We start from the raw sequence: 72,089 nt of genomic DNA, 5'->3' as shown, positions 1-72,089 counted from the left end.
CCAAGAGCCAACCAACCAAGCAAGAGAAGTGAGGTCAAGAACTAAGCAAGTGTTGGCAGAGGACTGATTGAAGTAGAGAGCAGGTGTGAGCAGGGCTCTGTGGAGAAGCAGGGCCTGAGCCTCAGGTTTGAGCCACGAAGAGCTAGCTTCTGGGGGAACACATCGCCCTGTGGCTCGGGCAAGTGCCAGCACTGGTAGGGCAGAAGGGCGGGGGCTCAGCTTCCCATGGGAAGGCTCTGAGAAGCACCCAGGTACCGTGGCCTCTGATGACCACGCTGCTGAGAACATTCAGAGCCTGCGAGCCCAATGCAAGAGACAGATTAAGGCAGATGTACTTGGGGCCAGGAGAATGAGCCCTGAGCAGCCTAGAGAGCCCTTGGCTTTACTCCCCTTCCCGAGGAAATGTTTAAGGACCCTGTGAGTTTCTCCAGCAGATTTTCCAGAATCTCAGTGAAAATTTGTTTCCTCTCTGTGCCCATCTCTTTGACAAATACACACACAATGGCCATGACGAGAGTCTCTCTCTCATGAACTCCCATCTCTCCATACCATCCCCTGTGAAGGTTGATACAATATTTATTAAGGCTTAAATAGCGCTGTTAAGTGCATGCGTTGATTTAGAATGATGGACAGTGTCCACGGAAAGGAAAGGAATTCAGCCGCAGAGTAGGGACCCCCCAAAGGACAAGTAGATACATCGTTAGCTAAAGACTCAAGCTAGCAAATGCCACCAGCAGAGAAAAGCAATTCTTTAATTAGGGCTTTCTTTACACCGATTGTTAACACCAATTTTTTTATAAATACATATATTTTTAAAATATGGCATTAAATGGAAAGTACAGCTGTCTGCCTCACCCTCCCTACCCCCTCCCCAAGTCCCACGGATTGGAGGAAACCCCTGTTAACCTTTGGTTTTTCATTCTTCCAAGTTACTACCATAATTCTGAACAATATGGCCAGATCTCAATTCCTGGACTTGCCAGTGATAGAAACATCAAGTCATTTCTGTTCTCTTTGAGAAAGGAGGAATTTAGCTTACAATTCCACTCGTCTCTCCCTCTTCTGAGTTTTGTCAGTTACGCCGGTACATTTACTTCCTCTATCAGTTGCCTTTACACTTTTAAACATACTCTTTTATACGTCATCCTCCATGTTCCACCTGCCCTACACAGTATCTCTTGCTTCATCCCGAAGTCAAATGAGGAAAGCTGCACCCCTACCCTCGCCTTCCCGCCCCCTGCTGCCAACTAGAACTCTGCCCCTGAAGCATCACCTTCACCATGTCAGTTACTGCACGGACATGCTTTTCTATAACATTAATTAAGCCTTCTGTTCTGATTATAAAAATTGAAACTAGTAACCATTTAATTATGACTATGTGAATGTGATTATATGACTATGAGTCACGGCAGAAATTGTGTGATTAGGGGCACCTGGGGGGCTCAGTCAGTGGGGCATCCGACTCTTGATTTCGGCTAGGGTCAGGATCTCAGGGTCATGAGATCAAGCCCCATGTTGGGCTCTGCCCTGGGCGTGGAGCCTGCTTGGGATTCTCTTTCTCCCTCTGTCCCTCCTCCCCCCTCCCCCACCCTGGCACACTCTCTCTTGGAAGAAGGAAGGAAGGAAGGAAGGAAAGAAAAGAAAAGAAAAGAAAAGAAAAGAAAAGGAAGGAAGGAAGAAAGAAAGATGGAAGAAAGAAATTGTGTGATTAGATCCATGGAAAAAGAAATCTGTCACTGATTCTCTCAAAGGAGAATGTCCCAAGGTTTAAGGTCAAATGGATTTCCTTCTATTCCATCTAGAGCCAAGATCAGGCCACAATTTTGCTAGTTTGTGTTTGAACCACAAGTTTCTTATCTAGGGGTGCCTGGGTAGCTCAGTAGGTTAAGTGTTTGCCTTCAGTTCAGGTTATGATCCCATCAAGCCCCACATCAGGCTCCCTCTTCAGTGGGGAGTCAGCTTCTCCCTCTCCCTCTGCACTGCCCACCCCCACCCGGCTCATGCTCTCTCTAAAATAAATAAATAAAATATTTTTTAAAAAAGTTTCTTCTCTAGTTTTTCAATGTTTTTTTTTTTTTTTTGGCATTTCTAATTGTGTTTCTTTTTTCTTGCTGAGAGGGAAAAAAATAAGAGAGGAAAATTAAGAGGTATTTACACTGACAAATGATCATCTGACCCAATGGCAATCTAAACAGAGCCCAGGCACATGCCTTCCAATTTCCTCTCCAAAGTTCTTAAGTTGAAACATTTTCATGGGGTGTGTAGAGACACTGCCAACCCTTCCCCCTCTCCTTCTCTAACAAGTGCTTTGGGGGTGCTTTAGGGGAACTGAGGACCAAGGGTTCGTCTGTGTATTGTCATCCACAATACAGTGTAAGAACACTGGCCTCATGGTGAAGAGACATAGGTTCTAGTCTCGGCAGGGTCCCTCTCGGTTCTGCACTGGATCCCTAACACTTGTGAGCTTCAGCTGCCTCATCTGTAAGGAGGGTGTAAACACCATTCCTGCATGTCTCATGGGGCCGATACAAGGAGGGAAAGAGCTAAAGTACTGACACACATTCTGCCCTCAAGAAATTCTGTTGGGTGATTAAGTGAAGGGTTCAAGGCAGGTGTCTTATTTTAAGGGCCTGACTGCTAACAGCCAACAGGGGTGATCAACCTCCCTGCCAGCATCCAGGCTGGCATGCAGAGTGGACCAGGCTCTGCCATCTCTCCCAGAGAACTTTCCAGAACGACTTTGATGATCCCAACAAAAGCAAAGGAGGCACAGGTGGCTCTGGTCACAGCCTTCACAAGCCAACAGCTTTCCATGTGCAAAGGATTCGTCACTACCAGGAAGGCAGGCAAGATGACGGGGGGTCTACAGGAAAGGGCTGGGGATTATGAAAGGGCCTTGGGCCATTAAGGCTCACACTCTCCCTTTAGAGATGAGGGACCCAGCGGCCCTGAATGGAAATGAGACTTGCCCAGTTAGTGACAGAGCCAAGACTAGAGTTTCTCATACAATTGTCACATATCACCTGAAACTATGCCTTAAACCCTGAAAATCCTATTTTGAAACATTTCCTGGAGACAAGCAACTCTCTTCAATGATGCCAAGCTGGGTTTGGGGAAACTGACCTAAACCTCAAGCCCAAGAAGGCTTTGAACCCCAAATTCGTGCAAGCACCTGCTGGGACTCAGAGCTTATAAGAGATTTCTTTGGGGGGGCCAGTTCCACTTGTCCAGTGCCCAGGCCATTCTCCTTCCTGGGGACCTCCAGCATCCATTCGGCTGAGTCCCCGACTGGCGGGAGCGCTCATGTCCACACTTTGGGCCAAAGTCCCAAAGTGCCTGGCATATTTCAGGCTTGCAGCATCTCCAAGGGGCCCTAGGGCCCTGCCAGAGAAGGGTAATGGCAGGAAGCCATAATATATTAAAACAGTAGATTAAAACAAACAAGAGCATTTTGGATCATATTACACATCACTTTCCTCACGTCTGACAACAGAAAAAAATCAAAGGCGGTAAAAGACAATCGTAGACCATAATGGTCTAATAACTTGGTGATAAAAGTGCTTGTGGGAGCAGCGTGGGAGTCGTCTGCCCCTGGTGCAGGAATCAAAGCTCTCCTCCAAATCCACAGTGGCATGCTCAGAGACATTACTGCTTAAGTGCTCGGTTAAGACTTCCTCCAAAATGCAGCACACTCTCACTGGAGAATCATAATTAGGCCTCAGTTGTGGGCCATATTCACACATTGTGCATCATCCTTAAAGATGACAGAAAAAAAAATTACCCAGGTTCATGCAGAGTGGATATTACCTCTTTCACCATTGTCCCCTGTGAAAAAAAAAATTAATAATTCCCCATCTAGACTCACAGCTTTCTGAATACTGAGTACTATGACTGTTTTGGATTAAAATGGAAGAAGAAAAGGGGATGCACTGTGGGGATGGATGTGATCAAATCCATAAGGAAGCAAGAGTGTCAGTCATTTTCCATTCCTGGGGCACTGTCAAATGCAAGTGAGATACATATTCCAGAAAAATCACAGATGAAGTTCATCAGTATTCCAGCCCTGAGCTGATTTTTTTTTTTAAGATTTTATTTATTTATTTGCGAGAGAGAACGAGAGACAGAGAGCACGAGAGGGAGGAGGGTCAGAGGGAGAAGCAGAACCCCCACTGAGCAGGGAGCCCGATGCGGGACTCGATCCCGGGACTCCAGGATCATGACCTGAGCCGAACGAAGGCAGTCGCTTAACCGACTGAGCCACCCAGGCGCCCGCCCTGAGCTGATTAAACACTTGGAGCGTGTAATCTTTTGAAGACCACTTTCAACTAAGAGTTTGCATGATGAACTAAAATGCCATGAAAATGTCCAACCATTTGTCCATTACACCTTCTTTTCTGCCCAAACTTCTCCCCACAAACCCACTTCCCTAAGTTTCTGCTCCTGGGGAACAGCTTTTTTAGAAATTGACAAAGCTGGGGCGCCTGGGTGGCTCAGTTGGTTAGGCGACTGCCTTCGGCTCAGGTCATGATCCTGGAGTCCCGGGATCGAGTCCCGCATCGGGCTCCCTGCTCGGCAGGGAGTCTGCTTCTCCCTCTGACCCTCCCCCTCTCATGCGCTCTCTCTCTCTCTCTCATTCTCTCTCTCAAATAAATAAATAAAATCTTTAAAAAAAAAAAAAAGAAAGAAATTGACAAAACTGCCCATTGCTCAGTGTCCACACCAGCCCAGCACGTATCTGCCTCTCCCCCACAGGCCCACCTGTTCTCATTCGGGGGGCAGGGGGGTGCACCTAAACCTGATCTCAGGTCATCTTTGTTTGCACTCAGAACCCACCTACTGCTGCCATTTCTTCATACCCTTTCTCTTCATTGGTTGTTTTTTCTTCCTATTTCCCATCACCAGAAACACTTACAATTCCCACTGGCTCTTCTGGGACCCCATTTGGACCTTGGCCATGTATCCCGTTAGTGCCCTTGAGTTTTTCATGGGCTAATCTGCCTTCCTTGAACACATGACAATCTGTCCTACGTCATGTGTCTCTCACCAAGCCCTAGCGCAGTGCTCACGGCGACCCTCAGTCCATTGTTGCCTGGGGCACAAGGACAACGAAATCTCTAGACCATACCTGAATTTAATTTCTGCTGTTCATTTTTTCTTGTACTGTAACCTCCCACCCTTTCCCCCCCACAGACCATTCTCTCCCCATTTTTATAAGACTTGAGGAAAAAAACAGCCCGCCTTTTCTTCTCCTGGCTTTGGCAAGACGTGAATATGAGCAAAGAGAGACACAATTATGAAATGGGAAAATACAAAAGGTCTTATAATCCTCACGGTTGTTCCAACCCTAGGTAATCAACAGTTGCCTGGACATCATCATGTGTGTTTTCTGTACAAAAATGGTGAGCACTTTGGTATCTACTTTTGCTTCCCCTTTCTTCACTTTTGTGAGCCATCAAAGCATTTGTAGAATGTTAAAGAATTTGCCAACCCCCTTCACATAGATCTATCTAGGTGCTTAGTAACAGATTATTATTTCCATCTTACAGTTTCTTAAATCTGCACTTTAATAAGAGCCTCATAGCTAATAAAGGAGGTGTCACAAGTCATTGAAAAAAAGGAATAAATTGTTCAAATGTAATTTTAAGAAAACTGGTTCTCCAGGGACAGGAAACATCTAAATCCTCATTTCACATGACAAAATAAAATAAATTCCAGGCACGTCAAAATTACAATACCCAGAAATTACTTTTAAAACTCTAAGAAAATGTAGGTAAATATTTATTTAGCTGATCTCTGCATTGAGATCGGATAAAGCATTTTCCAAGCACAAAACGACACAGGGAGTCATAAGGGAAAAGACTAACAGGGGCGCCTGGGTGGCTCAGTTGGTTAAGCAACTGCCTTCGGCTCAGGTCATGATCCTGGAGTCCCGGGATCGAGTCCCGCATTGGGCTCCCTGCTCAGCGAGGAGCCTGCTTCTCCCTCTGACCCTCCCCCCTCTCATGTACTCTCTCTCATTCTCGCTCTCTCAAATAAATAAATAAATCTTTAAAAAAAAAAAAAAAGACTAACAGATTCTATCAAAGATTTTAAACGTCCAGATATAAAAAATAAAATAAAAGCAAACAATAAACTGAAAAAATATGAGCCCTACACATAACAGGCAAAAGGTTAATATTCTTACTTTATAAAACATCCATACAAATCAATAAGAAAACAAAATTTAAAAATGGGTAAAGGTTATGAATAGACAATCTACAAAAGAGAAAATACAAATGTCTGCCAAATCCACGTAAGAAAAGCTATTCAGCCATAAAAAAGTAATCAAAGAAATTAAAAACAGTCACCAGATACAGCTTCTTGCTTATCAAATTAGCAAAAACAATAGAAAGATTGATAGCGCCAGATGCTACAAAGGTGAAGTGAGAGAAATATAAATTATATGACCTTTCTGGAAAGTGGTTTGGCAACATGTTTCCAGAACCTTGAAAATAATCATACTCTCTGCCCTGGTAACTCCTCTTTAAGGATTCAATCCTAAAAAGTGATCAGAAATATGGGCTGAAATGTCTGTAAAAGACATTCTCTAGAGAGTAATTTGTAACGGTAAAATATGGAAACAATGTCCCCCAAGAGGAGGGTGGTTGAAATGATGGCATATCTACAGAATGGAATATTGTAAAGACATTAACATTTTGGAAAAATTTCAGTGGCAAAGAAGACATTTCTTGCATAGCCAGAAAAAAATAATTGAGATAAGCCTCAGTGTTTTTCATTAAAAAGTCTGGAAAAGGTGAACAGCATAATGGAATCCAACCCTGGTCACATGATTCCACATCCACTGTCCTCTCTGCTCAACACGCTTTCTCATTTCACGGAAGAAAAAAGACCCTGCATAACCACAAAGCCCACCATACTCTAAAATCACTTCCAAGTTGGTGAATATACATAGTTGCAATTACATAGTAATTAGTAACTAGCCCTAATTATTCCTAATTAGTGCTTCTGTGTTCTGCCTTTTCTGTTTAATATTACTTAATATTTAAGTTCCCATGTATCAGCAGAGTCAACATGCATACTATTTTATTTTTAAGATTTTTATTTGTTTGAGAGAGAGAGAGAGCACAAGCAGGGAGAGGGGCAGAGGGAGAAGCAGACTCCCGGATGAGCAGGGAGCCCAACATGGGGCTCGATCCTGGGACTCCAGGATCATGACCTGAGCTGAACGAAGGCAGATGCCCAACGGACTGAGCCACCAGGTGCCCCCATGCATATCACTTTAATTATGTGGTAATCATTGCTATGTGTTCACCAAACCCCATCACCCCTACTCTCTGGGCGCATATTTCCCAGCCTCGCTTGCAGTTAGGTGTGACCGGATGACTGCACTCTGCCCACTAGAGTGCAGGCTGTCGTAATGTTGCCCCCAGAACTCCAAATCTGGTTCGTGAAATCTCCCTTGTGGTCCTCTGTTATCCCTTCATTCCCTCATGCACCTACCAGATAGAGAGAGGAAATGATGGGGCCCATAAATATCAGGAGCCCGGGTCCCTGAGTGACCATGTAGAGTAGACTCCACTAACGAATGCTGGGCTGTGATGTGGGCAAGAAATCAACGTTTGCAGTGATAAGCTGCCCAGGTTTGATGTAGTTCGTTAAAACAGTTACCCTACCCTGACCCCGGACTTAGCTACTATCCTTAGCTACTTGGCTATTTTCATAACAGATCAGTCTGCTTAACCACTGTTCTGTCTTGGGCATTTCCACGGTTGCTAAATAACGCCATGATTATCTTTGAACAAATTCTGGTTTCTCATTTGCTCCTTCTGGCTCATACTCCTCGAGCATAATCCCTAGAGGGGATTACCAGGGGGCAATACCAATGCATTACCACGATTAACTATCTCACAGCTCTTGTTATGCCAGGCTGCTCTCTAGAAATCCAGGAGCAAATGAGTGCGATGTCAGCAATGCATTGTGCTTCTCCCCATCCGCGGTTGCAGTGGGTTTTATTATTTTCACTTATGTCTGTTAATTCCTTAGCACCAATTAGAAAGTGCTTTTCAAGAGATTTTACTGAGGTCATTTACACTTGCGATACCTATGGGAGTTCCTCTCTACACCGTATGAGGCAGATAGTATTTTGCTCTACCAACCCCACCCTATTCCTTACCCTTTGGCCTGCCCTCTGATACAGGCCTTCGCGGGGACCTTCACAGGTCCTGCATTAGGAAAGTGATGACACAGCAAAATGCAGTAAAAGGAATCCAGCTTTCTCCTTCTACATTACAAAATAGGCTTTTGGAAACTCACATAGTTTTAAGGGAGGGGGGGAGTTTTACGTGTTTCAAAGCGTGGCTTTTGAGTATAAGAAGCCTCAGGCCTGAAGGACTCTGGGCATACGGTTGAGGCATAAATAATAGATTTGGAAGAATACGTGATCAGTCAGAGCCAGACAGCTCTGCCCCAGGCTAGATAAAGTTTCTCAGGGCTGAGGCAGTGGTGAAGTAGAGAGGAAGAGAGGGCTTAAATGGCGGGTCCCAAAGGCAGAGATGTGTGACAGTAGTCCTGAGGGGCAGATTGCAGCCAAGTCCCCAGTGCTCTGCATGTGCCCGCGCAGTCGGGGGCGGCGGGGGGGGGGGGGGGGGGGGGGGGGGGGGGGAGGGGCGTCCATTCACAAAGTGTCCATGCACACGCACTGTTCTGAGCACTGTGGGTACTAAGAGACTGAGTCCTTGCTCTCATGGAACTGACATCCTAATGAGGGAAATAGACAATAAACAAAAATATATGGCTTATATACACACACGCACACACACATATATAGGGTTTATATACATACACATTTCCATATAAATAATGTCAGTGGTGATAAGTGCTCTGAAGACAAAACAGGACAGAGAGTGATGGTTGATGGTGTTATTTTAAATAAAGTGTCACAGAAGGCCTCTCTGAAAATGTGACATTTAACGAGTGGAGTGGGAAGGGAATCATGAGCATATTTGGGCATAGAGCATTCTAGAAAGTGAGAGCAGCGAATGCAAAGGCCCTGAGGCAGGAGTGTGTCTTGGCATAGACAGATCTGCAAGGAGGCCACGGTCGGGGGGAGAGAGAGAGAAAGATGAGTCAGAGAACTAGCAGGGAAACAGTGCAATCAGCCTCTCTGGATAGAAAGGACAGAGGTAGCCTTACTTAATACGGGGCCTCTCTCCTCCTTTCCTAGAGTAGTATCTACGTTTCTAGCTATGAAGGGCCAAGGCAATGAGGGTGGGGTGTCACAAGAGGGAATGTCTGGGCTGCAGTCACATCAGATGTGACCGACGGCCCCAAGGTGAGCATGGTATCCTCCTTTTCCTCACTGCCAGGCCTCTGCGCCCTGTCCCACCCCCGCCCCCCCGCCATGCACAATTTCTCGCCGGCACGTGGAAGACAGCTGGCCTCCCGGGTACCTTGCGGATGGGTGCTTGCAGGGGGCCAAGCCAGATCTGCAGGAGAAACGGGTCCTTGGACCCTGCGGCCCTCCTCTCCTGCTTTGCACCCTCGTTAGCTGCTCCTGCCCACACTGCCGCAGGCCTGGCCTGCCAGATCTCTGCACCGGGTTTCAACATCCCCACCCCCTTCCCTGAATTCCTGAGGAATTCAGACTAAAGCAATCTAATTATGTGAAGAAATACCACGTACATCAAAATGGAATAACCCTCCACGGAAATTAGTTGCTAACTAACGTAAATAAGTCTCTGATTAAGTGAACATGGAAGGAGAGGGTTTTGGGGTTTGGGCTTTAGTTTGTTTGTTTTAGTGGTTTCTTACCTATTTTTCCACTAGGGCAGGTGCGCGCATGCACGCACACGCACACGCACACCTGCATCCCCTAGAACAACAGGGCTCGGGAACCTGGCACTGGCTATCGACAGATTGCTACTCCTGCTCTAAATGAACTGCTGGCCTGGGCCTCCTTTTCAACTCAAAGGCCATTTGGCATTGCCCCATTCATCTGCGCAGACTGTCAAATTCTCTCTCCCGGACTTCTCCTGTGACCTTCATTTTATTCTCTGCTCATGCCTGAGTGTGGCGGCTGAACCGGATTGATTAAAGTTTTAGCCCTGTTTTGTTTTAATTCAAGAGCTAAGCATAGCATTTAAATGAACTCATAGCCAGGCCCACTGTCAGGATTCTGCAATCTGGTTAACGGTGCTCCCTCAGCTACACCCTGCCCCCATCCCTGCTCTGTCTCCAGGTTGGCTTCTGGGTGATGTTCACGGTGGTTAAAAATGACATCATCAGAGTGACTGAGAGTAGATTAATGTTCATTTCCATCTATCCATCCATCACTGGAGTTCCTGGGTTCATTAACCATGCTCCAGTCATGAATTCCCTCCATTTCCCATAATTCATCGAGGGGTCTAATGAACTAGAATGGAGATTGTCAGTTTCCTCCGGTTCGGAGTAGAACGGACAAAGGTTCTTCGGTGCCAAGCATCTGTTATCCTGAAGAGAGAATGTGAGGGGAAGTGGGGAGAAAGGCCTGGCACAGTGACATAAATGCACATTCCTCGTTGCCATTTACAAACACTGTGAAGGGCTCCCACACGGTCAGGGATGCTCGACTCACACTTCTTCTTCTGCCCTGGGCCTTCAGTCTGATGGCTTCTTTTCAGAGAGTCACCTGGTCCCTGCAATTGGTTATCCCGCAGTAACTGCCCATGGTTCTTCTTCTGACAGAGGGAGGAGCATGAGAGAAGTAAGCCAGGCATCCGTCCCTAGGGCCGGATCAGGCATAGAATGTCACACCCAGGCCCCCACTTGAATTCTCAAGGCTCTGCTCATCCACCCACCCATTTCTTCAATTCAGCAAATAGTTACCATTTGCCCTGTATGTGACAGGCCCTGTGCCAGGTGCTGAGGTATTCTAAAACGTACCAGGGATCTTGGTTTTATTCAGGTTTGGTGAGCCCAGGCAATGGCCAGCACCAAGAAGAGAGCTCGCTCTATCCCACCCCCAAGCCTTATGGGTCCCAGCCTGATGCGGTGGAACGCCACACAGCAACAAAAAAGAACAAGCTATAAACACATGCAGAGGCTGGGATGAATCTGAGAACAATGATGAGTGTCAGAAGACAGATGCAAAAGAGTTCCCTTTATATGAAGTTCAAGAACATCGAGGGGCACCTGGGTGGCTCAGTCGGTTAAGCGTCTGCCTTCAGCTCAGGTCATGATCCCAGGGTCCTGGGATCGAGTCCCACATCGGGCTCCCTGCTCTGCGGGGAGTCTGCTTCTCCCTCTACTCCTCCCCCCTGCTCGTGCTCGCTCTTGCTCTCGCTCTCTCTTGCTCTCTCTCTCAAATAAATAATACATAAAATCTTTAAAAACAAAAGAAAAAAGAACATCTAAAACTTACAGAATTCAGAATGGTGGTTACCTCGGGTTGGGTGGGTATTGACTTAGAAGGGAACCATCCGGGCGTGCTAAATAGGTTCTATAAGGTGCTCTGCGTGGTTGTTACATGAGTGAATACTAGCGTAGAAAGAAAAGGAAAAGATAGTTCCTTGTTTACAGTCGCTAAGAGGAGGGGGCACACCATGCCACATCACGCGGGGCCACACAGAGAAGCAGTCAGGAGACAGAAGGAGCAAGGAGAAAGTCATGGGCAAAAGCCTTTCTTCTGGTTTTGGTGGGAAGGAATGGGTGAGGCAGGGTAAGCAGCTGAGCAAGCTTGAGGATGGATAGTTTCAAGACTTTCAGCAGGCTCTCGGCTCTAGGGTTCCCAGGTGTCCCATCGCTGGCTCTGGGGTGGGTGATTTAGGGCAGGAGAATAATATTCTGATGAAGGGAAGTGGTTGGAGGATATGGATTTGGGACTGGGGACTGCAGATCAGTTGTTTGCTATCTAGGAATAGGCCAACCCTGGGAGGGGTAGTCCCTCCCTGGGTCTGCAAGGCCCCAAGATATCAAAGCATCATAAAATATAGAAAATTAAAAATATGATTAATACATGGGATCTCCAAAAATGACAGCCTTTGCCCTTAAAGAGGTCACAGACCTCAAAACAAACAATTGCAGTAAAGTTTGCTGTCATAATGGCACGAGGAGATGTACCAGTCAGCTTTGGGGATGTGTGCCCAGCTCACAACTTCCCACTCTTAGGAAATACACCTCAAATTTAAAGGAGTAGCAATCGTCAGGTTTGTAATTCATGACTTTACCCTCCCCACACCCCCCAGCCATAGTTAATTGGATCAAACTAGCCAGCCAATCCGATGTCCTCTCCCACTAATTTGGAATTGACAGAGACTGCAGACCTTGCGTGGGTGGGAATTGTAACAGCTAATCCCAAGAACCTGGAGATAGTCTTACTTCACCATACAGACCAGTGATCCCCAGCCCTGCAGGTACACCAGAGCCATCTGGGGAGTTTGGAAGAAATACATACACCTGGGTCTCAACTCGAACCACTTACATCAGAATCCCTGAGGCTGTGGGGCCCAAGGGTCGGAGCCCCTGCTCCCAGGCTGACTCACTTCACAGCCGCATCGAAACTGAACTCCCTGACACCCTTGGCCCCCCAAAGCACCACTGTGTGTGAGTGACACGGGACTGGGCTATCATTTGCGTGGATATCCCCCACATCCAGGGACTCACGGAACACTGCCTCGGGGAAGGATGGAGGATGCTCCATCACCGTTCTCCCACTAAGGCTTCTAATAAAATGAACGTCCATCAAAGGAAGATGTGTGGTGCACCCAAGAAGTCAATATGTCAATTAACCAAGAAATATTTTTAGAGAGGGGGATGAAGGAGAGGAAAGACGAGGCTCCTGCTCTGGAGAGGTCTCCTGCTGAGCTGCAGGAGAGGTTTAGATGCCAGGTAGATACACACACGTACGTATGCAGTCTGTTTGGTTGAGGGTAGGAGACCGAGCATAATACACACTAACAAATGGCACTCCACACAATCAGAAAAGAAAGGCCACTCTGCCCTGGCTGGTCCAGGAAGACTGCCCGGAGGTGGGGGATTTAACCTGGTCTTTTGAGGAAAGGTAGGTTTCAGACGAGTGGAAAAGGCGGGCAGCCCACAGGCCAGGGTAACCAGTCCACGGGCCAGGGTAGCCAGCCGTGTGGGTGCTTGAGGGAGCATCTTCCCCACCTCTCTGTGAAAAGCCGGCCCCGCCAGAAGGTGTGTTCTCTGGCCTCTCCCCAGCTGGCTCCCAGAGCTCTGGTCAACCAACTGTCCGAGGTTCATCACTCTCTTGCAGCCTCAGTTTGCCCCCCTTTCCCATCGAGCAAACCAGAAAAACGCAGGGATTTAAACTGCCACTAGTCCAAATCCAAGAAAGCACATGGACCCAGGCGGGGCCCTCTGACCTCTGGGAGAGCAGGCGTCAAGAGACAACGCAGGTGGTCCCAGAAGACAGGAGACCCGGGGCTCACCCCTGGGCAGATGCCGCCTTTCAAAGGCACAGGTGCATCAAACATTTGAAACTCAGAGTCCTCACCTTCAAAATAGCTACTCTGAGAGGCAGAAACAGACAAGAGTTTTGTTCCCGTGGCTCAGCTCTTCCCAGGAACGAATCCCTAAGTGCCGGGGGTCGAGGGGTGGGGGGGCCTGGAGTAAGTACAAAACCAGTCATTCCAGAGGAAAAAGCATCCGTACTCCATTCTATGTGCACGTTTGCAAATTGCTCTCCAGCTTGAGAACCAGCCATCCTAGTGAGCGCCATCTTCCCTCCGGCCTCTTCTCGTTCCCTCCGGCTGCCCTCCGTCCTCCCTCTCCCCACCCCTACCTGGACCCCTCACTCCTTAGTGGCAGTCCATTCTCAAGAATTTAGCCCCAAACTCTCAAATCTGTGCCTGGATTTCTAAGGCCTTCAAACCCACAGCCTCCATCTGAGTTTCAGATCAGGGGTGTCCCCTTTCCTTGTCCTTGGCGGGGGGAGCTCAGATTTCTACACACCCTTTAAAAAAAAAAAACAAAAAACCCTTCCCTCCACTCAGTTTGGGCATGAGAATAACATCTGGGGACAGATGTCTCTGGGCCACCTTTGTCATGGGGCTCGGTTTCCCCCATGTGCAATCCAGAGTGGACCCTGACCTCTCTCCAAGGACGGCCCCTCCCCCTGCTCCTGATGCTGTTTATGGGCTTTTCTCCACGATGGCTGCTCCTTTGCCGCTGGAGGCTTTCAGCCACGCTGAGCTCTGCTCCTTTCTGCTGCTGAGGAACATTTCCCATGCCACTGGGGAGCGGAAATGCTCCTCCCATGCATTTTTGAAAGACCTCGGAAACCTCTGCATAAATCAGTAGAAGTTCATTTATGGTTTTAGAATATTCTGGATAATTTATTTGGTGTCAAGGAGCCTAAGCCCTGCAGGGCTCCACTGCATTTCCCTTGCATGTTTGTTTTGGTTTGCCCTGAAATGCTAGCCAGCCACAAGGAGACCTTTATCATTATTCCAAATAGATTTTTCCCCTTTCTAATGACATACTCTTCGGAGGTTTGACACTGAGCCAGTGCCTCTTTCCCTTTTAAAAAACCAAGAGCTAATCTAGAGCTCTTCCTTCCAGGCCACGCAGGCCACGGCTCTTAGATTTCAGCCCGTCCTTCCTGAGAGTTGGAACAGCACAGACCTCCTCCCCGTGACTCCCTGCTGTCTTCACACTGCCCAGGACATGCAGCCTACAGAAAAGCGCCCCAGCTTGTGGGACACCGTCGGAAAATGACATCTTACCCCAACAGCCCGCAGGTTTGGCATGCTTGACAGTCTCGGGGCTGTCCTACCAGAAATGCCTGGAGAAACACAACAGCTGACATATTTAGCAATTTGCACCGTGGCTCTGCCCGGAGGCTTTTTTACATCCTTCCCGGCTATGGGTTGACATTCGGATGGTCGGCGTTGCCCGCTATTTGCTCTCTCAGTATTTCCGCTACCCCAAATCATGTGACCGAGCCCTAAACTCCTGTCCTCAGAGGACAATCAGAATGACACCTTTATTGTTTGTGCTGGATTTTATGGCCTCATGATCTTGTGCCCTTTGGAGTTCAAAGGTCACATCAGGCAGCAGGCAGGGAGGTTTTTGATGTAACCTCTGAACCCCAGAAAACAAAAGGGCAGAGGCCCACAGAGACAATCCATCTAAAAATGGTCATATAAAGAATGCAACTCAATCAGCCCAGAGCATGCAAAGCACCCAACATTTTTATGGAGCATCCTGATAAATTCAAACTTATCGTCAGAAGAAGGGACACAAGCCCCATGATCCCAATACATAAATCAAAGCTTGAGAAAAGCAAAGAAATGAGTTTACAACCGGTTCAAAATGGAAGGATTTGCAAGATGTGATTTATAGATTGTCTTTTTCCCCCACTCCCCGCCTCCACACACACACACCACACACACACACACTGGTCAACACCATGCCACTATTTGAAAATCAAGCATTTTCTTTTCTGAAGGTTTGCCCAGAGCTAAGATGGACAAATAAGTGAGACCCATCAAAGGCCAAGTGCTTTCTCCTTGGCCACCAGAACCATCCTCAGAAACAGGCTGAAAGTCAGTAAAGCAGGCAGTCGATAAGAAAGATGAGGACTTGTCCCATTCTGTAGAACAGATGTCACCTCCCATACTACATGGAGTGTCCTTCAACAGCCCTTAATTCCTGGCACACATGCCCCTGGACAAAGGTCAGACTCATTTTGGAATTGGCGAGAAATTCTACTCATACAGTTAGGTTGTTGAGCAGGTCGGCCTCCTGTTTTTCATGACTATGAAAGTTTTACTTCTCCAAAAAATAAATACCTACGTGTGTGTGTATGTATAGTTTGGCAGGGAGGATGCTGATACTGGGAAACAGGCCTTTAGAACTTTGCCAAATGAGTCAGTATGAGCGGAAGCTGTGTTCAGAGACTAGACCACGGGGAGAGACGGTGTGCCTTACCCTTTTAAGCGAAGACTTGGTTTGCAAATGAAACGTGTGTCCCCTTCTACAGTGAAGCTGAAGCAGTGTGTGGGAGCATCCAGACTCCCGTCACTGATCTTCCATCTGGAAGAAGTTCTCTCTGCTCCGTCTCCTCCAGGCTCCTCCTCTTTCAACTTCGCATAGGACTGTGATTTCGCTGGGAGGAGGGAATATATTGTTGACCCTATCTAACAGTAGCACAACTGTGTCGGATAAAAATGTGTCCCCAACACTGGAACCCAAAAGCAACGTCAGATGGAATTGAGAATTACCAGAAAGAAGTCGAGAAAGGAAGAAGCCTGGTCCTACAGTTGGAAGGTCTCAGGCAGGCCACCCCCGCCTGCCCTGAGCTTCAATTTCTTCATCTGTAAGTTCGAATCACGCTCCTGCTTTCCAACGGCCTGCCGCGCACAGGCCCTGCCCGGGTGCCTGGACGGCACCATATCTGCTCACGCTTTTTCTGGTTCTGGCCACTCTGATGTGGGCACAGGAGAACGGACTAAACCACTGCTTCTTTAACCCTATTCTTTCACTCAGGGCTTCCACAAATTGTTTCCTTCTCAGAAACAGAGAACTACAACCCACTGAAACCATTTTCCAAGTGATAACTGAGCAGCAAATATTATTAAGTGGGCCGCAACATCCTCTGGGCTATTCTGGAAGCCCAGCCCAAGGCGCAGACATGAACTAGAGGAGAGCGGGTGCAAACTGAGTTGCCGAACCTCACATTTCTGGACGGGGTCTGCCGGACCGAGGGCTCCAGGCCGCTGTGGCTGGAAAGGCCAGGGGTCGCTTCGTTAGATCACCACCTTCTACACATTCCAGAGACACTCACTTTATCCAATTCGGGGGGGGGGGGGCACAGGAGGTCACGTGGCTAGCTGGGAAGAGTCAGGCTGGGAGTCGGGTTTCTCCACTCCCAGTCCATAATAAGTCAATGATAGCGAATGGTTACTGTGGCCCAGAGCATGTGCTATTTACGGTCCACATCGTCTCATCTCTACAACTGCGTTACTCTCCTCATCTCAGAGATGAGGAACCAGAGTGCTGAGAGGTTTGATTGCTCAGATCTCACACCTGGTCCCTGGGGAGCGAGGACTGGGTTCCAGGCTCTACTGGATCCCAGGCCTCTGCTTGTCACCACCCACCTCAGCCCTGAGACCCCATTTCTATGCTCTAACCATACAATGTTGCCTTATAAGGGGGAGATATGAACCCAGCAGATCCTAAGGAATGTGTGTGGGGGGGTGCTTTCTGGGACAGGCAAGAGGGGGGTGTGAAGGGGGTTGAATGGTGTCCCCTGGAAAGACATGTCCGTGTCCTAACCCCTGAAGCCTGCGATGTGACCTATGTTGGGAAAAGAGTCTTTGCAGATATAATTAAGGATCTCAAGGTGAGATCATCCTGGATTATCTGGGGTGGGCCCCAAATCCAGTGACAAGTGATTCTTATGAAAGACAGAAGACCTGGGACAAGGCCACGTGAAGACGAGGCAGACACTGAAGTGATGCTGGTACAAACCAAGGAACACGTTTGGAGACACCGGAAGCTGGAAAGGTTCTCCCCAGAGCCTCTGGTGGGAGCGCAGCCCTGCCAACACCTTGATTTTGGATTTCTGGCCTTCAGAACTGTGAGAGAATACATTTCTGGATTTTTTTTTAAGTCACGCAGTTGGTGACTTTGTACTTTGTTACAGCAACCCCAGGAAATGGAGACAGCATTTCCTGTCAGAAGGGTTGTGTCCTCACCATATGATCCAGCAATTGCACTACTGGGTATTTACCCCAAAGATACAAAAGTAGGGATCCGAAGGGGTACGTGCACCCCAATGTTTATAGCAGCAATGTCCACAATAGCCAAACCGTGGAAAGAGCCAAGATGTCCATCAACAGATGAATGCATAAAGAAGAAGTGGTATATATATACAATGGAATATTATGCAGCCATCAAAAGGAATGAGATCTTGCCATTTGCAACGACGTGGATGGAACTGGAGGGTATTATGTTGAGTGAAATAAATCAAACAGAGAAAGACATGTGTCATATGACCTCACTGATATGAGGAATTCTTAATCGCAGGAAACAAACTGAGTGTTGTTGGAGTGGGGGGTGGGGTGGGAGGGATGGGGTGACTGGGTGATAGACACTGGGGAGGGTATGTGCTCTGGTAAGCGCTGTGAATTGTGCAAGACTGTTGAATCTGAGATCTGTACCTCTGAAACAAATAATGCAATATATGTTAAGAAAAAAAAAGAAGAAGAAGAAGAAGAAGGTAGCGGGAGGGGAAGAATGAAGCGGGGGAAATCGGAGGGGTAGATGAACCATGAGAGACGATGGACTCTGAAAAACAAACAGGGTTCTAGAGGGGAGGGGGGTGGGAGGATGGGTTAGCCTGGTGGTGGGTATTGAGGAGGGCACATTCTGCATGGAGCACTGGGTGTTGTGCACAAACAATGAATCATGGAACACTTCATCTAAAACTAATGATGTAATGTATGGGGATTAACATAAGAATAAAAAAAAAAAAAAAAAAAGAAGGGTTGTGTCCTCAGAGCTCCTCTCGTGAAGCCAGAGTAGTTACTTAGGCTTCTGAGGTCGTCGGTTCTGTCAACGTGAAATCTCCTTCCTTCTAGGAAGCGTGAGAGCTAGAAGGGCCATCTGGTGAGTGAGCGCCAACCCCAGCCCAGGCCCCAACCTGCTGTCCTCAGGCTCTTGACCATCCTAAAGCTGCCAGGAGTGGCTTTGGGGAATATTATCCCATGCACTTTTTGCTTAATGGCACCCAGTTCCTTTCTCTTAGTGAGACTTGGCAAGCGAACCCAGACACGTGCTAGCCTGAGTCAAAAACCCAGATTTACAAATTAGCCATCGTGGTACTCCATGGAAGCTTTCCTTTAGATTCCAATCCCTCCCCAGTATCTGAGAAAGGTCGCTAGATTCAAAAAACTGCCCTTCCCGTGCAAATGTTTAGGATCAGGCCTCTTAGGAAAAGCATGGTCCACGGTGTGGACTGCCCGTTTGTTCATGCTGAATATTCAGGTTCTGGGGTGAAGGGCGGAGGGCCTGTGACCGAGGGCAGGCACCACAGGTCAGTCCCACTGCTGGCTGGGGCCTTCCTTCCCTGTGCCTGTGCTTCTCACCTGTAAACCAGAAGGACCAACTACCCCAAACGAGGGCAGGTGAGAAGAAACGGCACAGCTTACCCCTCCCACTGGGCGCTGCCGACACAGAGGCTCATTCGATCGTCGCCCCGCGGACGTTCTTCCAGTGATTCCCAACCTTTTTCGTGTAGGACGCAGGCCACATCCTGCTTTGCTGGTGCGGTTCTGGGCGGCCAAACGTGACCAGCCCGGAGGTCAGGCCACCGCAGGCCACACCTGGCCACGCCAAGGGCTAGGGGACCAATAACCAGAACACCGAGACACCTGCCCGAGCACAAGAGTCACGAGGCTCTGCCTTATAAAGCTTATTTTCTGCATGTATTTAATATTTAATAAACCCATTTTTTTAAAAAAGTGATAGAGTTCCAATCCTCAGAAGCAAATCTTAAGATACGTGGAAATCTTTAAAGATGCCTCCCAAGCAAATAAAAAGAGAGTGAAGGTTTTTTTAAAAATAGAAGCTTATGCCAAGGGTTTTGATAAAATGAGGTCACCGTAATAAAAAATTCTCTGGGACTCTGCTCCTACCTGTGAATCACGCCGACAATGAACCACTTTGCCTTGGACGCTGGAACGATCCTTGTGGACGTGTGGTTTGGGGAACAGATAAAAGCCCCACTTCCCTCCACTTTGAGGACGAAGACCCCTCTCCCCCCCGCTCCAACCCTCTCAACCTTCAGGCGCGCACACGCCCTCGCGCGCACGCAGACGCCCCCACGCGCCCCACGCGCGCGCTCCCACCCCGCCCCCACAATGAACCAAGAAAGGAAGGGAAAGAGATCGGTAATCAGAGAGCCCGCTAATGGACTGGCTTAAGTATAGAACAACATCCCATCACTGTTCTAGAAAATAATCAATCAAGCACTTAATTTTAAACATAAAAGTAAGCTGCCAGGAGACTGTTAATAGATAACCAAATAAATTAACAGTTGTAGGTGGGATCTGAAACCGGGTCAGATTTCCCTCTCCCCCACGCTCCGAGCCCATGCATATAAAGGGTTTCCGCAGCTCGGCACCTGATCTCACACTGTTCCAAAGCGAAATCTCCTTTTAGCCGATATCCCCTCTCAGCGGGCTCGTCACTTCAGGGAATTGTCCTTTGTGCATCTTCCATAAATTTTATAACACCGCTACTTGAAAATATTGATGGGCAACTTGGCCTTGGCCCAGACCCGCAGTGGGTTAGTGTGGACGTGAAAACCTTCAGGAGCATAGAAGCAGGAAGAAACACAGCCCCTGCTGACCTTTCTTAAAGGGACAATTGTGCAAGTGCAGTGGTTACCTGAGCTGGAGGCCTGCCCGGCTTTGATGGCGGTTCTGCCCTCTGGGAGCCCGTCTCAGAGCCACGCGGGGACAGGAGGGTGTGCAGGACACACATACAGGCAATGCTCAGGTACCTGCAGACCCGTAAAGGGTAAGTGAAATCCACACATAAGCCCCCAAGTTGTTTTAACCCCAGACTCAACTTTCTCTCAACATTCAAACTCTTTGCAAAGTTATTGACGAATAAGGATTGACAGCTTTATAGTCGGTCTCTTCTCCCTCTACCCGTGACCTTCTCAGGGCAAGTGACCAAAAGTAAATGCAACAAGGAACATCAAAGGCAAGACTAGCGAATTGATCCCTGATTCCTGGAGGCCCTGTGAGTGCTCTGAACTTCAGGGATGACATCCATTCCACCATCATGCACTCTTCATAATGCCCCCCCGAACAACAATACAGTGAAATTCCACCTCCTAGAATAGTCACCCCTGAGAGCAATATGGCAATAGTCTGCTAATCAAATGAATAAAAAGTGATAGCTGTCATTTATGGGCCCTTTCACACACACACACACACACACACACAAACACAAACACACACCCTAAGCACCACACTGTATTAAATACATTATGCATGTGATTTCACTGAATCCTTTTTATTTAAATCTGCAAAAATATCCTTTGGTTCAGAATATCCATTTCTAGGAATTCTTCCCATGGAAGTAATTGAGAATACATCCAAAGATTTTGTTTATAAGGATGTTTATCAAATTTAAGCAAAAAATGAAAATAAGAAAAAGTTCCAATAATGGAAAGGTGGTAGAAGAATTACAATATATCCGTTCAATATAATATTGTGTAGCCATTTAACACTATGCTGTGAAAGAATGTGTATTGACCCACAAAATATGTCTAGGAGATAGTATTCGGTAAGCAGAAGAAGAGTAGGAACAATAGGAATATTTTTAAGAAATTACAGTATGTAATAAACATATGCATAAAGTATGTGATGAAATGCATCAAAGTGTCATCAGATTATGGGTGATTTTTTCTTCATTTTATTTCTCTTACTTTCTAATCTTTTATAATTTCTAATAAAAGTATTTTTTAAAATTATGATCTAGGTACTATGTCCAAATATTCATAGCTCTGCATTAGCTTAAGAAGAGCCCATTCTACACACAAAGCCCTCTCTGGTCTATAATGTGGTTTTGCCATGTTGTCTCAGCTGACCCTCCCAGCAACACTTTCAGGTAGACAGAGATGTTTGGAAATTGCAGAGATTCTCAAACACACACACACACAAATGACAGAGAATGGTAAGAAGATGCCAGAGGCCCCCCTCGCCCCACGGGCAGGCAGCGCGCAAGTCTGTGTGGAGCAGGGCTGCCCCTGGCCGTGGCCATCAGGCCGTCCGCTCCAAGCCCTCCACGTCCACTAGGGGAGCGCGGCTCCATCGGCTGCATCTCGGGCTCTCCAAGCAATCTGCCTCGTTCCTCCTTTGGCTTCGCTGACCCCTCCCCTGCCAGGGCTCAGGTTCTCCAAGATTCTGCTCAGTTCGGAGCAAGAAGGGCGGGACAACATTCCCGAATACCTGGGAAGCAGAATCTGTGACCAGGATGAGAGTCAACAGTACCAGGGAGCTGCCTCTGACCCCCCGAGGAAAGCCAATGATTGGCATCTCTTCCCAAGCCTGCCATAGGTAACATCACAAAGGGAGCTTGCAGTCGGCCATGGTGGGAGCATTTACACCATGGAAAGTGGCAGACACTAGAAATCAGGGCTTCTTTCTCCCCCCAGAGAGCCGAGAGTTAAAGTTACCAGCCCCCCATTGGAGAGCGTCAGAACTAGAAATCCATATATTGCAGTGAAGGTCCCCCTCCGCACACCCCTGCTTTCAAAGGGATTACACCTGCGTAGACTAACCGCGGGATGTGACCGCTCTTTCAACATGATGACACGTTGTTCAGGAAACTCCTCGTATTTACAAAACCTTGCCAGTCTGCCTCCTCTCCGTCTTCCTTGCGGCCACTTAAGTTTGCTTCCTTTTGCTGTGTTCTCTTCAGAGTCAAAGGCCATCTAGCGCCCTCTTCTTTTTTTTTTTTAAAGATTTTATTTATTTATTTATTTGACAGAGACACAGTGAGAGAGGGAACACAAGCAGGGGGAGTGGGAAAGAGAGAAGCAGGCTTCCCACAGAGCAGGGAGCCCGATGTGGGGCTCGATCCCAGGACCCTGGGATCATGACCTGAGCCGAAGGCAGATGCTTAACGACTGAACCACCCAGGTGCACCCCCCCCTTGTTTTATTTCTAAATTTGATGATGGGAGTGAGCAGAGTGGCCTGCTCCCCAGTAGGTGCCGGCCATCAAACGTGTGAGCTGCTCCCCGAGAGATGCCCAGCTCCCAGCAACGTAAGGCCAGCCTAACCCCTTCGGCTGGCTAGCCCAACCACGGCTCAGCGGCAGACTTGGCCTTCGGGGGCTATGGGAAGGATCAGGCATGAAACCCTGTAGATAGCCCTGGCTCCTGAGGATCAAGGGATTGCGGCAAAGGATCACACAGGGCTGGCAACAAAAGAAAGCCTCTCAGAAGCCCAGGAGGGTAAAGTGGCTGCCACGAGAGAGGCCTCGGCTCTCTTCTGGTCCAGTTCTGAGGCATAGAAGAGGTTGGAATTCACTGCTTGACTCGGTTTTATCTTTTCTGTCGCAGACTTGACATAAGAAAGACACATAAGAAAGAAAGAAAATGCTTGTCTGCAGAGCCCAGCCCTGAGTAAAGACCACTTGGCTTCAGGAAAAATAGGAACCGTGGAACCAGATGCACTCAGATGGGATGAGTCTGCAGTGAGGGGGCAGCTCGGGACTCTGGCTGTCACGGACGTCATGAGGTCCTTCCCGAGGAATGGACGTGAAACAGGAGCACGCACTCACAGAGCCCCTGCTGCTCTTGAGAGCGCGATTCAGGGTTCCTGAGCAAGTCCCGGCTGCCGCATGTGGCCCTCACTCGTGACAGCTCCGTGGGCCGCGGGACAGGAGCGGCAGAACAAAGCCCCCTCTGCGGACCACATCCAGCCCCCTGGCTGCAACCGATGGGGAGAGGCGCACACTCACTTTTCAGGGTTTCTGTTACGACAGCAGGCTCGTGGAATTTTGTTGGAGACATTGGAATCTTACCAAAAAGATTAAAATTCCTACTCACCATGGGGCAGCCCCCACTCGGAAGAGACAGTGAGGAGAGAGTTGTCTCTACGCGTCGTGCATCCGAGGGGCAAGTATGCAGTCCACATGTATCACTCCCATCACCCCAGAGAAGTTCCCTTTCAGGCACTAGTGTTTTGGTAAATACTCACCAACCAGCTCTCTGAAAAGATAACCTATGCATTTGTGAGTGTATATTTATTGTAAACTTTAGCAGGATAAAAGATATGATACACTTTATACAAATTATAAAGTACATGCGACTCTTTACTGTAAATTCCATATAGTCAGCAGATCCTCAAAGAAAGCCTTTTGTTGATTTTTACCAAGTTCCTGCATCTGTAGGCAGCCTCCGGTTGCAATGGGTCGAAAAGTAGAGTTCTGACATGAATATGGATTTTTTTTTTTAAATGAGTAATACAAATGTCAAACAACTTCTTTGAATGTTGAAAACTTCACTTGGATCAATTGGATAATAGTTTTCAAATAATGGAAGAGTTGTTGCGCTATTCAAATAATGTTCAAGTTACTGCGTTATTCACCATGTAATGGCTACAGATGACAACTTTTCATCTGCATTACTAATATTTTTCCATCATTTTCTTAAGCCTAGATAATCAACAAGTCCTAATTTATAGTATTTGCTGATTTCCACAGTGTAAATAGCCCCCATCACAACCCATCGCAAGCTACCACGATGTTACTGCACCAACTTGGAAAGAGAGGAACGGTAACTCAGCCTATATAGTATTTCCACCAGATAGCACAATGAACGTAAATGACTGCTACAACAACCATAATAAAATGGAGTAGAAGAATTGAAAAGTGATGGATTTTGAATATTTGTTACTTTTGGTTTTAATATAATTTAAGATAGAGAATTTTTAACAATTGCTCTTTAACAAACTGACATTTTAACTATCAGCCTGCATACCCCGGCTTGTATCCTGTAGATAGACAGGTATATAGATAGCTTGTATTCTGTAGATAATATATATATACACACATATATAGATAGATAGATCGATAGATATTTTTCCACCCTAGGGAAAAGGTAAAAATACAGACTACTTCATGAATTCTCAGGGTAAAATCTATTGTTTCTTAACATGTCAGGCAAGTAAAGCTTTGACCCACAGGGGAGACTGCAAGCAGAAGAGGTGACCTGCGTGTTCCCACACCAGGAGCGGCGGGCTGAGTGTGTGCCCAGAACGTCGGAGTGACAGCTCCCAAGCAACCAGAAAAGGACCCGATCCCTGCCCAAGGGGCTCAGAACAAAGGCTCTAACCAGGCTTTTTTCCAAAAAAAAAATTTTTTTTTAAAGATTTTATTTATTTGAAAGACAGAGAGCATGAGAAGGGGTAGGGCCAGAGGGAGAAGCAGACTCCTTGCTGAGCGGGGAGCCCGACGCGGGACTCGATCCCGGGACTCCAGGATCATGACCTGAGCCGAAGGCAGTCGCTTAACCGACTGAGCCACCCAGGCGCCCTTTCCAAAAAATGTTTTTAGTTCCAACATCCATCTTAATGGCTTACTGTTGACTAATTTAGCGGGTAGTTTGTTCCACTAAAAATGGAAGCTAATGATTTCAGCTAACAACTAAGCCACAGTACTATCGAAGTATATCGTAAGAAACTGATTATCACCGGCTGCGTTTGTTTTCCATGTCCTTCTCCCTGTAGAAAGGCTTGCTAGGATTCCCACAGCAAGAGCAAAAGGCTTTCTTCCTCCCCTGGGACCCGAGGTTATGAATGTGTTCTCTAGGGGTCATCTACGCCCTCAGAGCTCTCTGAAGACTCAGCTAGCGCGCAGGGAGCAATGCACCATGCACTCCTGCGGGTCATAGTAGGGCCACGCGGCAAGTATTAACGACATCACCTTATTTCTCTTGAGCACCCACCGGTCCTCACAACTCCGCTGGGTGCCATCTAGCTCGGCACACTTTATCCTTTCCAAAGTAAGTGGGTTTTGAAAACAGCACAACATTTTAGGCAAAGATCAGATAGTAGTCATACCACACAATTGTCCAGCTGGAAGACATCTAGCAAAAAAAAAAAAAAAAAAAACCCAAAAAACAAAAATCAAAAGTTTTCAGGTGCCACCATTTGAATTTACCAGGAATTCTGGCACTCGGCACAATTACGGCATGATTAAATATTTTAATTGGCAACGATTCAAGCATAATGCAGGTTTCTTGATTCTGATTCAATCCATTTGATGTATGGACTCTGAAACCTTATGACACTCATTTCTATAAAGTAAAACGTGGCCCAAAAAGCCACACGTGGACTGGGAAGCTACTGAAGGCACTTGTTACAAAGGAATCTCAATTATTAGGCAATTAGAACAAAACTCCTGAGAATATTTACAAAGCCTTTCTGGGGCATGACCTTGATGACATGTTTTTAATTTTATAATTTTTAGAAACAACAAAAGGAATGGTTAGCTCTTACCTTCCTCTGAGGAGTCCCCATATTGCTATTGAGACCGAGAAACTGGATGATTTTAATTCAGGGCACTAGTTTCAGCGACAGCTAAGAATTTTCTTTTCCGGCTTGTGACATCTCAACCTGTTTCCCATTTCCATTCAGTGTTGGGAAGCATGTTCCTGTGCCATCTTCAGGGTTCTGGCAGAAGGGGTTTCTCAGGCTAGGTTAAGAGCTTAGAGACAAGGTACTAAAGATGGGTTCCGAGGCCCCCCACTTAATGCACCTGCATCCCCACATGAGCACACACAGACATGAGTTCTTCCTCTGGCAGCCAGCTTTAACTGCTGCCCTCTGGCTCTAGCTATACAAGCTGGCCCCTTCCCCCCACGCCCTCCCACCCCCAGGATGGAGGACTGAACACAGCAGAGTTCTAGGACTGTCGACCCATGTGGTTCCCTATTCCGGGACCTAAAATGACTTTAGGATTGTGGATCTAATGTCCCTTCTGACAGGCTTAATTTGGGCAACTTGGAGCGGGAAAATCCCCTTTCTCTTCCTATCTAGAGCCATCCCTGTCTCAATAATTTCAGTCATACAGAAATATTTAACGGAATCCTAGAGAAATGTAACGTTCTGTTCATGGGATTACTGAGCAAGGATGTGTCCTCTGAGGTACTATCGGGAAGGCATGAGGGCTCCCTATGTGGTCAGTACCAACGAGTCACTGAGAGACATTTATAGGGCCTTTAACAAGGAGTTTCATTGCTCCTCAAGTGGACTAAATCTTCTTCAAGTGCAAACACTTCTTTGAATTTAAAAAAGGTAAGTAGTTCCAGAATGCAGATTCTTTGGGAGCATTCCTTCCTTCTGTGCTGTCCATCCAGGGAGCTGGGCCTTCCAAGGACCCTGGGAGGCCGCACTGCCTCCTCATCACAGCAAGTCTCCTGTCCGGGTTGATCCATCCGTTAAAGCCAGGTCTGTTCCTAAGCAGGCACTACCAGCAGCCCCCGGGCTAAGTCATTACCAGGGCAACCACATGGATTTCAAAGTTGACAAAGAGCATCACCATTCTCAAAGACTATCAGCTCTGAGAACAGTCATGGATTCTGTCCTACCACGTGCCCCCCTCGAGTGTGACCCTTATCCATCTTTGGTTAACAACAGTCCCAGGTAACCCTTCTCAGGACAACACATGCCATGAGCAGGGATCCCAGTAACACCCCCTTGGCCTCTCACTACAAGGGCTGGTCTGGTCCTGCTCACAATCAAGGATATTCTTCCAGACAGCCCAGTCACTGTTGATTCCAAGGTTTCCTTAGCAAATGAGGGGTTTCAGATATCCTAGCAAGACTCCTGAATTGGGGGCACGTGGGTGGCTGTCGATAAGCATCTACCTTCGGCTCAGGTCATGATCCCAGGATCCTGAGATCGAGCCCCACATCGGGCTCCCTGCTCAGTGGGAAGCCTGTTCTCCCTCTCCTGCTCCCCTCCCCTCTCCCTCTATCTGACAAATAAATAAAATCTTAAAAAAAAAAAAAAGCCTCATGAATCAGAGTTTTCTGTAACATGTGCATAATACAGTCGAAGTGAAGCAGGCCCTCAGCAGATGTGCCGCAGGGAGAAAGGCTGCAGGCCTATCCTGCCTTCCCGGGCCATCCCACTAACCCAGGGCATTCACTTCACTGTGGGACGGTCACCCCGTCTACCTTGAAGCTAATCCCCCCAAAGCTGATGGAAATAGCCAACTATCCATGCCTTGTACCCTTCTCTGGAAACACAATCTACTAACAGGAAAACTAATTTGGAAAAAAAAAAAATGCACAAATTACTCAAATTTCAGAGCTGTTATCAGTGTGGGAAAATTATTAACTAAAATGAACAGCACAGGGCGCCTGGGTGGCTCAGTCGTTAAGCGTCTGCCTTCGGCTCAGGTCATGATCCCAGGGTCCTGGGATCGAGCCCCACGTTGGGCTCCCTGCCCCGCGGGAAGCCTGCTTCTCCCTCTCCCACTCCCCCTGCTTGTGTTCCCTCTCTCGCTGTGTCTCTCTTTGTCAAATAAATAAATAAAATCTTAAAAAAAAAAAATAAAATGAACAGCACATTTCTTTTATTGTATTCCAAAGTAAATTCTTTCCTATAATAATTTTGATTATTAACTAACTTGCATTAGTTTTGACTTCACAGAGAGCATGAATCAAGTGGTTAAAACCTTAATGATGTGATAATATTTATTAATATAGTAAATCCCGAATATAGAAGATCTATGACTCCTCTAATACTTCCAGTTTATAAACTGGCTTCAGAAACATCAAAGACATGCTCTTTTGAAGAACAAAGTTTTAGAGCTTGAAGGAAAGAGAAGGTAATCATTACAAATTCAGTACGGATCCATCAGAGATTTTTTTTAATCCATTTAAATCCACGTATAGGAGATCGGATTCTGATCTTACATTATTTCTACATTTTTAGAACAACTTTTCACTCACAAATTCAAGGTTACAATGGCATTAAAAATATCCACAGGAAAGGAATGGCATAAGATATAATAACATGATTAATAGCTGTTATGTTAAGAGTTGTTATTTCTCTTTTCTCTATTTTTCAAATTTCCAATAGGACGGTTATATAACTTTTATAATAAAAATTGTAAGTTAAGAAAGAATTCAAGATTACAAAACATAGTTGACTTTATAAAATAATGCTTCAAACAAATAGGCAGAAAGAAGACATTCAACCAAAATAAAGAAGATGCTCCACGGAAAGGTTCACCAGGTCCTGGGACGAGCTTTACAGATGAAGCCCATCGTTAGCCCTTCCAGCCTCACTGGCCTTGGAGACAGGAAGCAGCGGGAGCCCCCCTTCCTGTGGCACCACAGATCCTCACCAAGGCATGGACGACAAATGCTGGATTTCTACATGTTTATTAGCCTTGTGTGCCTGGGGAATCGCAAAGCACTTTTGGAATCTGTACTTGATTTGGTTTTAGGGTGAAGAAAGTGCGGTTCACGCAGAAGTACCAAAGTGACCAACTAATGAAGACATCACAGGCCAAAGCAGCCGCTGCGGGCAAGCACACCGCCTCACCGGGCTTAGGGAAAGGTCAGGTAAGGGTTCCTTTTCAAATTATATTTCCTTTACTCAACTACGTTCCCTTAAAAAACAAGGACAACTAACTACATGCACAAGACTGTAAACAGAGCTCATTCACACTGACAGCCCACAGAGGGGACTCTCGATATATCCTTGCAGGGTTTTGGGGCAATAAAACCAAAATCTATATTTAAAATATGTGTGCATCTATTAAGACAAATTTTTAAAACTCATTTTTTAAATAGCCCAGTGGACCTTCCAGACTGGTAACTTTACCCACAAAGGGGGAATATAAGTGCTTACTGTATTGGTATATAAAAATAGAAAACCCCAATGAGGATTTCAGAGTCTGTTCCTCAAGAAATCACACACTTTTTGCCCAAAGGCTGTACAGATACCAGTGAAACCTTCTTCCTTGACCTCTAAATACATCTCCTCCACAACAGGGGCAGCTGGGGTTGGGCGTTTGCCTAATCCCATGGGGTCCTCTGGCGGGGATCACAGCTGCTGGCTGACGAAGAAGGACTTGGCCTCCCTGCAGACAGGATTTACACAGAGCGGACAAGTCAGAGTCAACTGCTTGGAACACAGCTCGTTTGACTGGATGTGTGACAGCACCAGATCGGCCAGGGCCTGCGAGACGGGCGACAAGAAGCAGAGGTTCCTCAGAAGCAAAACGCCTGCCCTCTCCCCGCGCATCTCCCCCTCCCATCCGCTCCGATAATCACTATGGCTGAGGGTTGCTTTCTTCGTCTGAAGTACGGCTGCTTTGAACTGGGTTCTCCGATACCTTCATTTCCTAAGGATCCTCGGCTTAGAGAAAAGTTCAAATAGAGATTTCAGAGGACATCCTCTTACCCCACCTGCTAAACCCTGCCTCTGGAAGGCAGGTCTTAAATTAGACACAGTTATAGGTGGGTAGAAATAAGAAAATTGGGGCTATCTAAAGGAAGAAGGAGCAAGAGTATAAGGAATTCGATTTTATTTTTGTAATTAATTGGAACTCAAAATGTTCTAATATGTGAGAAAACCAATATTCTGTAAGAGTTTCTCAGAGGACTTCTCTCCGATATGTTCTACTAAAATGGTTGTAACACTATAGATACCTTGGAGAACAATGGATTTCCATTAAGAGACTCTGCTCTTCTGATGTTTTCAACTCCACACTGAATCAAATGAGAAAAAGAAGGAAAAACACATACACGTTTTATTTTCCGTTTTTTTTTTTTAAAGAAACCGCTACAAAAAAATAAATAAATAAATAAACGGACTTAGATACATACACAACTTAAAGTCTGACTTCCAAAGTGTTTCCAGATGGCTCAGAAATGCAAACAGTCCCGGGCCCAGACACAGATGTAGATTTTCACCTCTGTTATCATAAAACTGCTCTCAATTTCTATTCCTTTCCCTACTCTATTACCTTCCCCATAGGTGTTTAGTTTCCAAACCGTTTTTGAGGCTGTATTTGACAGACTTCTCAACTCAAATCTGCTTATTATTCTTTTTTTTTTTAAGTTTTTATTTATTTATTTGACAGAGAGAGACACAGAGAGAGAAGGAACACAAGCAGCAGGGGTGGGAGAGGGAGAAGCAGGCTTCCCGCCAAGCAGGGAGCCCGATGCGGGGCTCGATCCCAGGACCCTGGGATCATGACCTGAGCCGAAGGCAGATGCTTAACGACTGAGCCACCCAGGCACCCCCTATTCTTTTTTTATTCTACCTTTCTAATGCACACTTTTACAGACTCTACCTAAGCAGAATGTTGCTTTAATTAAATAAATCTTTATGCCTGTTTTGATTCCAACTGCCAAAAGAGGTAGATTAATTTAATGTATATTGAACCTAGATTGGATCCAATGCAGAGTGGGGTTTTTAAATATATCCTTACATAGAAAAACCCAAAATAAAACCTGAGGACTGTTTTACTATCCTTGCTTCCCTCCCCCAAAATACCCAGTTGATTATCCCCCAAATAATTAAGAAACATCTAACTATTATTCACTCAGGTAGTCAAGATCTTCTCTTTCCCTTTCCAAAATGCCAATGGCTTTCGGTTGCTTTATCTTTTAAGTTAACTTTAATCAGCATGGGAAAAACGGTGAGATTCAGGAAACACACAGTTCTCAACCTAAAAAGGAACTGTATTCAGGGTGTTTGGGTGACTTAGTCGGTTAAGCGTCCGACTCTTGATTTTGGCTCAGGTCATGATCTCAGGGTCGTGAGATCGAGCCCCGTATCAGGCTCCACGCTCAGCAGAGAGTTTGCTTGAGATTCTCTCTCTCCCTCTCCCACTGCCCCTCCCCCCTCACATGAATGCAAGCATGCTCGCAAGTGCTCTCTCTTAAATAAATAAATAAATCTTAAAAAAAAAAGGAAAAAAAGAGACTGTAGAGACTGTACTCTAAGACTCCATGTAGAAGTCAGTGACAGCAAGACAACCAATGCCAGCAGTGTTCTTGAAGACTATGGATGGGAGAGTCCAAGGATATACCTCTGTAGGCCAATCCAGTAAAACATCTACCAGCATATAAATTCCATTTGTAGGAATTTTTCCTAAGAAATTAATTGGAGGGCGCCTGGGTGGCTCAGATGGTTAAGCGTCTGCCTTCGGCTCAGGTCATGATCTCAGGGTCCTGGGATCGAGTCCCACATCGGGCTCCTTGCTTAGCAAGGACCCTGCTTCTCCCTCTGCCTGCCACTCCCCCTGCTTGTACTCTCCCTCTCTCTCTGGCAAATAAAAAAGTAAAATCTTTAAAAAAAAAAAAAGAAATTAATTTATTGGAAAATGGAAAAGAAAATTATGTTTATTACAGAGCAGTTTAGGAAAGTAAAATGTTGGAAACATCTTAAATATATACTGATCAAGGATTCATTTAAAATAATTATAAAGGGGCGCCTGGGTGGCTCAGTCATTAAGCGTCGCCTTCCGCTCAGGTCATGATCCCAGGGTCCTGGGATGGAGCCCCGCATCAGGCTCCCTGCTGGGCGGGAAGCCTGCTTCTCCCTCTCCCACTCACCCTGCTTGTGTTCCCTCTCTCGCTGTGTCTCTCTCTGTCAAAAAAATAAAATCTTAAATAAATAAATAAAATAATTATATAGATCTAATTACATTTATTGATTTAGGTCCATTTCTAAGGGGGAAAAAAAGGTTACTGTTTTGTATAAATATATGTGTAAAATACCATGCAAAAATGGTATTTTATTCATAAACATGTAGGAGCATACAATTTTTCTTAAAGTACACATACATTTAGAGAAAAAAGGGGACTAATTTTTATCAAAATATTAACTTATCTCTTGGGGTAAGATTCTTTTTTTTTTTTTTTTAAAGAGACAGAGAGGAAAATGGCGGAGGGGGAGAGGGAGAATCCTAAGCAGGCTCCACGCTCAGCGCAGAGCCAGACTCGAGGCTCGATCTCACAACCCTGAGATCAGGACCTGAGCCAAAATCAAGAGTCAGACACCCAACCGACTGGGCCACCCAGGCGCCCCTCTCAGGGGTACGATTCTTTTTTTTTTTTTTTAAAGATTTTATTTATTTATTTGACAGAGAGAGACACAGCGAGAGAGGGAACACAAGCAGGGGGAGCGGGAGAAGGAGAAGCAGGCTCCCTGCAGAGCAGGGAGCCTGATGTGGGACTCGATCCCAGGACCCTGGGATCACGACCTGAGCCGAAGTCAGTCGCTCAACCGACTGAGCCACCCAGGCGCCTGTGGGGTTACGATTCTGAATGAGCTCTACTCTCTCTGTGATACTTCTCTGAATTGTCTGAGCTCTTTATTATTTGTATTATCGAAAAGCAATAATTTCATCTTAGGAAAAAATTCAAACTACTTTTTAAAGAAAGTCATTTTAAACACAGTATATTCTTCCATCAAGACAATGAAATCAACTGTAGCTGGATGGTCTTCTTTATTCTCTCTATGGGCTAATTTATTAGTCACTAATAATCCAGCTGATTACTGAGGAATAACCTCGGTTTGGTGATATTAATGAATGTGAATTATTGTTCAATACAAACAAAAGCTTATTTTCTAAACACACTGGAATGAACTATATTTGCACGTAAGTCTTTTTAGTAAGCTCACAGTTAGCCAAGGTCAGGGTCGGATATGGAAGGCACCATTACATGAAATCCACAGACAACCCTGCCACCTCACTTTAGCCAATTACAGCTTCGCCATAAATTCTGTATCAGAACTATTGACAAGTAATTTACGCACCCTCTAACTTCCTCAACATTTGATTGATGACCAGCATGCATAAACAAAAACCTGTGGGGCTGGGTGCTGGCTAAAGCTGTCCCCAACCCACTCTCACCCTGCCCTGCACCTGCCACCCAGTCCCAGAGAGGGTGAAGTATCCTTTGAGGCCAGGCCTCCATCAATCACGCCTGGGGAGGACCAGGATCAGCAGTTCTGGCAGAAGATGAGAGGAGGAAGGGTTTTGTGGGTCCCGGAGCTTCCACAGTTCCCACAGAAACAATGTTATAAATTGGATTCAGGTTTCAGGCCGGCCCTCTGAAGGCGTGAGATGGGTGAACAGTAAGTTTTTCTCCACTGTGAATGATAATTCACATCCATCTTACATCACAAGACACTATGGGTGGTATTTGTTATTTCAATAATCAGACTGATCACAACACCGGCAAACAGCTAATTAAGTGAGTGTGTGAAAGAGGTCAAGGGAATTATAACGCACACTGCTTCGGTGTTCATTCCACGGTCCTCTAAATGACAATGCTCTTCTATGCCTCAAAATCCACCAAGAACCAGTGTAAAAGCCCCACCAGGCCAAGAAAAGGAATGACAGCACAGTACAATTCTTTTCCTCCCAATTGGTGAGAAGAACAATTTTTCTTAAGAAAACGTACTTTTACCACTTCCAGGTCGCACAGTAACTCCAACGAGACAAAACGACACCGCTCGTAGCCGCGCCTGTGAACCTGGTCTCACAGAGGCACAGAAGTGCTTTCCCACGGCTGCTGTGGGTTACCCTGATGTGTTCAGACTAACTCAGGTTAGGTATTATTCAGAATCAGGAGGCCAGGGTACCTGCCCACAGACGCAGCGAACAATGTCACAAACATCCCAGCAAAGTGAAGGCACCGAGTTCTATTCGTTTCCGATAAACAATACAGTGATTCAACAGTTCTGCATGTTAGTGCTCATCAAGACAGGTTGTACTCTGAACTCCTCCACCTACTTCACTCGTCCCCCCCCACCACCCCTCTGCTAACCACTGAACAGTATTTTTGAAGGATACAATTATATCGTTGCAGAGAAAGTTTCCTTTGAAAACAGATCACAATTTGTGAATGGGATTAATAGTCACACTTACCTCGTTAGCTAGGACTTGAGAGTACTCGATGTCCAGTTCATACAGCGTTTCAATGTGATCGCTGGTAAACGCTATTGGAACCAAAAGAATGTTCTTCCTCCCCCTCTCACAAAGCCCTTTGATAGTCTCATCTGTTTGAGGGCCCAGCCAGGGCATCGGACCAACCTGTGAGAAAGGAGGATGGAAGGCACACCACGGCCCACTGCCCCGGACACACACACACACCACCACTCCCAGGCAGAGTGAGGACCACGCTTTACATCTGCGTTAGTGGGTTTTGATATTTCTATACTAGGCTTGAATCCTTCTTGAAGTTGGCATAATATAAATAAATCACAATTTCTGTCATTACAACTAAAAATAATACATTAAATCAATGAAATTCAGCTAGTCACTTGATTTCCCCTCCATTTCACCTGCTTGCAGAGTTCCTTCGGCTCATGGTGAGCCACCAGGTTATAGGACATTCTGTGTACATGAAAGAGCCAAACCTAACCATTTTATAAGTAAGTCTAAAATAGACGTCCTCAGAATTGCTGACTGCCCGCAAGCATGTGGAAACCACCTACCTTAGACTGCCAAGCCAGTCGGTAGGGATTGGAGTAACCCAGCTTATCCATGACTCTCTGCACAGTGGCACCCACCTCCTGAGGATACGGGTCCCCTCTGTTGACCACCTGCAGCAGAGACACATGGGTGTTCAGTCGTCAACACTGCGAAGGGTTCTAAGAGCCTCAGGCTGTGCAGTGAGGTGGTGTGAGCTGGGGACCGGAGTCTCCCCTTCTGTCTTCTGCACTAATGATGCTATAATCTGAGCTCAACTGCCAAACTTCCTTGGATCCATTTCCTCGTGGGCCAAAGGACACTGCACTCACACATCTCTAAGTACCTAGGAATATGTCAAATTCTACATCCATGTTATTCACGGGAGACTGACAACGTCCAACGAGGGAGGATGGGTCTCTCCGTTCCCCCATCTGAAATAGGGAAGGAGGAATTGAGAGTGTTGTATGGATGGCGTACGGACCTACTGAATCCATGGGGCCCGCTCAACACAAGGGCAAGTGCTAGTGGAGTAAGAGAGGGGAGAAGCAGCACATGGGTGCAGACTCCAGACGCCTCGAGAATACCACCTGTGCCTTCTAATCCCTTTCCTCTCCCCACGTCCCCCACAGCAATGGACTGCAAGGCGAGCACTGTGTGCACCTCGAACGTCTGGTGACCGGTCCTGACACAACAGCGTGATAATACTCTTAAGAATGTTCAACGGGAATTTTATTTTTACTGCTTTAACGTTTAGCTGTGTACAGTCTCCCTAAACCCCTTACACAGCATGATTGCTCCCCATACCATTTATTATCTCCTAACATACTGTACTATTTTCTTCTGTACTATGGTTATTATTTGTCCCCCACCCCCCCTCTCTGGGGGCAAAGACTTCTGTCTATTTCATTCATTCCCGTATCCTACGACAGTGGAGGGAACAGTGCTTAGAATATAGTGGATAGAACAGTGCTCAATAAATATTGTTGAAATAAAATACTGATAAACCATTTTATGATACTACTAAAAGACCATTAGAAACCTAAATATAGAATGAATGAGGGAAACAGAAAGTTGCCATTAGAACAACACAGAAATAATTGCTACAGGCAAGATCTCCTGAAGGATGCTAAAATTGGTGGGCAAAAGTCGAGGAACAAGACAACATTTTCATGGCCTCAAAGTATCTCACCCAAGATATTTTAAAATCACAAGGAGAAAAACGGTAACTTTACAATGTACAATCCAGCAGATACCACCTTAGACAAATGGCCAGGGATCACATCACCAGCGGTAGGACGTTTGTCATCATGTACCATGCACTGAGAAGGACAGATCACTCTGGAGTGTTCTTCCCAGGATTGCAGAGCCGCAGTCGAATCATGGGAAAATCCCTGACGGATCCAAGTGCAAGAGCCGCAGTCGAATCATGGGAAAATACCTGACGGATCCAAGTGCTACCAAACAACCGACATTCCACTAAATCATTCTTCAAAAATATCAAGGTCATGAAAGACAGGGAAAGCATGGGGGCTGTCGCAGACTGGGGCATAACTGAGAAGACGGGACAACGAAACACGACAGGGGATGTTGGACCAGATCCCGGAACAAAAAAGGACAACTGTGGACGAAGTGGTGAAATCCGATCGAGCCTGGCCTTTGGCTCCTAGCATTGCACCACTGTTAGCTTCCTGGTTTGGGTCACGGTGCTGTGGTTATGGAGAGGTCAGCATGAGGAGAAGCTACGGGAAGGATGTATATGTATGTGTATGTATGTATGTATGTATGCATATGAACCCTCTGTACTATTTTTGCAACTTTGTCTAAAGTCTACAATTACTTCCGAATAATTACTTCCAAATAGTAAGTCTTTAAAAAGTCACTAAGGAGGAAAAAGCCATTAGCAGCAAGTGCAGGGGAAAAGAAAAGCCTGCTAGAACAGTCTTCTCCCTTGACTAGCCCTCGTCTTCCCTACCCCTTCCTCATCCTCATGACCTCATGGCCCTCCTCAGTCCCACACAGGACCCTGGGCGACAAAGAAAGCTGGCAGCAGGATGCTCGGTGCCTGAGGGAAAGAAAGGGCAGTGCGGCGGATGGTGAAGGGAAGGGCAAGCGGCACCCGGAACTGTTCACATGGAAAAGGTGTCTCCTCCTCTCCCGGTTCAAAAGCTTCCCCTTCAGACATGGCCTCATCACACCTAGCACGGTTATGAAATGGATGAGGGCAGAGCAGCGGGATAGACATGTGAAGAGGATTTGCATGATACCAGAAGAGAGAATATTACCTTGTTAAAATAAAATAGGCAGGCTTCCAGGGAGAGAAATTCCTCTCCCAAGTCACCTACAGCTGAACCGGCACCTGCTGGGTGGAGATGGAGGAGTGGAAAAGCTTTAAGGGCTCGACCCCAGTGACCACCAGGTGGCAGTAAAGACCGATTAGAAAAGTGGCCCCAGACACTCAGGTTAACTCCATTAACTCTGGAGTTAAACCCTTAATGACACCTCCAAAGACAATTCTCCACCTCTCTGGCTTCGAAAGCACTGTTTGGGGGCACAATGATAGTTCTGAGCTGATGAAACTGACGGCTCATTCCATGCACATCTCTGTACCAGCACACTAGCCTGATCATTCTCGTTTGCAAATGTGCAAAGAACTAGGGTACGGAGGTGGTATTTTAGCGAACACCAAGTGTAATGTGAAAAACTCAGGAGCAACCAGATCACAACCTGATACATTCCATATTCACTTGCTAAAATGTGGGCTCTAGTCCTAGCAGATTAAAAACTGTCATCAATTCAAACAGCCACTATCCAGTCTTGACAAAAGAACAGGATGGGAGATGGCTCAGTGTGACTGGAGGCCCTCAGCGCTGGACACTGACCAAAAGATCAGGTGAGCTCCTTCGACAGGGCAGGCAAAAGCAGCCTTCCTTTACCTGCCCCATGTACTGAAAACTCCTATTCATGAATACACCTTCCAGTTATCATTTCAAAGGGGTTTATTAAGACAATATTTATTCACAATATTGTAATTTGAATTAATTATTATTAGGTTTCAAGAAATGAGTCTAGTTAAATGAGCACCTCGGTAAGTCTGAGATGTTAGAACTCATCCTTGCACCAGGCTCAGGATGTTCTAGAAGATGGGTCCCATTTGCACATTCAGAAATCCTCTACTACTAGGTCATCCAACGAAACGCTCTTACTTACAGACATCGGCAGTGAGTGAGCAGAAAACAGGATGACCACCTCACTTCTCTTCTCAAGTGGAAAATGGTCCAGTTCTTTCACTATGTGGTCTGCAAAGCACTGCGGGAACAGCAAGAAAAGAGGGTGAGAAGGAGGGGTGGGAAGAAAAGAAACAGAAGGAAAAGAAAATATGTTTAAAATGAGAGCTCAGACAAAACTCTCCTGGCAACCCTCAAAAACTGGAACTCTCTTTTTAAAAAATTGCAAACAGGGGCGCCTGGGTGGCTCAGTCGTTAAGCGTCTGCCTTCGGCTCAGGTCATGATCCCAGGGTCCTGGGATCGAGCCCCATGTCTGGCTCCCTGCTCTGTGGGAAGCCTGCTTCTCCCTCTCCCACTCCCCCTGCTTGTGTTCCCTCTATCGCTGTCTCTCTCTGTGTCAAAAAATAAATAAAATCTTTAAAAAAAAAAAAAATTGCAAACAGTACAGTCTCCTCTCGCTTTGGTTCATCGTGAAAATGGCTCATAACGGTTTCAGGGGCCTAGGGAATTTGATGGGAAACTTCTAAAGCTCGCTAATGGCTCACTGAAAATGAACGCTCTGGATCTGCTTCCCCTCGGGAGGAACAGGGCACACTTCCAGATGGAGAGAAGACACAGATGGGAAGGAGAAGTTGTTTTAAGACCTCTCATTTGCTCGGTTAGCAGGAAAACAGCTTACAGGCTCTTTCTAAATCTTCCTCAGTTTGGCTTTCAGGCCTATCACATTAAAATACATTAGACACAAATAGTAGAGGAATAAGAAAATACTATTCTATTTTTACGACCTTCTCCTTCTGAGCCCAGTATCCTCCCTGAGTCAGTCTTCACAACAACCTTCATAACAACAAATGAGAGGTTATACAACTCTCATTAAATTCACAGAGGGGGAAGAGGCCGCCGACGTGGGGGCCATTCAGTCACATCTGCGGGACCTGGGCTGCCAGGCAGGCCCCGCCTCCGCCTCCAAAGCTCTGTCCACCAGACCAGTTAATTCCCTCCATCTAGTTGGCTCTTTCCGATCTACATCGATAGGTGCTGAAATACCCGATGTGAAGAGGCTTTCTTTCATCTTCCACTTTAATCATTCTTCGTCACTTAACTCAGAAAGCAAATGCTACAAAGGACATTAATGGGTCAATTGACAGAATTGGAATATGAATGTAGATTAGATGAATTTAAGTATTGATGTTAAATTTACTGAAGTTGAATACTGTATCATGGTTATGGAGGAGAAGATCCCTGCTATTTAGGTGTCAAGGGTGGTTTTATAGATATAAGTTACTCTCAAAAGGTTCAGAAGAAAAATGTACACACACACACACACACGAGCGTGCAAATGATAGAGTGGAATAAATGCTAATAATATGTGAATCTAGGCAAAGAGTTGAGTTCCTCTACTATTCTCAGTCTTGTAACTTTTCTGCATGTTTAAACTTATTTCCAAATAGAAAGGTTTTTGAAAAATCATAAAGGATGATTTACCAGAACCACGTACATTTGCTATTTGGTATTTTGGCATATCGGTGGTTGATACTACAAGAGGAGCAAATAATTCCCTAATCAACACGGAGATATTACTAATCTTTCCAAACCCTCAAAATTTGGTGAATAAATGCACTAAGGTACAAGATGGTGCCTAGAGACTTTCCTTTTCAAAATTTAGAATTTATCTACAGAGTAAATGTGGTTATATCTAAATCTTTGTTAGATATGAACAAACCCAATATTTTCTGGCGGTCTTCGCAGTGCTTGGAAAGAAGGATGTTCAGGAAGGGCCGTGTTTGGACCCACAGCAGCCTGGGTAAGGAGACCCACTGTGAAGCTTACAAGGAGCCTGAGCCTACGTTTACTCCAATTACCGGCAGCTCGTGACACAGCAATATTAGGGATGACAGTAAGGAAATGACAGTTTCCAGTAATTACTACCTGTAACAAGTAGAAATGTAGAATGAGACGTTCTCTTCAGTGTTAGTTTTTAACTGTATTTTTAGTTTCCAATTAGGGTTTGACTTGTTTTTTTTTTTTAACTTCTGCTAGATATCCAATCTCCTCATGTCAGCTCCACGATATGAAGAATAAAACCGGTCTATAAACTTTTGTTTCTAAAAAACTTTAGTATGTTTCCTTTTCTCCTCTCACAAAAGAGCGAGCAGAAACACAATTTGTTCCGGCTTGCAACAGACACTAAGCCGTCGTCCACACTGAGGAGCCGCGGGCAAGGAAAAGGCTACTTAGATCACCTCCAATTCGTCTGCGGTATCCTCGATGTGCAACCTCTCTGCGGAATGAAAGAGCCAGGCGGCTCTGAGCCTTCAATCACACCATCGAGAAGGGCAGATAAATGCCTCTAAAATTCCCTTTCATTTTGTGAACGGAGACTTCCTCAGTTAAGAGACCTTTCCATCTTTCTGCTTCCCCCCTTTTCAAAGGGCTGAATTTTAATGCAAATCTAATTACTCAGTGGATCAGGGCAGGCAGATGCTGTGCAGATCCCTCCGTCCCCTGCTACCACATGTCAGTGCTGACCTGAAACCCCTCGCTCCCAGTCACAGGCCGCCCAGAGCAAACCAGTAGGGGCACACTGGGTCTTTCGCGGCGCTAACTGGACCCAGCAGCACAGCGAAAGGGTGGGGGGCTCTCAGAGTGGAACTACACCTATCCCTAAGGGAAGGCCCCTCCTTTTCATTTTTACTTAAAACTGTTTTTCCACCTAAGTGTTAACCCTTGACATCACCTCTGTGCCTAAGGAACAGGGCCTGCTCCGGGGAAGAGCGGGCCTGCTTTTACCGATGTCTAGCCCCACCTAGTGGTGTTAGATTTTAAGTGACTCCAGGCTTTTTAAAAAGATGTTAAATGGGTATTTTGGCAGAGAATGTCCACGGAGTGAAACATAAACTGGATGAAACCTAAATCACTCCATACGTCCCCTACCTAAACTAACTCAAAGGCAGAAACCTCCTCTGACAGAACAAAACTATATCTGTACATTTTAGGGCAATTACCAATAGTCCTCTCATGTACAAATGGCAAAAAAGTATATGGTAACACCAATTCAAAGCTATTGGCTTTTGATTTGTAGTTTTAACTGATTCTCCAAAAACCAAGCAACTGTTCATGGAAATATTATAAATACAATTGCATGGGAGAAATCTGAAATTTCTTCTAATATGACTTTCTCAACTGAAATGTTAAATCTAGTTTCATGTCAGAACAAGTAGATTCAGTACCTTGAAAAATTTTAAAACCTATTGTCGTTTTATTTATTTATTTTTTAAAGATTTTATTTATTTTTTTGTCAGAGAGAGACAGACAGAACACAAGCAGGGGGAGAGGCAGGCAGAGGGACAAGCAAGCTCCCCGCTGAGCAAGGAGCCCGATGTGGGACTCGATCCCAGGACCCTGGGATCATGACCTGAGCCGAAGGCAGCCGTTCAACCGACTGAGCCACCCAGGCGTCCCAGCCTTTTGTCATTTTAAAGAATTTAGAAAATACAGGATCTGTCGGGCACTCAATATATAAATGTAAATTAATGGAAACACTCTGTATAATCTTTCATGTCCTGGTTATTGGGAAACACGAAACTCAAAACATAATTCTGCTCTAGTTTGTAACTAACAGTGTTAATCCGAAGAAAGGAAAGACTCTAACCTTTAATTATGAGATTTATTTTCTCTTGTCATAACAAGTCGAGTCTCTAATACCTTTTTTTTTTAAATCCCAGCACACAATTCAAGCAAGAGAATGGGAAGGCTCAGAAGGACGCCACAAACTAGGCAGGGACAAGAACCTGACCCACCCCAGCAGCTGGGCTGACGGGGGCTGTGGGCAGTGGCTGGCTTACCTGAATGAGGAGGGGGTGTGTGGGCCACCTGTCAATGGTGCTCCACTTCATCCCAGGCTTCTTTCCCACTTCGTTATAGTATCTGTAAATGGCATTTAAGCTGCTGCCTGAAAAATACAGGGGACCACTTAGTAGACGTGTGTTGATGATAGTGAAAATGAAAAACAGACTAGTAAAGGCAGTAAGTTCGAAATAGGTAACCGCTTCTATACTGAATTGGTCTAATTACAATCATTTCAACGCTCTAAAATGCAGATAGATTTAACTAACCTGCAAATGAAGATCACTAAAAAGCAATCAATTGCAATGGCCTTTCAAAGACAAGTGAGGCCATTTCTAGTGAGAAAGACAATGGTAGAGGATTTATGAAATATAAGCCGCCACTATTTGCAGGAACCAAGTCTAACAACTGAAAGCATGTTAATTTTTCCCCCCATTATGAAGGTAATCAACCCAAGCAGGAAATGTAGGGGGTGGGGAAGAAAGGAAAAAAGAAACTGGCCATGATCCAGCTAATACAGCGATCGTGTTACTCTAGCCAAGTTCTTTCCTATTATTTTCCTGTACAGCTGTTTTGTTTCACAAAGTTGTAATTTTAGCACATATGCAATTCTGTATCCTGAGCACTTGGCATATTTTTATTTATTATTATGAGATGCATATTTTCTACCTTACAATAAAAGCTTTATAGCTATCTTTTTAAATGACTTGTTGATAAGAAGACTAGCTTATTTAGATTTGCATGAGCATTCTCTATTATTATCTGCTTCTACAAGATTGTTATCATTCCCCAGAATAAGTTAAATGGATAGCAAATCCTTACCAGTAATCTAACAGTACTTGTATTTTTTTTTTTAAAAGATTTTATTTATTTGAGAGAAAGAGAGAGAGACAGAGAAACAGCATGAGAGGGGAGAGGGTCAGAGGGAGAAGCAGGCTCCCCGCTGAGCCGGGAGCCCGATGTGGGACTCGATCCCAGGACTCCGGGATCATGACCCGAGCCGAAGGCAGTTGCTTAACCAACTGAGCCACCCAGGCGCCCAGTACTTGTATTTTTAACCAAGAGGTCAAAATCACGAAAATTCAACGACTGAAGGAAGACAGATGGTGCCAACCCAATGGAACTTCTTCCTGGCCGAGGGGAGCTGGCGTGTGCAACTAATTCTAACACGGAGCCTCTTTCTCAATCTTAACATAGGGCAAATGTTCCAAAACATTTCCCTGCTTCCCAACAGCAACGCACTGGTTTCTGTAACAATGAGGACTGTTAATCTGATAGGTCTCCAGATTAAAATACGAGCCGGGATACAGCCCATAGTTAAATCAAATGTACATTTAGCCTAAAACTTAATTTTCAAAAAGATAAAGGAGTTCCATTCCGGAAAACAATGAGTCAGATAAATCCAAATTGAGTCCACTGCAGGTTCAAAAACAATCTCTCCAGAAATCAGAGTCAGCAGCATATTCATACCGCAAGCCACACCGTACAGGCGAATATCATCTTTAGGATTTTTAAAGCCACAAAAGGACTTCTGGAAGCCACATTAGTTCTTCTGGGTCACTCAGAAACATTTGATCAACTATCCAAAGTAGTAATGAAGGGGAAAATCACAATTGCATGTGATTGATACACAGGATATACCGCTCTGCTCCAACAACGTGTGTCTAAATGATACAACAGGTAAACAACACTCTCGTGGCCTCAAAGAATGGAAGTGCTCTCCAAAGGCTTTTGAATCTCTGAGTGAAGATCACCTGCCCTTTCACGTGAGCTGGACCAGGGAACAGCCCCACAGACACTGACACCTGAGACCCACTGGTAGAGTCAGCTGTGAAATGAAACCCAGTCAGTCCTCTGTCATACAAATAACCATCTTCTTAACTTGTCTCATTTTGAGAGCAGACATTTGCAGTTGGGGTATATATATACTTTTTAACATTTTATTTATTTATTTGAAAGAGAGAGAGCGAGAGAGAGCGCGCAAGCAGGGGGAAGAGCAGAGGGAGAGGGACAGGCAGACTCTGCACTGAGCATGGAGCCTGACTCGGGGCTTGATCCCACGACCCTGAGATCATGACCTGAGCTGAAATCAAGAGTCGGACGCTCAACGGACTGCGCCACCCAGGCACACCTACATTTGAGGTATATTTTTTAAAGCAAGGCAAAGGTATGCTTAGAAATTTATAAAATCTTATTCCTTCTCCAATAACACATTAGCAGACATTTTGAGTTGTAGAAGTACATTTCCAAAAGAAGCCAAAACTCGAACTCTTGAGGGTGTCTGAGAACTCAGGCATTTTCACAGGGGCTCTGAACAAACATTTGAGGCATACAACAGGCTTTGAACATGTCCTCTGACAGCCTTTTGCTTCTCTTTATAATTATAGAAACAATATGCACTAACATCCACAAGCAATTTGGGAGTCAAAATGTGCTGAGCCCAATCCTTGAAATAGAATGCAAACAAATGTATGTGTGAGTAGAAGCTTTACCTATTACCAATGCTACAGAGAAGGGCAAAATTGATTATTCTCCTGCTCCAGTTAAATATATAGGAAACAACACGCAGTAATATTTTCCCAAATCTAGAACACTGAGAGAAGTTTACAAAGAGAACCTCAAGCTGGGCTTTGGTTTACCCAGTAAACCAACCCATAAATAAAGTGTAGCACAAAACATACCAGTATTTCTCATACTACCTGGGCACCTCTGCTTTCAAAATGGAAACTGCGATCACCTTTGCTATGTTACTGAGAATATGAGGGTTGCCATAAAAACAGGGTTTAGTATGCAAACATAAAAAGTGCCTTAACGTTCATCACTGAGCCGTTACACAACTGCATTAAAGCACTGAGCACGAGGGGCGACCGCCTTCCACCCACCGTTTGTAATTCTCAGCCGATTGGCCTATAACTCAAGGGACAGATGAACCGTGAGATTTCCAATGGACAGGCCTGCACTCTCGTGTTTAAAGAAGCAGACAGGCTGGATTTGCCATTCAAATGGAAGGTGACTTATCCTTTGCTTCCGCACTCAGGTGCCCGGGCGATGGCGGCCAGGGCCCCGCATCCCCGCCCTCCCACTGTCAAGGGGAAGCCTTACCTGTCGTGGAGCAGCTGTACTGTGGGTACTGAGTGAAGGCAATAGCCCTCTCTACCCCGTCTCTCTCCATCTCTTCAATTGCTTCTTCTGTTAAAGGATGGACGTACCGGAATCCAATATAGTATTTGTGAGGGGCTATTAGGAAGCATGTGTGGAAAGGAGAAAGTATTAATCTTTATATAGATTCCTTGGAGTCAACAAACATCATGCAAAGCCCAGAACAAAGAACAGTTAACCTAATTTCCTGTGAGGCTGATAATGTTTAGGCTAAGTTTAGAATATTCCTCGGATCTTATCCTGTCTTCGCTAGTGCCTGGACTTTTCACCATTTTCTGGGGTCAACCTCCTCCCACCCCCAACACACACACCTTTACCGAGCACAGTGGTTTTTACAACTCAAATGTCTTCTCTTTATTCTCTGCTCTTGACTGAGATAAGAGAGACTCAAAGGAAGGAAGGAAAGAACTAGCACTTACTCTTGAAATGTAACCTCCTCTGATGTACCAGATACCGTGGTGGACACTTTGCTCGTATTTTTTCTTTCATTTAAACCTCACTTTTCAGATAAAGAAACTGAAACTCTCCAAGGTTAATGAACCTGCCCAAAGTCACACCTAGCAGACGGTGGAGCTGAAATTGAATGTGGGTCTCACCCCTCCCGAGCCGGGGCCCCCTCCCGGCCCCACAGCCTGCTTCCACCACCTGGGTTCCCTCCTGCTCCCTCAGACCCCAGGTCACCTGGGTAAGCTCTGGGATACTCAACAACCGTTCAGGGATAACAAACGATTGAAATGGTTCTCCTCATTTAATAGATAAAGAAACCCAACAACAAAGCTTAAATTGGAGGCACCGATTCGGATTTGAAGGAACAGCCCAAGTCGGTGTATACCTTTGCCTTCCTTCCCCGTGTATTCCTCACAAACCCCTTCTCCTATCCCTCCTTTGTCCGTCTCCGTCTTCTTGTCCTGGATCTTAAAAGCACCCACCGCCACACAATTTCTTAGGCATTTAGAAAATCATAAAACTGAAAGTCTCCTGTCGTTTCACAGGACAAAGCTAACTCCCACTCAGGGATGACGCTGAGAATATGCAATATAAATGTTAAGTCATAACAGAACCAAGATGATGCTACTGTCCCAGTGTGAGCAGGGGCTGCCACTAAGTACGAGACATGAAACAGCCACAAGAAATGTTTAGGCTGAAGTGAAGGAAAAGGTAACGTGTTCACTGTTGGTGTGTCTGTATAAACCGCACCTCGGTGATGGGACACGGGGAACGGGCAAGCAGGGGCACATGTTCCCAAGGACAGGAGCGGACATGGGAAGGAGAGGCGTGCATGTGCATGGGAAGGACAGGCTGCTCTGGTAAGTCTCTGGCTGGGGGCCGCAAAAAGAGGAAGGAAGGGGCATACGGAGAATCATTTTCGGCAGTCTGTCCCTTCCAGGCCACCAATTTTATGTTCTTTTGTGTAAAATGACGAACTGCAGTTAAAATACACCAGAATGCCCGACGCAGTAAGCAAAGTCCAAATGACTGACTGACCAAAGATTACAACGTGGTTCATCCCAAAACTGCCAACTGTCCTGCTCTGCCTGAGGGGCTCTGGGGGACCTAAGCTGAGGCTGAAGTGGGATTTGCCTTCTAATCTATTCTTCTGAGACAATCCTATTACTAGATTGCTACGGTAAGATCCGCCAATGCTACAGGCCAACCAGCTTCTGGCATTCTCTTTCCACCTTTGGAAAAGTTGCAGCCTAAATGCCGGGGGCCTGGGAGTTCCTCAAATCTTGCAGACAAGAGAGGTGAAGTGGCTGCCCCTGCAGATAAAGGCCGGGTGGTGACCTCGGTTTGAAGTGAGGGAGGGTAAAATACTCTGGGAGGAACAGATAAGACTTGGTAAACTGTTGGATTAAAGATGGCCTGCACAAACGTACTGCAGGAGAATGGCCATGTGCTCTCCCTGACTAGGCCTAGCCTGAGGAAGCAAACGTTTCCCCGAAGGCCACTGGCCGGCCTGGCCTAGTCTACCCTGGAGCCACATGGCCCAGCCAAGAGTCTTTGGTGACATGTCACCAGGAAAAGAAAAAAAAAAAGGACTGAGTTGAATTTTTGAGCAGTGAAACTTCATTAATTTCCAGCCCATAGTTCAAATGTCTGGCTTGTACATGACTCTTTGAGAGAAAGGTGTGAAATAGATAGTATAATGCCTTTTGAGTTGTAGCTCGTCATGAGCCCTAGGCCAACGATGAATAATAATAAAGGCTCACATTTATTGAATTTTTACCATGTACCATGCACCAGGCTGATGCCTTTCGTGATTATCTTATGTAATATTCACAATGATCCTAGGAGTGGGGTTCTGTGATCACCGCCATTCTCTTTTCTTTTTTTTTTTTTTTTTAAAGATTTTATTTATTTATTTGACAGAGAGAGACATAGTGAGAGCAGGAACACAAGCAGGGGGAGTGGGAGAGGGAGAAGCAGGCTCCCCGCCGAGCAGGGAGCCCGGTGCGGGGCTCGATCCCAGGACCCTGGGACCATAACCTGAGCCGAAGGCAGACGCTCAACGACCGAGCCACCCAGGCGCCCGATCACCGCCCTTTTCAAGATGAGGCTTAGTGGGGTAGTCATCTGCCTGAAGTCCTACAACCAGGACTGGGGGAGCCAGCTCCATCTGAAGAGAGCCCACGCTCCTCCCCATCAGGCATCCTGTAAAGAACAACTGACTTATTCTACGGAGCAGCATGCACTTACAGCTTCCTGAGAAGCAGTCACAGTCTACATAACCAAACCATCATTTTTTAAATGTATTTGAGATTTAAACTTTCATAAAGTGATTACACTTCTCATCTATTTTCCTTCTCTATTCCCTCAATTCCTGTAATGTGGTGTAATCCTATGAAAAAAATTCCAAGTTATATTCCCTCGTTAAACTGACCGTATGACTTAATAGTCAATTTTACACAAAGCCAGTGCAAGCTGAAATTTCTATAACAGCTACTAAGCAACAACTACTTCCCTAAAAATGAGAGTTTGAAACATTTCTGTTCGTAATCATCACACTGTTTTGCCTAAAGAGAATTTTTCCCAATAGAAATAAACAAATAGACATAGTTTAAAAGTATACTTTATGGTTTTGTGTGAACATATGAGAAGGGAAGAGGAAGGAGAAAGAAAGGAATGGAGGGAGGGACAGAGAAAGCAGGAAGGAAAAGCCACACGAAGCGGGTGAGGGGCCGGGGTCTTCCCAGCTGGCTCGGGTCCGTTCTGCGACGCATTAAGTAACAGGACAAGGAACCTCTTTCTAGTTAATCTGGGTGAGCTCCTGGCAGAGCCACACTTGATAATCTTGGTCTTTAGCACAAAGCTCCCCCAAAGCAGTTTCCAAACCTTGAGACTATTTCATTTTTCCTCCATCTGCATTCTGTGTGATCACTGGCCTTCCTACCCATTTTGTATAGCATCTCTCCAGTAAATCTTAAAAGATTTTCTCTCTGCCCCTTAAGCAGATTAGGCTGTAATCGCAGGGTGTCCCTGGACTGGAAGCTTCTCATAAGTAGAAACCATGTTTTTTGACTTTGAAAAGCAGTATCGAACAGTGCAGGGCACTCAGGGTGCCACTGATGAATGACCGAGTGGACAGTCTTGGGCCTTACCAAGCATCTCTACCATACCCCCAGAGCAGGTCTGCCAAAACCGTTAGGTGGTCATTTACCATGTAGGAGAGAGCAACGATTTAACCTGCCTGCTCTGAGGGTCCCAAGTGTGGGCCAGAGGGCAGTGATAGGTCAAAGGGTCATCAGTACCAAAGCCCTCCCAGGACCAGGATCTGGACGAGCCTCCCAGATCCAGAGAAACTAAAAGTAGCCCCTAAGGGGCGCCTGGGTGGCTCAGTCGATTAAGCATCTGCCTTCGGCTCAGGTCACGGTCCCAGGGTCCTGGGATCGAGTCCCACATCAGGTTCCCTGCTCAATGGGGAGCCTGCTTCTCCCTCTCCCTCTGCCTGCCGCTCTGCCTGCTTGTGATCTCTCTCTCTCTGTGTCAAATAAATAAAATCTTTAAAAAAAAAAAAAAATTAGCCCCTAAGACAATTTACTCCCTGCCTCAATGAAAATGACCAGGTAACTCAGCTCCATGAAGGTAAGGGTGTGACTTAGTCACTACTTTATCCCTCATCACTATACTGTACCTGAGTGTGGTCAGTGCTTACAAATACCTGGTGGTTGGCTGGATGGAAGAATGGATGCAAGTGGGAAATAATGCGTGAAAGAGCAGCTACGTGAGCAACCAAATGGGCAAGTAAATGGAGTGAGAAAGGAGGAAAGATGATTTCCCGTCACATTAGTAGTGATTTAGTGACTGGACAGGCAAGCCACTGAGCTGAATATACTTCATGGATACCCTAAACTTATCCCCAAATTATAATGAAGAATAATAGACTTTACTTTCTCATATGCCTCCATAAGATGGAATGCTTAATAACTGATTTTTTTAAAAATCACTTACAATTCTGACTATGAAAATATGAAGTGGATATTACTATTCTTTGGTCCCTACCAAAGCAGGGAATAATCCTAGAATCTAGATGATGTAACTTCCTTTGTACTAGATGGCCACAGATTAAAATAATCAGATGTTTGATAGTAAGTGATATAAATCGGGACTCTTTCCAAGCCAACCCGGGAGGCTGAGGCCATGGCTGGTCTGTCTGATCTGGACAACCCAGCAGCCTCACCAGAGAGAGAGGGAAGGTGAGAAGGATGCCCTCCATCTGTACTCCTTGCTCAAGGCTAACAGCTCTGCTGGAATACTGGATGGATCCTACCACATCAACAGACAAAAATGGCATCTTGCCACTTCTTTTTTTCCACTGAAGACAGCACAGCAACTGCAGATCTGATTCACACTAGACCTTTTATACTGATAAACTGTTAATGACTAGAGGGCTTGTTCTCTATCAGGCAGGTGTGAGTAGGGCACAGCCAAGTTTCCCTCACCTAATGTTTTCAAGACACATTGCAGTACGAGTGGCTGAATTGTATAAGAAATGCCCTTGAGCCACCAGCGAAGGCAGGAAGCACACCGATGTTCAGAAGCATGACTGAACAATTTTCCAAGTGAGCTGAGCTGAGCTAGAGCCTCTGTCCCTGTATGTGACGGGAAACAGTGGCTTCCAAGAGCAGCTTGAGGTGACACTCAATGGTGTTTTCTCAGAGCAGAGTGAAATGCTTTTGGTCCCGCCTGGAGGGGTGGCTGTCCTTGAGGCTCCCCACTGTGTCACACTCCTGTCCCTCATTCTGGAGCCCCAAAATGCACTGTTAATTAATGTATTTCATGCACCTTACATGCACATTTCTTGGTTTAACATTTCTCATATTGGTCCACATCTGCAACAGATGCCGTCTTAAAATTAACCAGGGGCGCCTGGGTGGCTCAGTTGGTTAAGCGACTGCCTTCGGCTCAGGTCATGATCCCGGAGTCCAGGGATCGAGTCCTGCATCGGGCTCCCTGCTGGCGGGGAGTCTGCTTCTCCCTCTGACCCTCCTCCCTCTCATGCTGTCTCTCATTCTCTCTCTCTCAAATAAATAAATAAAATCTTTTAAAAAAATAAATAAATAAAATAAAATAAAATTAACCGGCAGAGTTTCGTGTGTGTGTGTGTGTGTGTGAACAATGGTGTGTCCTGCAATCTTGAATGTGTCTTGAATGCAGCTAAATATGGCACTTACAATTCATTCATGCAGTTAGTGCTTCATTCTGCACATTATCCTTCTGCATTCGAGGTTCTCAGAGGACGGTTACCAGCCACACCAATCCTCTAGCACCTCACACTAGCCGGTGTTGCTAGAGCCGAGGACGGTTGCTGAAAGTTGCTTACGGTCTCACGGCTTCCACAAGAGCTAGCCAATTCTGCTCTGCTCATCTAATTAGCCGTCTGCACAGAAGGAAAGGCACTAACAGCAGCCCTGATCCATTTCCCAAAGATTTCTTCCCGGGGGGGGGGCAATGAGATATGCATCTTTTATTCATGGTATGTGGCCTCTTCCTTATAATCTAGCTCAATTTAACACACCCCTCAAACTTCCTTTTGAACCAATGTTCCAAATTTAGCTCTTTCCTCTGTAGCATAAGGAATAACAGGCTATACAGCCAAGGACAAAGGATAATGCCTTAAGAACGGAGTTAAGGGACCATGCATCATACAGAAACCCCCACAGATCAAGGACTGCAGATACAGAGAACCGCATCTGCCATCCACTAGTGTTTGGGACTTCATATCTAACTTGCAAGAACAAGCCTAGTGAGATACTGATTAAGAAGCGCTGTACCTGTGTGTGGGGACAACTCATCCAGCAGCTTCACCATGCCTTCTCCTTGCTTGGAGGTCCACATCTTGATGGGAGACCCACCTCCAATCCTGCGGTACTGCTCTTGAATTTTGGGGGTTCGGCGTTTGGCGATGATTGGTGCCAGCTTACTAAATCATTTAACAGGTAGGTAAGTGGATTTTATTCCACCTTAGCAACCTCAGAAACTACTCGATAGAAAAGATAAGCAAAATTGTAAGAAGAGCCTAAGAAGATCAAGCCTTTAAAAACAGAAGCTTTGGGGGCACCTGGGTGGCTCAGTCGTTAGGCGTCTGCCTTCGGCTCAGGTCATGATCCCGGAGTCCCGGGATCGAGTCCCACATCGGGCTCCCTGCTCGGCGGGAAGCCTGCTTCTCCCTCTCCCACTCCCCCTGCTTGTGTTCCTGCTCTCGCTCTCTCTCTCTGTCAAATAAATAATATTAAAAAAAAAAAACAAAAAAACAGAAGCTTTGAGTGAGAAACAGCCAGCTCTTTTGGCCTCAAGTAGAGAGAGAAAACTAAACACTCTCTGAGGAGTAGCCACATCTGCCCCACGTGTTATTCTAGCAACATAGCCTGAAGATTCAGGACACCAAACGCGCAGGCACAGACCCTAGGTGCATGCTGGCCACTATCCTAACACTTCCTGATCCTACACCTAGTAGGAAGTGGGATATAGAAGACATTAGGAGGCATATATTCCTCTTACTTTAAGAAAATGCGTATTAATCACAGATACATTTGCATATGTGAGCAAAGATGTACACAAACCACATGAATGTTCACTGTAATACGTAAACAACGTAAATGTCCACCATGAGCCACAGGTTAAATAAATTAAGGTATGACCAGACAATGCAACTATCTATACAGTCGTGGGGAAAAAACAAAAAACAAACAAAAAACCAGATCTATATAATCTGTTACGGAACAATCTCCAAGATACATTGTTAAATTTCAAAAAAAGAAAATAGCAAAGTGTTAAATAATGTACATAAGTACATTCACATTTGTGTTGAAAAGAACAGGGAGGATATATATGTGCATATATACCTATATATCTATAAATAAAGTTATGTATATGCTTGCATATGCATGAACTATTTCTAAATGTAACCAGAAAGACATCTGTACAATTACAGACTTCTCTATTTCTGGTTACATCTGTAACCTCCCAGGTGGGTAACTGGAAGGCTGGAGTCCCAAGGAAAGGGACACTTGCTTTTTACTGTGAACATTTTTCTGCTATTTGCATTTTTTATCATATGCATGTATAAATTTTTCATTACAAAAGCCTATTTTAAAAGAGAAGAGAAGGAAGGAGGGAGGGAAGGATGAAAGAAAAGAGGCAGTCACCGTCCATATTCACAGTATGAATGAATACTAATCACTGCTTCCCTGAGTGCCAAGTACAAATGTATCTGTAATATCTTTAAAGGGACATCAGTTGTGTCAAGACAACTGCGATTTCCAGAGCTCTGGGGAGGAAAGGGCTCAAGGAGGATCCCCTCCCCAACTTGCTTTCTCTCTCTCCTGCAATTCTTGCAATATCAAATCCTTCTTTTTTTTTTTTTTAAAGATTTTATTTATTCATTTGAGACACAGAGATACAGAGAGAGAGAGAGAAAGCATGAGCAGGTAGAGAGGCAGAGGGAGAGGGAGAAGCAGGCTCCCCGCCGAGCCAGGAGCCCGATGCGGGGCTCGATCCCAGGACCCTGGGATCATGACCTGAGCCGAAGGCAGATGCTTAACCATCTGAGCCACCCAGGCGCCCCTCAAATCCTTCTTATACCTAAGAAAATAATAATGCTGCTCTAGCCACTACCAGATAAGCATTAAAACCATTTATTTTGTGAAACTAAAGAACCGAGGTACGTGTAAGGCAAGAGGCACTGCACAAGTTAGGAAGAAGCACAGGTACTTAACGTGTCTTACTTTTGAATAGGAAGCGTCATGAGGTCTCGGTCCAAGAAGAGCCTCAGAAGGAAGTCGTGAACATCTCCCAGGGTTTCAGGGCCTCCCATGTTTAGCATTAATATTCCAGTTTTGGGCTTCCTACAGAAAACAAAATGCAATGGTTGATTTGTAACTTTTTATTTTTCTCCTCTAGGGTACAATCTTGGTTCAGCTAGCAAACTCACATCCAATCTGTTCAAAGCAAAGGTACAGACCTATAGAGCTGTGCACTGGCATCCCATGGCTACCTATCTGGGAACACACCAGGCCTCTGGTTCCGCACGGTCCCAGCTCTGACTCTGACCTCGGTCTCCTAGCTTCATCCATGACGCTGGTCTTCTCTGGGCTCGAAACGTTTCTCCACTAAACGGTCAGTCCTGAACAAAGATCCCATTCCTTAGGGACTGAGAGCCAAGGTATAAATCTACAATTGTCCTGAGGCTGGAAAAACTGTTCATGTGAATGCCTTATGAATACACAAATGACTTGGTCTCTCCAAACTTCAGTTTCTTCATCTATAAGATAGAGAGTCCACCAACTACCTCAAAAGGTTGTTTTGAGAATTAAATAAGATAGCGTACTTAGTTATTTAGCATGATCTGGTACACAGAAATTCTATGATACACAGAGAAGCCATGGGCTTCCCAGAAGTTTAAACCTCCACAGTATAATACCAGCCCATCTCTAATTCTTTACCTGCTCCCTTCTCTTTAATTATTACGTTAAATTACTACTGACAAATTATTTCTTGCTACTCTGCTGCCTTTTCCAGAGCCTGCCTTTACTCCATCTTCAGTGTCTCCTGCTACGATAAAGTACACGTCTCATGTGGCACTCACCTCTCCATCCTCCATCTAGAGCCACTGCTTAGGGGATTCCTGCAAGAAATTGCTCTAACTTATTCAAATAGGTCCAGCACTGAATGAGCCAGAAGAAGCAAAAAAAAAAAATCAAGCAGTTTGGGGGAAGTTAAATAAACCAAAGGACTATGCAAACTCTAAACCTCTAAAATCTAGAGCAGCTCTGGAGCCTGCACAGATTAACGTGAGCCAGGTCAAGATGAGTTCTCCATTCCTACACCCCTTCAGGGCGCAAGATGGAGCCAGAGTGGGACCAAGTGCCCCTCACATGCTTCGGGTGGCCGCCAGCAGCCCAAGGCTGGAGACTTGGAACTCTGAGGTCATAGCCAGAGATGAGAGCCTGGAGAACGGGAGGCCCGTGTGTTCCTGTGAACAGTAGCCCTGTGACGGCAGTGAAAGAGCCTGCAGGTGCAGACACTAAAGGACAAGGAGTATTTCTTCCATTCCTGCACTTTTTTTTTTTTGCATTTGGAAAAATTTAGATATAATTTACATATCATAAAATCTGCCACGTCAAAATACAATGCAGTGGTTTCTAATACATGCACCAAGTTATGCAACCATTACAACTATCTAATTCCTAAACATTTTCATTACCCTGAAAGAATATTCCCCCCCACTAGAGCCATTCCCCATTCTCCCTCCTGCTCACTCTTGGCAATCACTGACCTGCTTTCTGGGTCTATGGATCTGCCTATTCGTAGAAATAGAATCACATAATATGTGGCCCTTTGTATCTGGTTTCTTTCCCTTAGCATACAATTTTCAAGGTTCATCCATGTGATAGCATGAATCAGTATTCTTTCCTTCTTATGGCTGAATGTAGTCTCCATTCACTCTTTGATAAAGCAGCTGAGAAGGACCAGACTGAGGTTTATGTAAAACACCATCATTACAAATGCGGAGGGGTCCCACTTTCTAACCCTCCTACATCAAGACCACCTCAAACTGCTGCAGGGACTGAGCCGATCCTGCCGAGATGGCTCTTGTTTGGAAGACTGTTCCTAATGTGTTCTAAAGCCAATGAGATCACGAGGACAGTTTAATTGCAATTTTTAAACAAACACTAACATTTGGTGATAATGTGAGGCAGCAGAGGGTGTCAAATGTATACACGTGGAAACTGTTTTTTGAGCAAACACACTACAGGGGAATGAGGCAGAAATCAGTTCTCAGCCTGAATTTTCAAAATAAGAACCAATTCCTGGGGTAAGGGGTATGTTGCATTCCAGTGAAGTCAGGGATCTTCCCATTTAGAGCCCATCATAAGGAGGAACTAGGTTCACTCTTCACATCGTCCTAGGCCAACGTTTCTCTTCCTTGGCACTATGGGCATTTGGGGCTGGATGATCCTTGGCTGTGGAGGGCCGTGTTGTACGATGCAGGGTTTCGTAGCATCCTGGCCTCTACTTGCTAGATGGGTCTATGGATCTGCCCCAACAGCACACACCCCACCTGAGTTGTGACAACCAAAAACGTCCCCAGACATCGCCGACTATGTCTGGGGAGTGGGAGCGGAGGGTTCCCCCCTCCCTCTACTGAGAACCACTGAGTTAGAGGAAGAGGGTTTACCCTCCTTTTTACAAAACCAAGCAATTATTTTGGAAGACGGTCATTGTCCTACAACTTTTCCACCTCCTCTGACCAGAAATCCTATCGATGAATTAACAAGCTGGTATTTAGTTTTCTTTTCTTGGTACCTGAAAATTCCAGATTCATTATATTGTGAAACTGTAATACTCCCTTAATCTTTCTACTTAGACCACCAGTGTTCTGGGATCCTGTCTCTCACCCTCAAAATCTGTGACTCACAATAAATTAAGCGCATTTTTCCATGGATTGCTGCCAGTTAACAGATTACTGGTTAAGAAACCCCAAGCTAAGAGACTTACCTAAGCCACAGAGGGTATCAATGTGCAAACGAGATTTAGAACTGTTTTTCATCTGTAACACCTGAGCTCAGAACAAGAGTGGCTTTAAATTGGATGTTACTCTGCCCTGCAAACTCATGTTTTGTAAACCACGATGATGTTACACATGAAAGAGATGCACACGATTTGAAATACCTAAATACACATGCACTTAATTCAAAACTGTGTTGTGCATGATGAATGGCGCATTAGCTGCCCTAGTCTGACACCCTCTGCGAGAATGTGAAGTGCAAAGCTTTAGCAAGGGTCACTCTGTCTCTCCTCCCCTCCAGACACAGCCCATCTGACACCAAGCTCTGAATGTCAAGTTCCCTTTGTTTGAATGTAAAAGTATAAATAGCATAAATTTAAAACTTCTCCCTTGAAAAGGTTTCAACACTTTGCCTAAGGCTCTATCCCCCCAAAACCTCAGTTTACTCAGTGTTCACACAATGAAAAATAACAAACCCAAAATAAGACTATTCATTTTCATAGCTGTATTGCTTTCATGGAACATCTTGTCTAGAAGAAAGGTCAAGGAGTTAATAGTTCACAGCGACTTTCCTTCTTTAACCCTGCTAGTATTGAAGTGTGCTATTTCTGTGTACTCATCTAAAGAATTGCCTTATAGAGTCTTGTGCTGCGTCTGTACCAAGGAAGACTTAAGAAGGGCTGTGGCTTCTGCTATGGAAGAGGACACCCAACAACAACGCCGTGCCTGCCATGCCCGCTGACGCCCACCAGCAAACAGCAGGGGTGAAGTACGGAACAGATACTTTATTCCTTTAATAAATCGCAAATCATATTATGTCAGTTCTAATTTTGTTCACTGTGTTAACAGTGAAAAACAACGGGCAGAGTTTACCACATAAATTCTTGACAGATTAGTTATTCTTTATCCTCTACACGACCTACATTTTATAGGTGTAATTATGTTAGGTTCGTAAATACATTTCCAGCAATACATATAATTTGTGTTACATGACATATTCCAGGACTAAATTCCTACATGATTTGCAGACTGTACTGAGCTATGTGTCCTTTAACAAAAGCCCGGTGGGATTTTCTTTGTCAATCATACCCCAATAAAGCTGGAAAAAATTTTTTTAATAAAAAATTTTAGGGGCACCTGGGTGGCTCAGTCGTTAAGCGTCTGCCTTCGGCTCAGGTCATGATCCCAGGGTCCTGGGATCGAGCCCCACATCGGGCTCCCTGCTCAGCGGGGAGTCTGCTTCTCCCTCTCCCACTCCCCCTGCTTGTGTTCCTCTCTCGCTGTCTCTCTCTCTCTGTCAAATAAATAAATAAAATCTTAAAAAAAATTTTTTTTTAATCTGTAAAAAATTTCAAAAAAAATTTAAAACCTTGGTGGGGGGGGGGTGTATGAAAGAGAGAAAGAGAGAGAGACCTGCAGTTTTCCAGTTACTGAAAGAAAGCCAAGAAAACAACACCCCACTCCTTACATACTGGCATTCCCCCGCAGCTTTCCTCCTCAGGCTGCTCGTAGCCACTCACTGGTGTTGGCATCCACAAAAAGAAATTCTTATTAGTACCTAAACTTAGAGTCATACCTCTTCCCCGGCTGAACTTGTGGTTTTGGGCTTCTGCCACGTTGGGCTGTTTCTGTGGCAGCGGCCGCCGTGGCTCCAATCGACTGGCCCCTCCATGGCTGGCAGGTCCTCGGGCCGCCATGCACCACTGTGGCAAAATTAAAGTAACAGCATGAAATCTAGCGGGGAAGTAATTACTTTGGAAGAAGTCCTCAGAGCATCAGTCCCAGATTTAAAATTTAAAGAGATGCTGTAGCGAAGGCGATTTTCCCAGCATTTCTCTGCACATGGGTAAAGGCACTTACAATCCCTCTGACCGGGGGGTGGGGGCACCCCCTAGGATAGCGTATCAGGACCTGCATGGAGCCTTTTTAGAAACACACCTCCTCACTCTGCCTCGGCAGATTCTGACACGATCCTTCATGGAAACCACTGCCCGTTTCTGGAAGTTACTGGCAGCAGCGTGCCGCTCATACAAAGGGCGAGAAGCTTGCCCGACAGGCTAAGAGCCATTGACTTAGGGAGTGGCAGTCGAGCCAGTTTCCCATTGTCAATTGCACAGACCTCATCTGCCTGTAAGCCTTCTCCCTTAAAGCACCAGTGCTAGGGACACCTGGGTGGCTCAGTCATTCAGCGTCTGCCTTCGGCTCAGGTCGTGGTCCCAGGGTCCTGGGATCCAGCCCCGCATCGGGCTCCCTGCTCGGCGGGGAGCCTGCTTCTCCCTCTGCCTGCTGTTCTCCCTGCTTGTGCTCTCTCACTCTCTCTCTGACAAATAAATAAAAAAAATCTTAAAAAAAAAAAAAAAAGCACCAGTGCTGAGAACCCCAGCACTGCCCTTGGACCCTGACAAGGCCAAGGGCTCCACTTCAGAGGGCCCTTTCTGGCCCTCCTCCTGCTGCAGCTCCCCCCACGGGGTATGCAGTCAGCACAGCCAAGGATTCATGGACCCCAGAGTCCACAGCTCACATTCCTGACCAGCCTCCCAGGACCTAGAACCCCAGAATTCCCTGTCCCCAGAGCCCCACACCCACTGCCAGGGTCTGCACAGGCCTCCTTCCTTCCTAGATCTCGCCTCCTGAGCCTGATGGTGCCGTCAGCGCAAGCAGTTCTTGACCTGAAGGGAAGCTATTTGCAGGGGCAAGAACAGAGCTTGAACATGCAGACTGGAGCGTCCACTCGGGTGCATGCACAAGACTCTTCACCATGCGGGGCAGAGCCGGTGGTGCAAAGAGAAGCAGGGAAGCCTACAGGCGAGAGGCAGCTCTCCCAAGGCCGCGACATTTCTGTAGGCACTCTGAAGAGTTCAACAGTGCACCCCTCCACGGCGTGATGAAGGTCTAGTCGCCAGGAGTGGAGAAGAGAACATATTTCACAGCGTGTTAGCTTGCTATCCCACACATGATATGTGGGTCTCCCTCTGCACTCTTGTCCTGGCCCCCACAAGAGTTAGGTGTGGGCCTGGAGAAGCCACCTGAACTGAGGAGTCCATGGGCCCTACTTAGCTGTAGCGTGAAGAATATTCATCCTTCAACGACATACAGTGAAATTAAACTGAAGCTCTACAGTAGGTCCTCAAGATGGCAATGTGGGACTGTGGTTACTGCTGTGCCCCACACTGTACACGTGACCTCTCCCTTCCCTGCTCTCAAACCAGCTGGTCTGAAACCAGCTTGAGATCAGTCTCCTTCTACCCTCCTCCTACTTAGGAGTCAGAGGTCTGGGTGAGGAACTCAGGCTGTGGACCAGCAGACCTGACTGCATCCAGCTCTGCCACTTACTAGTAATGTACTGGGGCCAGGCTATACTCTTTCTGAGCCTTAGTTTCCCCAGTAAAATGATGACACCTTGCCACCAGGATCCTTGTGATGATTACAGCAGATAAGACTAGTGATGCACTCTGCACAGCGCCTGCCATATATGATTAGTGCTGGCATTCGTTTCATTTGTAAGTGTCTAGAGCACAGGGACTACATCTGCTCTGATTTTTTTTCACCTACCCTGTCTATAAGATATAGGAGAATGGTATCTCCAGGCCCCTTAGATTTCCAACTATCCATATTGTGCACAATCCCAACAGAGCCAATTACATGAGCTTGTGCTGAACAGTCCTTATTAACTCAAAGTGGAAGTGCAAAAGATTGACATAAAGAAGTTCAATTCTGCTCAAATGAAGTCTCAAACCAACCGACATCTCCTTATTTTAGACAAGTTCAATTTTGAACTGCATGAGATTTAACCAGGTTCTCAATCATGCCACCATGTCTGCAATTCCTTATATGAATGAGATTATACTGGGTTCCATGGGATATCAGAATAGAATTTGGGCATTACATGATTTGACTGCTGATAATAAGATTTCCCCCTGTGAATCTTAAAAAGTGGCAGAAGGGAATCAGGGTGAGACTGGAGTCGTCAACTAGTACATCAGTACTTCCTAGGACAATTTGGGAGCTGGTAGCTTTTCAAGCTGCTGATCTATTGCCATGCCCTCCACTTACACAATCCTCTGTGGTTGAACAAATTCTCAGGGCAATGCTGCTAATAATGGGTCCTCTGTGCTCAGGACCCACCTCTCAAAAACTTCTCTATGATACTCCTGTCCCCTAATGATCTGAAGGTTCCAGAGAAACAAAGAGTAAACTCTGACCAAACGATTTGTATACTTGTAGCTAAAGTTGTTTAATTATTCAAACAAAGGACCAATGGGGATTCCTCAATATACTCAGCTCACTGTGGCATAGAGCGTATGTGTTCGAGCCAGAGAGATCTGGTGGAAATCCCAGATAGCGCCGAACAGGCTGTGTAGCAGTACTTGGGCAACTCAAAGAACTCCTCCAAGCCTCACTTTACTCCTCTGTAAAATGGTGATAAGGCCAACCCTGCAGGGCCGCTGTGAAGATTAGGAAAAATTTTTTAAATCTATGTCCAGCCCCAAGAACAGTGCCAGGCACAATGCATATGGTTAAGCAAGAAGAATACTCAGTAGCAGGGACTTGTCCACTTATGAACTAAGACCAGGTATTCTAATCCTACTTTTACATGAACTGCGGAAGGCCTGCAAACCATAAAGGCTATAAAACTAAGAAAATGCAGAATATAAAGAAAGCAAAACTTCCTAACTCCTGGACAAACCCAAAAGGTGAAGTATTCAAAAGTTTATCTGTGACTTAAGTTCATGGGTATCAACTGGTTCTCCAAAACCAAATTACTATATTTTGGATGCTTAGGGGTGGGGCAAAGGAGGGTATAAAGGCACACAAGTACTTAAATATATAATGGAGCCCTTTTCTATCACATAGGAGATGAGGCTTATTTCAAAAGGTACTTATAAAAATAGGTACATTTTAGGGGCGCCTGGGTGGCTCAGTCAGTTGGGCGTCTGCCTTTGGCTCGGGTCATGATCCCAGGGTCTTGGGATGAAGCCCCACATCAGGCTCCCTACTCAGTGGGAAGCCTGCTTCTCCCTCTCCCCCTGCTTGTGTTCCCTCTCTCGCTGTCTCTCTCTCTGTGTCAAATAAATAAATAAAATCTTTAAAAAAGGTACATTTTAAAAATTAACAGAAATAATGTACTATATGGTGGCTATTAATAAACACTTGGGGAGGGGAGGCTTTCAAAAAAGAATTACTTTCATCTAAAACTAATGATGTAATGTATGGGGATTAACATAAGGAAAAAAAAAAAAAAGAATTACTTTCTGGTATGGCACCAAAATGTTCTAGTGTCTTTAATTTAAATACTAATACTTTTTTTATTATTCCAGAAATTTTTTTCTAATTATGAAAGACATGGATGCTTAGTGTAGAAAATTTGGAAAGAAAAGGCAAAAACAAAAAACAGTAATTCATTAATCTACCAACTTTCTAATTTAAATATATATATAGTATACACAGTACGTGGCCCACCCCAGGGAGCTTCCTACTGATTCTTATTGATACATGGTGTAAAACTTTGCTTTTACACTTTTACTTTCAGAATTTGTTTTCAGTAATACTACCCAATTTTTTCTAACCCAGATAATGTTAATTCCTTCATTTCAAAAGGATGATTAAAGTATTATAACTACTTCATAAAATTAGAGTCCATAATTCAATTGACTTCAAATCCACTTTCATTATGGTTTCTGAATCCTTCCACTTAGTCACCTATAAGACAACAAATCATTTAAAGTTTTTCAAATTGTTCTATGACCTCAAATGTAGAACGTGTCAGATTTTGCCACAGAAAGGGCCAAAGGAAGAAAACATTAATTCAATACATCTTTCAGCCCTGTTACCAGCATTGCGCTTCCTCTTCTTAAAAAATAATGCCCTTTGCTCCAGTACCCTGAGTGGCCTGACCCTCAGTATAAACTGGGTCCTCATTATTTTCCTCACAAAGACACCTGTAATAAGATAAGGAAATTCAGGGGCGCCTGGGTGGCTCAGTCGTTAAGCGTCTGCCTTCGGCTCAGGTCATGATCCCAGGGTCCTGGGATTGAGCCCTGCATCGGGCTCCTTACTCAGCGGGAAGCCTGCTTCTCCCTCTCCCACTCCCCCTGCTTGTGTTCCCTCTTTCGCTGTGTCTCTCTCTCTGTCAAATAAATAAATAAAATCTTTTAAAAAAAAAAGAAAAAAAAAAAAAGATAAGGAAATTCAAAGTGGATTCTCTCCATTCCCTCTCAGTAGGCACCAGACTGATGAACTGTGGAACTACTTGGAAAAAATAAGTCCGGTCTGTGTCCAGTCACCACTCAGCAGCAGTGGGCACACTGCGACCTCCCTCCCAAGGGAGGGAACCCCAGGACAGATGTCCTCAGTTAAGTCAGGTCCTTAACTCACGCTCCCTCCCGTAATGCTCACAACAACCCCGTGACTCTCATTATTGATTTTACAGATAAGAACTAAGGCCCTGGCAAATTCCGGCACTGCTCATGGCCACCCAGCTGACGGTGGTGCTCCAGGACACCCCCCCGGCGGTGCCCCAGGGCCCCCAGATGACCCACTTGCCCCCCTCTCGCCCTCCCAGGGGACGACCCCTTTCCCGTCCCACCTCCACGGCGCCCCTCGCCCCGTCCCGCGGAGCCTCCTGCGCCGCTCCCGGAAGCCCCCAGGGCGGCGGAGCCCGGCGCTAGCTGCCCCCCGCCCGCTGCCCCGGGCGTCGCAGTGACCTCGGCGGCGGTGGCGGCCGCCACAGCCTCACTTACGCCGGTCGCGGAGCAGGGCGCTCGCAGCTCGCACGGCCGCAGCCATGTTTGTGCCGCCTGAAAGCATTCCCGGAGCAGCCTCGGCCCGGCACCCGGGCTCCTCCCGCGGTGGCGCGATCGGGTGTCGGTCCCCAAGGCGCCGAGCTGCTGGCACTGCCGCCCTAGGCCGCCTTATCTCGCGTGGCTGTCCCCCGAGCCCTCGCGGCGCACCGGCTCATTCGCTGCCGGCCGGGCCGGCGCCTCGGGGGCGGGGCCAGGGAAGACACGCCCCTCGCGGGAGCCCGCCCCGCCGCCGGGCGGTCCCGGGGGGTTAGGGGCCGGGTGCGCGCTAGCGGCCGCGCCCCACCACGCGGCAGGTCCCCGCCCTGGAGCCCCGCTCGGCCCCGGCTCACCCTGAACGAACGCCCTGGTTGCGACTGCCAACCTGGCCAAGTCAGGAACCGCAGCCACAACTGAGCAAAGGACTTTCCAGACATTTCCAGTACTATTCCTGAGATAGGAGGATGCTTTTGCCTCAGTTCTCCGGTTTGCTTGCCTTGTTACCGCACAGCTGTGCCGACCCAGTTTTGTTACGCTTGGTTTTCAGAATAGGAAAAGGAATTGTTTTATATGAGACACTCATGAATGGCATATTATTCAAGTTCTCTGTAGCATCTCTATATAGCCGAGTTTGACAGGTGGGACCAGAAAGCAAACATTATACGGCTAACAGGAGAAAAGGGGAACATAGGAAAAGTGAAGGCCAGCCCAGCAAATGCGTTTCTGGGAGGGATGGCATGGCGAAGTTTCTGGGTACATCTGCGCACGGTTGCAAGATAGCTATGGGGCCCCAATCCGCACACGGGACAGGCACCTCCCTCATTTCTAGCCATTCCTGCATTCCCACACTTCCACATGCCCACCCTGCCCATTGTTCTGTGCATCTTGGAGTACAAGACCAACCTCGGAACAGAAAGGTCTCAGACGTTATTCATTCGTTGGACAAGTATTGACCACCTACTGAGTGCACTGGAAAAATAGCGTGAACAGAGCAGACAAGTGGCTTATGTGGGGGTTAAGGGAGAGAAAAAATAATCAGAATATGTATTATTTTGAGTGATGATAAGCATTAGAAAGAAGAAGGAAGCAACATGAGGGAGTTGGGGAAAAGGGAGGCTAATGCAATTTGAAATAGATGGGACGCCTGGGTGGCTCAGTCGGTTGAGTGTGCCTTTGGCTCAGGTCGTGATCCCAGAGTCCTGGGATCAAGCCCTGTGTTGGGCTCCCTGCTCAGCGGGAAACCTGCTTCTCCCTCTCTCACTCCCCCTGCTTGTGCTCTCTCTCCCTGACAAATAAATAAATAAAATCTTTTTTAAAAATGAAATAGATGGGTCAGAGAAGTTCTGACATCTGGACAAAGGCCTGAAGGAAGTAAGGGGGCAAGCTTCATGGAATATTCTGGGAAGATGGAGTCTAGATTGAGTTGAAAATCACCTATCTGGAGCATAAAATTTATGTTCCTAATCGAGTTAGTTTATTATTAAAGTTGGTCCTCCTTATGGTTATAAGCCAAATGTAAAATATCACATTAAATGGATTGTCTTTCATATTACCTACATGACTTTCAGATCCAAAAAGGAGATGTTCCCTGAGAAATGAACAGTAAAACTTGCTCCAAGTTCCAAACTGCTTTCCTATATATTTTGCTAACTCTCTACTCTCATAATTAAATTATATTCATTTATTTTGCCCTTTAGAGGTGATCTTTATAATGTACTTCTCTACCTAAAGCTTAAACCCATTTCTTTTAAGCAAGCTGCTACAAAAAAGCTCTACATTTTGAACTGCTGTGCTGGACAAAGTGTAGACAGGTCCAGAGAACTAGGAAAGACTGAGGGTTTTAGATGTTTGAAATGCATGGGCTCTTCTCAGCTACTCTGGAAGGCTCTGGATAAGTCACCCTTCCATCCCCAGGGCTGTGCCCCTTCTGCAAGGTAGAGATAACAGGGGTCTTCTGGCCCCTCCTAGGGAAATACCCATGATTAGTGACGATGCACAAAGGTGCCAAAATCTCACATAATCAACAGCTGGGACAGGTATCTGACCAGAGAGGAGAAAGGAACTAGCAATACGTGCTTTATTAAATATATCAACATAATAACATTTAAAAAAATGAATTAGCACCGTTTCATACATTTTATTTTTAATATTTTATTTATTTGAGAGAGAGAGAGACAGAGGTAGCAAGAAGAGAGCAGGAGCAGGGAGGAGAGAGAGAAGCAAGCTCCTGCTGAGCAGGGAGCCCAACGTGGGGATCAATCCCAGGGCCCTGGGATCATGACCTGAGCCAAAGGCAGACGCTTAACCGATTGAGCCACCCAGGTGCCCTGTTTCATACATTTTATTTACATCTTTTACTTTCATTTTTACTAAATTGAAAAAGATTCATTCAAAATCCCTCATGTATAACCCCCCCGATGCACATATTGACTCATAGATCAAAAAATAAAAATATAAATAAATAAATAAAGACTCAAAGGTCATAGATGGAAACAGAACTTCATTATTTTTCCAGAACAGAGAGTATCATAAAAATTATTATTTCTAATCTATGGCTCATTTCTTACAAACATCAAATATAATAGCTTTTCAACAAGTAAATTTTTATGTTTTTATGAAAGCAAATAAAATGTGTTTTATACAGGTCCTTTTCAAAACTGATTAGAAACTACAGCTCTTAACCCATAAATTGTGAATTCTAAAGATTTATTTATTTATTTGAGAGAGACAAGAAGGAGGAGCAGAGGGAGAGGGAGAGAGCAGACTCTGAGCTGAGCATGGAGCCTCGTGGCAGGGCTCGATCTCACGCCCCTGACGTCACGACCCTGAGATCATGACCTGAGCCAAAACCAAGAGGTGGATGCCTAACTGACTGTGCCACCCAGGTGCCCCAGAAATTGTGAATTCTAAATGTAGGTTTACTAAGAAAACCAGAAAAATCTTTAAAAGGCTAAAGAAATTTATAAAAGTATATGAGATTTATATGTGTGTGTGTGTGTGCATATGTACACATAAATGCATTTTTTTTCTGGCTTACATATTTGTAACAAATGTATCTAGCACTTCCCTTAGCAAACAGAAGGCCAAAGGCACAGTTTCTGGGCCAACTGATAAGCTGCACCCCCCCACCCCGGAGAGGGTTTGTCTGAGCCCGGGTGACTTAATTAGTGAAGAAAGCACTCTCCTGTCACAGACAACACTCTGAGTTCAGCCTTTGGTCCTAAATAAAATGAACTTGTTGGTTTCAGCTCAATGCTTCAAGGGAAGGGCAGGGGGATCACCTAATTCATTATTTGTCATGATTGGCACCTCTGAGCTACACACACTAAATTTAGATTACTCAATTCTGTCTCCTTAATCAGAAAAACAACAGGGCAAGAAGGGGCGGTGTGCAGTACAAGAGAAACAGTGGCTGGATGAGGCAGACAAATGGTGAGCTCAAAACGATCACTCAGAGACATCGGATCGATGGTCCCCACAATTGTTTTACAGCAAAGAGGCCACCCAACACAGGCCAATGTGGTGTGCATTTTGACTTCCTCTTTTCACCACGCAGAGCCTTAAGCCCACGAGTGATGAGGGGTTTATTAGTCCATCTGTACACATTTCCTGAGAGTCCGTGATAAGCAAAGCATTGTATCAGGCAACAGGAGGATAAAAACATAAAGGGTAGACTGTACTCTCAAGGAGCTCATTCATTTATGAAACAAATATGCATGGACAGCTTGCCTGCGTCAGGCACGTGCTAGGCACTGGGTTTGCGGCAAAGAATTGGACTGTCTCTACTTCCACGGAACTTACAGTTTTGAAGGCAAGGAATACAATAAATGACAGATATACCATTTAATGTTTGTATGACTGGGACCATGAAGAAAAATAGAAGAGGCAAGGGAGTAGAGAGGGGCAGAAGTTGCTATTCAGGGGTGCACGTTGGACATGGTATCTCTGCAGAGGTGGCATGGAGCAGGGACCTGTGGGGAGTCAGGGAGGCTCTCTGTGGAAGGGCTCTGCAAGCAGAAGAATGAGAAAGGCAGGAACACCTTTGAGGCTTGTTAGTTTCCTAGGATTGCTGGAACAAAAATAACACACACAAGGTGGCTTAAAACCACGGAAATGTGTAGCTCAGAAGGCTTAAATTCCCGCGTTAAGGTGCCAGCAGGACCATGCTCCCTCTGAAATCTGTAGGGGACAATCCTTCCCTGTTTCTTCCCAGCTTCTGGGAGTGACCAGCAATCCTTGATGTTCCTTGATTTGCAGCTGCATCACTGGATCTCTGCCTCCATCTCTGTCCATGTGTCTGTCCTTTCGTAACAGCTTTCCCCTCTTCGAAGGACACTGGTCATATTGGACTAAGGGCCTACCCCTATTGACCACATCTTAACTTAATTACATCTGCAGAGACCCTATTTCCAAATAAGGCCACATTTGCAAGTAGTAGAGGTGAAGATTTCAGCATATCTTTTTTTTTTTTTTTAAGATTTTATTTATTTATTTGAGAGAGAGAATGAGAGACAGAGAGCACGAGAGGGAAGCGGGTCAGAGGGAGAAGCAGACCCCCTGCCGAGCAGGGAGCCCGATGTGGGACTCGATCCCAAGACTCCAGGATCATGACCTGAGCCGAAGGCAGTCGCTCAACCAACTGAGCCACCCAGGCGCCCCAGATTTCAGCATATCTTTTTAAGGGACACAATCCATAACAAGGCCTTTGAGGAACAGCAAGGAGACGCACGTGTCTTGAGCAGAGTGTGTGGGGTGAGTGGCAAGAAATTTGGGCCAAATGATGCAGGACTTTGTAGGTGATGAAAGACTGTGTCCTACTGGGTGATCTCCCTCTAACAGAGTGATCCATGTTTACATTTCAAAGGTTCACTTTGCAGTAGGGAAAAGAAACGGCAGCTCCTGAGCCCATATTAAGACACTGCCTGACCAAAGGCGTTCATTTTCTCCTCTGAGTGGTGGTTTTTTTAAAGCTCATATTGGGCAAAGAGTGGTTTTTTTCCCAGAGTTCTCTGCTCCCTGGGTCGTGGAAGGATCCTAAGAGCCTTTCTGGTTTGCCTCTGAAAGGATCCAGGGATCCCACCAGTCTTAGATGGGGATGGTGTTCATTTCTCGGCTTGGGAGGCCTGTTCCTTGCAGGGGTGTAAGAATCAGGGGAGTTGACTCTTTCCAGGAAGCTTTCATTCCCTACGCAGAACCTTGGGCAGATGGCAGGCTTCCTTGGCGTTCCTTGGCCAATTTTCTAGGTCTCTTATCACAGAAGAGCCAGCCCTTTGAGGCCCCGCTTCATGCAAGCAGGGGTCTGGCCCTTTCTCTGCCTGTCTGGGCATGGGCGTTCTAGGAGCTGGGTACAGGATGCATTCACTTTGTGGAAATTCATGGAATTTAATAAAACTTTTTAAAAAGTGCTTTCCGTAGGGCGCCTGGGTGGCTCAGTTGGTTAAGCGTCTGCCTTTGGCTCAGGTCATGATCCCAGAATCCTGGGATCAAGCACAGTGTTGGGCTCCCTGCTCAGCGGGGAGCCTGCTTCTCCCTCTTCCACCCCCCTCCCCCCCACCGCTTGTGCTCTCTCTCGCTACTTCTCTGTCTGAAATAAGTAAGTAAAATCTTTTAAAAAAATTAAAAAGCACCTTCTCTGTGTCTTTATCTGGGCTCAGTTCCCACTGTAACCCTCAACCCTGACCTAACAGCCCTGGCTTTGAGACCCTCGGACCTCCCTGCCCTCCAATTCTGATGCCTAGAGATGTGCCTTTCACACTCAGCTAAGATTTGGGGGTGGAGGGAATTATTCTATTTATTCAATAAATCGATCTGTTTACAGTGGGGGAGAAAGAGGTGAGCAGAAGTCTCCCTGATACAAGTCAGTGATGATTTCAGACTGAGAGGAGGAAGGAATGCTTTGTTATCCAAGTGGTCTCAGAACTTTCGAGGAGCACTGGAATGTCCTCCACGGGAGGGGCGGCCACGGAGGCAGAAAAGCACAGCATGCCCAAGAGCGAGGCATTCTCTTCACCACCTCGCCAGAGATGGGAAGGATTAAGAGTTAAGCTGAGGGGCAAGCTGGGAAGTTCTCAGGACTTGGACCTTCGTGCGTACGCTCACGGATTGGTGGTAGTCATGACAGTCAGTGTCCGGGGCTGTGCTCTGGGGAAAACAGTTGAGCAAGCACGTGCAGGCCACAGGGGCCAGACAGGCGCGGCAGGGAGAGCAGACAGGAGACAGTGCTGGTGGTGTTTTGTCTGCGTTCAAGCACAGACCTAGAAGGATGGGGGTGGGGGAAGAAAAGGGAATCATGGCAACAGACTTTTGGAAGCTGGAAGGCAGATACATACATGGTTAATGATTTAGCAGACCCCAGAGAACCGAATCCTACGCTGGCCATCATCCTAAGACAAGAACCATGGAGATTTACACGACAGAATCCCTAGGCGGTTCAGGATCGACAGAACCAGGTACCTCTGGAAGCAGGGATGACGAGCGAGATGCCAGAACGAGATGGACTGAAAGAGGGATAAAGAAGTCCGACTGCCCAGGTCCCCCCATGGCAGCAGCCGGCTGGAGGTCATGTTGCTGGGAAGCCACAGCTGGCTCTGACCTGAAGAGGTCAGGTGCAGTGCGGAGCAGGTGCACGTCTCCTACCCTCGCACCCAAGCATTTGCACCCCTCCTGGGAATTCTCAGCAGGTAACTAACCACCTGACAACTGAGGAAAGCCTCTAACAGGAGAAACAGAGACCCAGCCAAACAGAAGAAGAGAATATGGAGGAAACAGGGAAGATGCAGGATGAAAATCTGGATGACAGACCATGAAGGAACTTTCTGAGGCCAGAGTAAGAATTAAAAAAAAATTTTTTCCCCTTTACTCTAAGAGATGAAAAACCCAATAGAAAGATTGGGGAAAATTAACTCCCAGAAAATAGCAAGCAAAATAAAAGATAAAAGAACATTTAAAAGGCCTAATATCTGAAGGGGCGGCTGGGTGGCACAGTCAGTTAAGCATCCGTCTCTTCGTTTCTGCTCAGGTCATGATTTCAGGGTCATGAGATCAAGCCCCGTGTCAGGCTCTGCGCTCAGCATGGAGTCTGCTTGGGATTCTCTCTCCCTCTGCCTCTGCCCTTCCCACTTGTGTTCTCTCACTGTCTCTCAAGTAAATAAAATCTTTAAAAATAAATAAATAAGGAAATAAGGAAATAAATAAATAAATAAAGGCCTAATACCTGAATAGTAGCAGTTCTAGAAAGAAAGCAAAAGAGAGTAGAGACTTTCAATGAAGCAATTTTAGAAACTTTTTCACAACTCAAGGGCATGATTTCCTGGATGTGAAGGGCCTGTCAGCCACCCAGTGGGATGGATGCAAAGTCCCAAGAAATAGCATCATGAAATTTCGGAAGAGTGGGGACAGGTTTCCAAAATAGACAGGTCATACGTCAAGGACCAGGTATGAGAATTCTCAGCAGCAACACTGGAAGCCAGGACTTCGAAATCCTGAGGGGAAAATGCTTGCTAGCCCACATTTTTATATGGAGACTATGATTTGAGCATGAAGACAGATTAACAGCATGTTTAGATATGCAAGTTTCTCAGTGAATTTTCTTTCCCCACACCCTTGCCCAGTAAACTACTGAAGGATGTGCACCACCAAAACGAGGAAGTGAGGCAAGGAGGGAAACATGGGATATAGGAAATAAATGTCCGATACAGAAGTAGGGTGTTCAAAACAGAAAGGCAAAGGGGAGAGTGAAAGATGACCCCAGGATAACCGTGCCAAGAACACAGGGTGGTTCATTCAGACTAAAGCAGACAGAGGCTCCAGGAGAAGCTTCTATGGGAAGTTATAAGTAACTATGGCTACCTGATGTTCCTCACTAATCATCACATTACCATCACATGGTAATGATCCATGAGGTAGAAAGAAAAATTTCAGCATAAGAAACCCAATCATTTAATTCACCAGCAATTACCAAATACTATTACGGTATTTGGATATTATGACATCCTTTTTTTTCCCTAAAAGGGCTGGGGGCTTAAGGGAGAATCTTAAGCAGGTTCCATGCCAAGCCCAATGCAGGACTCGATCTCACAACCCTGAGATCATGACGTGAGCCAAAATCAAGAGCCAGATGCTTAACCGACTGAGCCACCCAGGCACCCTATTTGGGCAAGTTTTTAACCTTTCTCAGCCATTATCTCGGGGCTAACAGGGCTAACAAATTATCCCAGGTTATTGTGAGGATTAAAGCACAGGACAGGGCATGGCCTGACCCAAGGCACTCCTGCATGAGTGGGAGCTGTCATAACTTGGAGAACTTTTCAGTATGCCTTGAAAGATAGACAGAAACACATAGAGCGCTTTTGTAGCCATTGGCCGATCATGAGCAGGCTTCGCCTTGCCCAAAGTTTCCCGTTTCAACTCCAGGGACTAATGGGAAATAACTAAATGAGGACCTACAGTGATAGTAAGAGAGGCTTAAGGTTGAGTTTAGGAGTAGCAGGGAGCTACTTAGTAATGGTCAACCTAGCTCTGCAAAAGCCTCGCCTGGGGAGCTTCTAAAAAACATCATGGGCCCATCCCTGAAATTTGGATTCAATTTGTCTGGGATAAAGCCCAGACACCGGTATTTTTCAGGTCCCCAAGTGATTCCAGTGTGTAGGAAGGTTGCTTCTAATAGAGTTGAACTGTTCTATACACTAACAAAGAAATTACTAGGAAATGCTAGAGACAAGCAGGTGCGGGGTGGGGGGGGTGGCTGAGCAACAAGGGAAAAGCAGGGTGGCTGGAAGTGGCTGCAGGACACTCAGGAAGAGGGAAAGTTAATACCCAAGTCATTCGATTTGCCGAAGTATCAGCCTCCCATGTGGTTCCAAAACCTCAAGCAGGTCTGCTACACAAGTAGCAAAGGTAAAGAGGGTTTTGGTGTAAGAATCGACCTCAGAGCCACATCAGGAAAGAGCCTTGAGAGGAGAGTCCCATAGGAGCAGGAACTCAGAACTGGGGTGTCTGTGCTGGACACATGGCGGGGGCACGGGATGGGGCTGAGACACCAGATTGCAGCAAAAATGACACAGTCAAGGGGAAAAAAATCCACGTGTATGGGGT

General features: G+C 45.9%; 1 protein-coding gene across 1 annotated transcript; it reads right to left on the bottom strand.

Moving 5' to 3' along the window:
* Window positions 1–28,383: 28,383 nt before the first annotated feature.
* FECH (ferrochelatase) lies at window positions 28,384–63,209 on the bottom strand. The gene is made up of 11 exons (XM_034995670.1): window positions 62,958–63,209; window positions 57,794–57,920; window positions 53,435–53,554; window positions 51,482–51,630; window positions 45,153–45,287; window positions 42,050–42,156; window positions 38,190–38,288; window positions 35,006–35,113; window positions 34,437–34,601; window positions 30,199–30,258; window positions 28,384–29,725 (listed from the first exon to the last, which is right to left on the bottom strand). Exons 1-11 carry the CDS (start codon window positions 63,022–63,024, stop codon window positions 29,591–29,593), a joined length of 1,272 nt encoding a protein of 423 aa, XP_034851561.1. The 5' UTR covers window positions 63,025–63,209; the 3' UTR covers window positions 28,384–29,590.
* Window positions 63,210–72,089: the final 8,880 nt, after the last annotated feature.

Source organism: Mirounga leonina, unplaced genomic scaffold (assembly GCF_011800145.1).
Source record: "Mirounga leonina isolate KUSES-001 unplaced genomic scaffold, KU_Mleo_1.0 Mir_93, whole genome shotgun sequence".
Taxonomy (NCBI): Eukaryota; Metazoa; Chordata; class Mammalia; order Carnivora; family Phocidae; genus Mirounga; species Mirounga leonina.
This window is presented reverse-complemented; position numbering and strand designations above follow the sequence as displayed.

What these genes read in the sequence shown, in the direction of transcription:
- FECH (XM_034995670.1), bottom strand. Translation starts at nt 63,024, where the DNA reads ATGCTTTCAGGCGGCACAAACATGGCTGCGGCCGTGCGAGCTGCGAGC. An exon ending in CGCCCTGCTCCGCGACCGGC is followed by an intron (nt 57,921 to 62,957) that starts GTAAGTGAGGCT and finishes ATTTTGCCACAG; the next exon opens with TGGTGCATGGCGGCCCGAGG. An exon ending in CTCAAGTCCTAGCTAACGAG is followed by an intron (nt 30,259 to 34,436) that starts GTAAGTGTGACT and finishes CATTTGATTCAG; the next exon opens with TGTGGAGTTGAAAACATCAG.